General features: G+C 34.3%; 2 protein-coding genes across 2 annotated transcripts in view; both read left to right on the top strand.

Moving 5' to 3' along the window:
- The first annotated feature begins 26,102 nt into the window (after window positions 1-26,102).
- On the top strand, window positions 26,103-27,138 carry LOC149559667 (uncharacterized). The gene has a single exon (XM_089824245.1). It carries the CDS (start codon window positions 26,309-26,311, stop codon window positions 26,969-26,971), a length of 663 nt encoding a protein of 220 aa, XP_089680371.1. The 5' UTR covers window positions 26,103-26,308; the 3' UTR covers window positions 26,972-27,138.
- A 44,924-nt stretch (window positions 27,139-72,062) lies between these two features.
- Window positions 72,063-72,089, top strand: part of LOC149559666 (uncharacterized) — a 731-nt gene continuing 704 nt past the window's right edge. Inside the window, exon 1 of the mRNA XM_089824242.1 lies at window positions 72,063-72,089. This exon is cut by the window's right edge and continues 704 nt beyond it. The gene's annotated coding sequence lies outside the window, so the exon portion shown is untranslated.

The following is a 72,089-nucleotide window of genomic DNA, read 5'->3' as shown; positions in this document are numbered from 1 at the left end:
GATTAAATCGATACATACCTCTCGACTCATTCATAGGATGAAAAATGGGTCTATGGGATCTATACTAGGGCTGGCAATACTCTTACCCTAAATTTTGAACAATGTCAATACATGTTAATTAATTCATCATTCATTATACATATGAAATGTGATCAAATTAGTTTATTATAATCATAGTTTACCTATGTGTCAATGCGAAATGTCTGACTCGGGAATTGATCAATGACTAGCCCACCATCCATACTATCTCCATCATGATTGCCAAATGTGCATAAGGATCCACATGATGTGCACATGTGACCATGACACACAAAAGGCTCCTCCTCAACTAATGGACTTGTATAATGAATGAGGGTCTATGTCAAAGCATTAATAGTCCCTAGAGTACTAGTCTCTACATGTTCCTTCTCAACTGAAGGAATAATCACATGCTCACTTTGTGGCTTGAAAATAGGTGCCCTAACTACATTAGGGTCACGATGTGCCCTCGACCTCTCAAATGATGACCCCCTACCTCTACCCTGAGATTCTAATATATCAAAATAAGTGGGGATCTCCCCAAGGACAAATTCATAATACAATTTCTTTAAGAAATGCATTGGAACCTCATTATTGCAGGGAGGGGCATCAAAGACCATCCACCATCTATCCAAAAAGTTATTTCTAATACCATCATGTATGCACCAATAGATGGGGAACCTTTTAGTTGTATGTCTAACAGTATTTTGTTTACAAGGATTTTTAAACAATGCACAAATGCTACCTTTTGGTCTTTCTTTTTTTTTAATATCTTGTTGTGATAATTTGTTTGCATAATATCTTCTTTGTTCATCCCTCTTAACATGACAAATATCCAACTAAACACTAACAAAAGCTACATGGGTCATAATGAACTCAAGAGAGGATGCCAATTGTGCTCTTATCAAATTGGTTTGTTCACAAGATTTCAACCTACCAATGAGTGTTTCTAATTCAATTTTTCCCTCTTTCTATTTCATTCATAATGTTGAGTTAGGTTCCAAGAGGAGGTCTTCCAATTGGTGCAAGTTGCAAAATTTCTTGCTCTTGTTGTGGAGGGTTTAGATTTTTATCTTGTGGAGGGTTTTGATTAGGATCTTGTGGAGGGTTTTTGTTTTGATTGTGTTGATTCGGCTAGGGATTTGGGGGTTGATTATTTACATTTCTTGATAAGAAACCAATTTCAATCTAAATAAATAAAAAAATTCAAAGAAAATTTGAAAAAACCTACAAAAAAATATAAAAACTTACAAAACAATGCAAAAACATATAAAACAATACAAAAACAAGAGTAGAAAGCATACTATGTGATCCCAATCTTGAACTTTGGTGACGAGGAGGCACTTTGAGGAGATAGGTAACAAAATTCTTTAACTTCAATCTATGTGCACACTATTTGGGAGAAACACAAAAGCCAAATGAAATGATAAAATGGATCATAGGTTTGCAGCCCATTTATAAACATTTTTTATTTCCAAAGCATGTATGCGCTATAATGTGCATATGATTTGGCTAGTGCTCCACAAGCATGAGGCTTGTGGGGCCCAAGCCAAAGCGTGTGCATGCTATGGCGCATATGTGCTTTATAAAATCAAAAATAAAATATTAGGTGTCATGTTTTTGGTACCACAACTTGGTTCACATACCCTTGGGCAGTCTTCAAGAAATCATTCCACTCTTCTCATCAACATTTAAGCCCTCTGCTCTAGTTTGATTATCAACAACAACATCATATCTGCAAGATTTCTCCTTTAGCTTCGCATTCACACACTTGTGTGCTTCTCATCAGCCTCATTTTGTATGTCTCTTTACATACAAACTCACTCATACACACACTGACTAGACTTGGCTTGGCTTAACTAGACATAGTTGGACATCACACCAAATGATCAATTATCTATGTCTTTAAATAGGCAATTTATACTTTACCATTTTCTACATCCACCATAGATCTTAGGGTTTATGATTAGATTCAGCTTAGTTCAATGTATCTACTCATCTTCTTGATCATCGTCTAAAAACTTCTCTAGAATATTTCTGTTGGGTCTTTACCTAATCACCTCCTTGAATTTAATGATCCAACTCATCAATCTTAAATACTCAACACATTTTACATTGATCTAATTTCGATCTAGGATCCAGGCAATGAGTACTAACTGAAAAAAAATTGTATAATAAGTGTACAGATGCTTAATGTCTAATGTTTGACTAAAAATACATTAAACATTAAGAATGTTAGGAACTAGAAGAAAGGTAGTTACAGAGAACCTCTAATGTGCTAGTGCAATGCATTAAAACACTGACTCTATGCCAATTTACTTAACCACTTTGATTTAGTTCAATGCAGAATAAGGAACTTAATGATAGTTATGTAAAATTAAAGGCACATTAAAGCACACAAAATAGAGAAAGAGAGCAAGATACAACCAATTTGATTTCAAAGTTCATCTGGCTAGGCAGACTACATCTTCGGCTCTAACTCAATTGAGTGACCGATGTATAAAATGATGCTCTGAAAATTTATTACAACGTGCTATAGTTTATCCACAAAGTCATACACAAATCTTGACTCAAAATTGTCATGTAACAAGCTCCCAAGGCACAAGTTCAGTTACTGAAGAGTTGGGAAGACTTTTCCTCAAAGGGCTCGACTATAGACTCAAAACATCAACATCATGGAGTGGCTCTCAAAAATTCTCTCCAAAAATCTCCTCTAGAATTCTCTCCTTCAAAATGGCATCATGATACTCAGGAAACTGGAATGGGTCCTCTCTAAGAAAAAGTACCCCCCTTTTTATACAAAAAAAGTGCTAAAATTGGGCTAAAACAAATTGTTTTAAATATAGGGCTTATTAATTAACCCCATATCCAAAATCCCCCTTTGGCTATTTTAAAAATTTGGCTTAAAACCAAATTGGGGTATAAAATCCCAACCTTATAAAAAAACCCTTATTTAGCAGAGGTTGGGGGGTTTGTTAAGGTTTAGAAACAACCTATGCTGAAAATATAATCAAATGCTACAATAGTGCAACAGCCCACCTAATTTTGGACAGGTTGCTAGTTGGGGGTTCAAACCCCACCAACGGCCTTTCAAAGGTCGATATCAGCATGAGAAACCTTAAATAGAAACTGCACTACTATATTTTTGAAGTCAACCCATGGTCTTGGAGCTCGGAGGTCACAGGTTCAAATCTGAACAAATATTTTGGTGAAATAAATTGTCCTGTCTACCACATAGGTGCCATATGGCACAAAACTGTTTGCTCCTCCACTATGTGGATTGCCACATGTACACCTTCTGTATAGTCCAAGGTGCCACGTGAGCTTCCTTGCCATACACGTGGCACCACTTTTTTTCCATGTAATGCCACATGTCAACTTTTGACTGGCTAAGCATGCTGACCATACTTGCCATGTCATTGGTCAACCCTTTTCCTAGGAAAACTTTGACCACTCATAACTTTTGCATACGAACTCCTTTTTCAATGAAACGAATGGTTTTGGAATTATGGTGACAAGAACTTCAAGTTGATGTCATTTTCAACCAATTTGGAGATGGTCAAATTTTCCCACCTATTTTTTGTCAACCCTTCAGATCCTATTTGACCATGACTTTGACTAGGCATAACTTTTGCGTACGAGCTCTGATTTCGACAAAAAAAAATCATCAAAAAGCTCTTGATGAACCCTTAAATTTGATGCCAAATTTTCTTGATTTTGGGATGTTTGAATTTTTTTCTGATGGTCTTTGTACCTGAGTTTGACCCAACTTTGACTGGCCATAACTTGAGTGTACGGACTCCTTTTTCACCTGTTCAAGTTGAGTTGGGTCTAGAATTCTAAGGTCTTCAATCTGATGCCAATTACTGGAATTTTGGGGATACTTCAAATTTTGATGAAAAATATCCCTTGGATCAAGCCTCCCCACTTAAAAGGCTTTTGGTCCGCCAAAAGCATATACATTAGAACTTAAAGCTTCCTGGTTACAAGTCTCAGTTCTATTGCCATTTTTGAAACTTTCACTGCAATGCTTACATTTGACTCGTACTTCAGTCACACTAGGACTTCTGGTAGAAAAGGAATGCAGTACAAACAGGACTTTGATAAACCATAAAGTAAGAAGAAAAATTGAGCATGATAAACCTATCACTCAGTGCTTCTGATGATGGTAGTTCAAGTTTGCATTCTAGCCTAGTCACTTTTGATGCTTCTTCTTCCCTACAAACTGCACAAGTGATGGTAATAATGCCTCAACCTGAAACATTCCTTCACTTTTGTTCTTTAGAAAAGCTGACTAAAGATGTCACCATAAACCTCTAAATAGTTGCATATGAATCAAGGCCATGATAAAGACCTGAAGGAACATTGGTCACCAATTGACCATCTTTAATCGAGTCATAAAGCAGAGAATTTTAAAGGCATTAGCTAGTCATTCCTTGTCACTCGAAATCACAATAGCTAGTATAACAAGTGCTTCTTCTGAAGAGCCCCACTCTAAAAAAATGCTATAATAAGAAGTTCAAAGTATCCTCTTTTATGGATTACAAAAGACATGGCTTTAAATAGTTGTACAAACATCTCATCCCTAGGATTATACAACTTTATTACATACAATTTTTATTTTACAGTAATATATTCAAAAACATACTAGCTTACTATCAAGATTCCCCTATAAAGGTAATACCCAAAAAGAAAAAGTCGTTATTTAGCAGAAAACTATTCCCAACTCTTACAGAGTTGTTCAATAGAACCTCCCTTCTTAGGTTTCTCACTCCTCTATTGTGCTTCCACTAGGACTACTTCAGGAGGGCTGGAGACTATTGGTGCTGATTGTGCCCTAGACTCTTTCCTAGTGGTATTAGGTGCCACCTTGATCCCTTCCTTTCCTACTCTGGGCTGACTGGATTCTGCAACGAACTTAGGGAAGTGTCAAAGTTTTGGGTGCAACTTCCAACACTTCTCTATCCAATGGCCACTTATCTGGCAATGGGTGCAAAAGTTCTGGATCCTTTCATGTGTCTTGACCTTCTTCTTCATAGAAGATTCAGCCTCAACATGGTTGAGAGAATTTGTCTTCGACAAGGCTTTAGAGTTCTTGTTAGTTTCTTCGAATCCCAATCCTAGCTTTCAAGGCCTCTGCTTTGCCTCAATAGGATGGGTCATGCCCTACTCACTGATGCCCAGGCCTTTGCCAACATATCCCATTTTGGACATTAGTTTCCCACCGATGCCCTTTGTGTGCTTCTTAAAGGTTCCAATCGAGTGATGTTAAGGTTCCTACTTCTGTTCTAATGTAGAAGATGCCTTTATCCAACCACTGTGGTTGGTAGGGGCTTGAAACTATCTCAGGTACTCTGGTTGTTTGGAAAAAGCACAATGGCTTGCATTCTCCTTTAAGCCATAATTAGCCCATCTATCATGGCCATAACAGAATCCTTTCTTTGGCAAAGACTTCACAACTAATGATGTAGTCATACTTCACGATGGAGTGAGTAGAGAGTATGAGGAACTTCCTTCTACTTGTGGGCTTGGTGCATACATGCCCACACTCTCTAAACAAAGAGGACTCCTTCCAATGTTCTCTCTTCGAAACATCTCATGCAAGATCTACTTTTCTCGATTAGCTTCTTCTAGAAGCCTTCAGAGATTTTCATTCTCTAGTCAAAGTTGATGATTGGCTTCTTCCAAATCCCTGGATTCTATCATCTTCTTCTTGATAGTCTTGAATGAGCAATTCCACTTTCTCTGTGATGGAATGAATACTCGCCATCATAGATGGAGTTAATTCATCCCTTTCTAGTGTCATCATGAAAAGTACACCTGCAATCACCTCATACACAGTTTGCAAAACCTGGCTCTGATACCAAATTTGATCTGATTTTGATCTAGGATCTAGGCAATGAGTAGTAAGTGAAAAAAAATTACAGAATAAGTGTATAGATGCTTAATGTCTAATATTTGACTGAAAATACATTAAACATTAAGAATGATAGGAACCAAAAGGAAAGTAATTACAAAGAACCTCTGATGTGCTAGTGCAATGTGTTAAAACATTGACTCTATGCCAATTTACTTAACCACTTTGATTTAGTTCAATGTGGAATACAGAACTTAATGATAGTTAAGTAAACTAAAAATCACATTAAAGCACACGAAACAGAGAAAGAGAGAGACACAGAGAGACACAGAGAGACACACACAGAGAGAGAGAGAGAGAGAGAGAGAGAGAGAGAGAGAGAGAGAGAGAGAGAGAGAGAGAGAGAGAGAGAGAGAGAGAGAGAGATAACCGATTTGATTTTGGAGTTCATTTGGCTAGGCAGACTACATCTCCAGGTCTAACTCAACTAAGTGATCAATGTATAAAATGATGCTCTAAAAGTTGATTACAATGTGCTCCAATTCATCCACAAGGTCACTACACAAATCTTGACTCGAAACCATCCTGTAACAAGCTCCCAAGGCGCAAGATTGGTTACTGAAGAGCCAAGAAGACTTTGCCTGAAAGGGCTCAACTACAGACTAAGAACATCAGGAATGACATCAGGATGCTTGGGAAATCGGAATGGGTCCTCTCTAAGCAAAAGTACCCCCCTTTTTTATACAAAAAAAGTGCCAAAATTGGGCTAAAACAAATTGTTTTAAATATAGGGCTTATTAATTAACCCCATATCCAAAATCCCCCTTTGGCTATTTTAAAAATTCAACTTAAAACCAAATTGGGGTATAAAATCCCAACCATATAACAGAACCCTTATTTAGAAGAGGTTGGTGGGTTTGTTAAGGTTTAAAAACAACCTATGCTGAATATATAACCAAACGTTACAATAGCACAATGGCCCACCCAATTTTGGACAGGCCACCACCACCGTCAGCCTTTCAAAGGTCGATATCAATGCGAGAAACCTTAAATATAAATTGCGTCGCTATAGTTTTGAAGTCAACTTGTGGCCCAATAGCCAGCGTCCAATTTCTTGGACCTCAGAGGTCGTAGGTTCAAATTTGAACAAATATTTTGGTGAAATAAATTGTCTTGTCCGACACATAGGTGCCACGTGGCACAAAACTGTTCTCTCCTTTGCCACGTGGATTGCCACATGTACACCTTTCGTATAGTCTAAGGTGCCACATGGGCTTCCTTTCCATACACGTGGCACCACTTTTTTGCCATGTAATTCCACATGTTAACTTTTGACTGGCTGAGCATGTTGACCATACTTGCCATGTCATTGGTCAACCCTTTTCCTAGGCGAACTTTGACCACTCATAACTTTTGCATACAAACTCCTTTTTCGATGAAACAAACAGCATTGGAATCATGGTGATGAGACCTTCGAGTTGATGTCATTTTCAACCAATTTAGAGATGGCCAAATTTTCCCATCTATTTTTGGTCAACCCTTGAGATCTTGTTTGACCATGACTTTGACTAGGCATAACTTTCACGTACGAGCTTCGATTTTAACGAAACAAACATCGTCAGAAAGCTCTCGACGAACCCTTCAATTTGATGCCAACTTTGACTGATTCTAGGATGTTTCAATTTTTTCTTTTCTGACTGTCTTTGTACCTAAGTTTGACCCAACTTTGACTGGCCATAACTTGAGCGTATGGACTCCTTTTTTTCTCGTTCAAGTTGCGTTGGGTCCAGAATTCTAGGGACTTCAATCTGACACTAATTGTTGGAGTTTTGGGGATACTTCAAATTTTGATGAAAAATATCCCCCAAATCATACATCTCCCAAGAAATGAACTAAGTTGGCTTGATCTTATGATTTCCTTGAATTTTTTTCTCTCACTATCACTCAACAATCTCTAAATTATGATACTCAATCAACACTAAAATACTAAGTCACTATAAATCTTCCTAGCTTAGCATCAACTAACTTGCTTGATTGATGCTAATGCTCAGTCAACGCTAGATTTGGTCATCACTACTTGTAGCTTAGTTGACACTAGCATTACTCGACACTCCTTAGTATTTTACTCTTTTTCTCAACTTAGCCTAGCTTTCTTGACATAAACAATTACTTTTCTTTATCAAATTCTATCTAATATAATGTCGATTGTAACTTCATTTTCATTACTTCAACCTTTCCTCTAGGTGCTATAGTCATGAGTAACTTCACAAATAATCTTCTTCAATTGAAAAGATATGACATTTAGATTAGTTAGCAATATGTCTCATCCATAGATTTGACATCAATGACAAAAAAAATTGTTCCAATATTAATTTTCCAATAGAGGATGTGATTCTCTAATGATTTATTTTTCATAGTTGTATTGGATTTGGGTACAACCCACCATTTATTTCTATGTGATGTCAATGATTTTCAAGGTAGACATAGATTTTTGCATTATATTGAGATTTTGTTATGTATTATTTTTGTGAAATCTTTTTTTTTTTTTTAAAGTTGTCTATGTATTGTAGGTATGAAATAGTTGTCTCACAATAATATTTTTGAAGTCCATGATTAGTACTAGAACTTTATAGAGTGTAAAATGTTCCTTGTTGATATCACATCATAAAAATTATAGATCAATATTAATGTACAACTTTGCTAAAAATTATTTTTTTCATGAAATATTTTCTTTTATGACTATTATATTAATATTTTTTGATGATTTCATAGTTATTGCTAGTTTATATTTTTATACATATTTTTGTATGCATAAACTTATTAAAATAGTTTAACCTCAATTTAACTTCCAAGAAATTTTATATTGAAGGGATAAAAATACTTAGCACAAAAAAATGATCATGTTTAAAATCCAAACACAAACCATCAACAAAATGATAGTCCAAAAGAGAAAATATAGAGAACAAAGCCATAAAAGAGCTTACACATGTTTAACCAAAGTATTTTTCTTTTACATAATCTCATCATTAACACTAGAAATTTTACTAATAACAATATTTAAAATTAAAATTGAGGTGATCCCATTGTATATACTCCTCAATTTGGTCATGGGTCAAGCTACTAAAACTACCCCATTCTCATTTTTGGTTGCACCTTTGTTCCCAATAGGTTTTTTATTCTTATTAATTACACCTTTATCTATTACTTAAATTTTCATGGACAACTTAGCATTAACAAATGGAGAAGGAAAACTATCTCAAAAAATGATTTTTATACATTTTTCCTATTCATTAAATTTTTGTGTTCCCTTGGTGGTGATATCATTGGTATTTTAATTAACATAAAAAATTGTTGTTAGTTTGTCTTCAGTCCCATTCATAGTGTTATCTAAATTCTAAAAGTGGTATTGATGGTATTCATTGAGATCTTGAATGCACTTAGCAAAAACTTGGTACTAGCCATGATATTATCAATACTATAGTTAGAGGGTAGATATGTGGCTCTATCTTCTAAAACATTAATTTTAATAATCATACACAAAATCAAAGAATATTGAATATCCACCATGTCTTTGACAAATTAATCTATATTACAGTTCTCATGATCTAAGGAACCCTTCTTGATTGACGTATCCTTACCTCCATGAACATGAATATCCACATTAATTCCCATGTCCACATATTATGTATTCTATGAAGTTTGAAGAACATGTCCCAAAATATTATTAGGATATATAGTTTAAACATTTTTTTCAAATTATTGAATGTTTTATCCTAATCCTAGTAGAATGCAACCTAGAGGTTTTTATTTTTTAAATGGAAAGCTTTCCCTTTCCCCTTATATCAATACTAGGGTATAGAGATTTAAAAATTATCCATTAGAAGGACAATTCCATAATCATTATCATAAAAAGATTGTGTTTGTTTTATTGGAGAAGGAGGTGGTACAAGGGTGCTTCCTATAATACAATGGAAAACCTCCTCACCATTTAATGAATCTTGGACTCCTAGTTAGAGGGTGTATCTTGATAATGAACCCTAACATTTATTTTTAATTCAATACCTAAATAATGAGGATAGTTTTTTCCCTAAATGCAATCCTCTATTATGGTCCATTATAGTAAAAATAAATCCCTCATTAAGAAAAAGGGATTTAGGGTTTTTGGAATTAGCTTGTAAACTATGGACTAGAGAGGATAAATAATAAAATAGAAAATAAATGAACTTATTGTGCCTAACATTGTTATGGAACACAAAATCGTAACTAAAATTAATGTAAAATTTTCCATCAAGGGCAAGATTCCTCATAATTACCTCTACAACATCTAGCCATGGAGATTTGAGGGTTGAAGAAGGATGCTCCCCTTAGTACCAAAAACACACAATAGAAAATAAAGGAAAACCAATATTTTGCAAGAACAAAATATGGGCTTCTTATTATCTCCAAAAGTGTAGAATTATAGAATTCAACAATACAATATGCAAACTTGCATGAGCTGTTGGAAATGAGAATGGAGTAACTGAGAGGGGAGGGGTGAATCAGTTACTACAAAAACTTTTCTCACAAGTCCCTTAAGATGTCAAAGGAAATACTCATTGCTGATACTCAGATAATCAAACTGAAAACACAAGAAACAAGAGACAAGAAACACCAGATTTAACGTGGAAACCCAATATGGGAAAAACCACCAATGTAACTAGTTACTGTTTTTCACTCTTCTGAAGTGAGCCCTGTTAGGAGCCAACCTTGTTAAAGGTTACAAAACACACGGTTAGGTGCGACCTTGTTAGAGGATTTAATCACCCTGCTAGGAGTGGCCTTGCTAGAGGTCTTTAGATCAATTCAACTGAATTGCCACCTTGTTAGAGGATTTTACAAAAGGCTGTTAAACCCACTTTGTTAAGAGATTTGAAAACACTGTTACAATTGTTAGAAAGTAACAATGAGTGATCTGAAATAAATACAACTTATCTTTTGCTGATACAGATCTCTGTTCTGTTCCTCTCTTGATCAAATGCAACTCTGCATCTCTGATCCTTCAAAAACTTGCTCTGACCTTCCTTATAATTCGCATATTAGATATTCAATCATATCTGCTCGCTTTTTCACATTCATACTTCCATACTTGAATTCGCAACTTGATCCTTCATATATACCTTTCAGATTATTGAGTCGGCTCAAATACAAGTTACAATTATAAATCTATGAGTCGGCTTCATACATTATATAAAGTAATTAACTTTAATTACTTAACCTTCAAGAAATCCTTCGCTGGCCGACTTAACTCGGTAAATACTGCACAGAAAATAATTCCTGTGTTAACCGACTGAGCTCGGTTAATATAGAGAATTTCATGAAATCCTTCACTGACCGACTTAACTCGGTAAATACTGCACAGAAAATAATTCCTGTGTTAACCGACTGAGCTCGGTTAATACAGAGAATTTCATGAAATCCTTCAGTCGCCGAGTGAACTCGGTAAACACCGATTTCTCCGACTTTTCTTTGATGACTGAGTGAGCTTGGTTAACACTGTCTGCTTCTTTTCTTCGATGACCGAGTGATCTCGGTTAACACTGTCTGCTTCTTTTCTTCGATGACTGAGTCAACTCGGTAAATACTGACAACCTATCTCATATCCTTTGTTTACCGAGTGAGTTCGGTAAACACTATCTTTCGGCAACAAATCCTTTGATTACCGAGTGAGCTCGGTAAACACTGTACTTCCTTTGTTTACCTTGCAAGCTCGGTAAACTCTGTCAACAGCTGTACTTACCTTCTGAGCTCGGTAGACTCTGTCTGATGACTGATATGACATTTGTGTAACATCAAAGACAATCATGCAATTATCAATTGTATCCAACAATCTCCCTCTTTGGCATTGATGGCAACACAACATGTCATAGCAGAATGAAATTTGAAAACAATTCCTTATCAGCATAATGTGTTATCAAAACAATTCTCCCTCTAAGATGATAGACTCTCCCTCTTTCAGTAATCTCCCTCTGTGAAGGAATTACATAAGAACTTTCTTTTTCACACAAATTTCAGAAAGATATGACAGTAAAGTAAATCTCTCCCTCTTTGACAACAAATGCCAAAGACAATAGAACTAAAATGAATTGTAATGTACCTTTAGTATTGATTCATATGCAAAGCTTCCAGATTTGACTGCATCAACAGATAGATTTTCATTTTGGTATGTGTTGATGCATCACTAAAACTTGTTTTTAGTGAATTTCGGATAGGGGTGTAACCCCTAACTTACCTCTGAGATACAAGAATGCATCCTTAGGTAGTGGCTTTGTGAATATGTCAGCAATTTGTTCCTTTGAATTGACATATTCCAATCTGATCTCCTTGTCTTGTACTAATTCTCTGACAAAATGATATTTGATTGCAATATGCTTGGTCTTAGAATGCATCACTGGATTCTTTGATATATTGATTGCACTAGTATTGTCACAGAACATAACAACTGGTTCTTTGATTTCCATCCTCATTCCTTGCAATAATTGCTTAAACCAAACAATATTTGGACAATTTACTGCTGCAGCAACATACTCTGCCTCTGCTGTAGATTGGGATGTACAACTCTGCTTTTTGCTTGTCCAAGAAACCAATCTCTTTCCAAGAAAGAATGCTCCTCCACTTGTGCTTTTCCTGTCATCAAGGTTTCCTGCCCAATCAGCATCAGTAAATACTTTCAAATCCAAATTACCTCCAAATTTATACCATAACCCATAATCTTAAGTTCCTTTCAAATATCTCATTATTCTTTTGATTGCCATTATATGAGTTTCTCTTGGTTTTGCTGAAAATCTTGCTACAATACCGACTGCAAGGGCAATATCTGGCCTAGTATGTACTACATACTGCAACTTTCCAATCATAGATCTATACAGTGTTTGATCCACTTCTTTGGATTCATCTTCCTTGGTAAGTTTTAATCCAGTACACATAGGGGTTCCAACTGGTTTACAATCCTCCATACCAAATTTTTTTAATATCTCCTTGATGTATTTTGACTGTGTGATGAAGATGCCATTCTTACTTTGTTGGATTTGAAGACCTACAAAGAATTTAATCTCACCAAACATAGACATCTCAAACTCCTTGTTCATTTGTTCTAAAAATTCTTTGCATAGATCATCATTGCCTGTGAAAACAGTGTCATCTACAAATATTTCTGCCAAAACAATCTTATTATCTGGACCTTCTTTTATATACAAGTTACTGTTATCATTAGTCCTTTGAAAACCAATCTAAATAAGATAGTTATGCAATCTTTCATACCATGCTCTAGGAGCTTGTTTTAGACCATACAGCGCCTTGTGTAATTTGCAGACCATGTTCTTCTTATCTGGATCAACAAAACCTTCAGGTTGTTCAATGTAAACTTCTTCATCCAGTATTCCATTGAGAAATGCTAACTTGACATCCATCTGATAAACTTTGAATCCTTTGTGAGAAGCATATGCAAGTAAGGTTCTTACACCTTCCAATCTTGCAACAGGAGCAAAGGTTTCTCCATAGTCTATACCTTCTTCTTGAGCATATCCTTTGCATACTAGTCTAGCTTTGTTTCTTGATACCTTGCCATCTTCATTTAGTTTATTTCTGAATACCCATTTTGTTCCAATCACATTCTTATCTTTGGGTCTAGATACAAGAGTCCATGTTTTGTTTTTCTCTATCTGTTCTATTTTTTCATTCATAGCCTCAATCCAACTATCATTTGCCAATGCATCTTTGATATTTCTGGGTTCAAAATCAGCAAGTAAACAAGTGCCTTTTAACTTACTTCTTGTCAGAGTTCCTTCAGATTTGTCTCCAATGATCTGATCTGGAGTATGATGCCTTCTGACATATTTAGCTAACACAGGTTCTTTACTTCTTGAATGAGTTTCATTGTTGTCCCTTTGTACTTCATATTCTTGCTGTTCTGGCTCGGTAGATTCAGACTCAGTAGATACTTGCTTGGTAGAGTCTGAAAGTGACTCGGATTCTTTTAGCTCGGTAAAAACTTCCTGTGTCTCGGTTTGAACTTCCTGCAACTCGGTCATTGATGACTCAGGAGTTGAGTATTCCTGATTAACTGGAGTACTTGGTATAGTATCAGGTTCAATGTAAATAAATCTTCTGTAGTCTTCAGGAACCTTCTTGCTTTCTTCTTCTGATTTCTCTGCAAACTCATCAACTTTCACATGTGCACTTTCTATGACCTTGTGAGTAGATAGATTTAAACATCTATATGCTTTGCTTTTACAAGAGTAACCTAGAAATATTCCTTCATCTCCTTTTACATCAAATTTACCTTTTCTAGATTCTTTCAGAATATAACATTTGCTTCCAAATACTTTCAGATAACTTACATTGGGTTTGTAGCCATACCATAATTCATAGGGAGTTTTGAATGAGTCCTTTTTCAGTTGTACTCGGTTCAAGGTATGAACTGCAGTGCTGATAGCTTCCTTCCAGTATTTGATAGCAATGTTCTTTTCAATCAATAGGGTCCTTGCACAATCCATAATGGATCTATTTCTTCTTTCAGCTATCCCATTTTGTTCTGGAGTTCCTGGTGCTGAAACTTGTCTTTTAATTCCTCTTTCAATGCAGAAGTTATTGAACTCATGTGAAATGAATTCACCACCTCTGTCTGACCTTAAGTATTTCAATCTTTTCCCTATTTCTTTTTCTACTCTTGCCAAGTACCATTTGAATTTCTCAAAAGCTTCTGATTTATTCCTTAGATACATAACAGTCATCATTCTTGAGTAATCATCAACAAAAATAATGAAGAACTTTTCTCCAGTATAACTTTCAATTCCAATGGGTCCACATAAATCAGTATGCACAATTTCTAATATATCTTCAGACTGATGGCTTTTACTTTTAAAACTAGTCTTTTCCATTTTTCCAATCTGACAATTCTTGCATAAACCGACCTCAGGTTTCTTTATATTAGGAATGCCTCTTACCTTTTTGAATTTGCTTATCTTCACCAGATTATCAAAATTGACATGACACAACCTCTTATGCCATAACCAACTTTCTTCAATTTGAGCAATAAAACATGAGCATTCACCAAGTTCTAGGTAGAACAAGTTACCTTTAGTTTGTGTGCCAGATCCTATCAGCTTTCCTTGCTCATTCAACAGTCTTGCCTTTCCATGCATGAATTCCACCTTAAATCCAGTATTGAGTAACTGTGCCACACTTAGCAAGTTATATTTAAGACCTTCTACCCAATAGGCATTGTTGCATATAAGTTCTTTGGTTAGAGAGATTCTTCCTCTTCCTTTTATGAAACGAGGTTCATTATTACCAAACCTTACACTGCCACCATCATAATCTTCAAACTGATCAAACTTAGTTTTATCACCAGTCATATGATGAGAGCAACCACTGTCTATAATCCATGTATCATTCATACTTATATGAGAGATAAGAGCTATTTTATCTTTCTCATCATTATCAGAATCATCTTTCACAGCAATATAAACAATTTCATCTTCGCTATTATCAGAATCCTTAGAATTTTCAGCCATAAAACATGATTTCTTACCTTTGTTCTTGAATGATTTGTAATCTTTCTTTCTATTCCATTTATGACCCTTCTTTTCATCATTGTTCTGCTTGTTTGGGCACCTAGCTGCAATATGACCAATTTCTTCACATGAAAAACAGATTAGAGGAACTTTACCTTTATATTTTCCTCTGCCTCTGGAGTATTTCTTTGCCAGTAGAGCTTCAATTACTTCAAGATCATTGTCTGAACTTTGGTCTGATTCATCATCACTTTCTGACTCTGATTTCTTTTTGCCTCTATCTTTGAGTGAAAGTTTGGCCTCAAATGCTGATTCAGTGTTTTTGGAAGCTGGAACATAGTTGTCAAAATTGTCTAGTTCAAATGCGGTTAGTCTTCCAACTATAGCCTCCAAATTGATATTGTGATTTGCTTCACACCTTCTTTTTTGAATTGCAGAAACTCTGATTGCATAGATGGGAAGCAAGGTTCTGAGAACTTTGCTTATAACGGTCTCTTCTTTGATATCACCTCCAGATGCGCTGATTGCACTGACACATGCTTTGATTCTATCAACATATTTTGCAATGTTTTCATCCTCTCTCATTCTCATTTGGTCAAATTGTCCTCTTAGAATTTATGCTTTTGCTCTTTTCACATTGTCATCTCCTCCATAGATTTCTTTTAGCTTGTTCCACATGTCAAAAGTGGTTTGGCAATCCTTGATATCATCAAATTCTTCATAGCTTAGTGCAGATGCAATGTCTATCATCATATTGTTATGAGTCTTCTTTTCAGCAATATCATTGACAGATAATGTGCCGGAAGGTTCTTTGTATTTTTCATCAAGATATTTCAGTCCTGTATCACCAATAGTAGCCAAATGAAGTTTCATCAATCCTTGCCATGCAGAGAAGTTATTTTTGTTGAGTCTTAGAATTTCTCTCTTGTAAGACATCTTGATCTTTGGCTTAGATCCTTGAAATCTTTTCCTGCAAGCACCAATAAGCTCTGATACCAATTGTTGGAAATGAGAATGGAGTAACTGAGAGGGGAGGGGTGAATCAGTTACTACAAAAATTTTTCTCACAAGTCCCTTAAGATGTCAAAGGAAATACTCATTGCTGATACTCAGATAATCAAACTAAAAACACAAGAAACAAGAGACAAGAAACACCAGATTTAACGTGGAAACCCAATATGGGAAAAACCACCAATGTAACTAGTTACTGTTTTTCACTCTTCTGAAGTGAGCCCTGTTAGGAGCCAACCTTGTTAAAGGTTACAAAACACACGGTTAGGTGCGACCTTGTTAGAGGATTTAATCACCCTGCTAGGAGTGGCCTTGCTAGAGGTCTTTAGATCAATTCAACTGAATTGCCACCTTGTTAGAGGATTTTACAAAAGGCTGTTAAACCCACTGTTAAGAGATTTGAAAACACTGTTACAATTGTTAGAAAGTAACAATGAGTGATCTGAAATAAATACAACTTATCTTTTGCTGATACAGATCTCTGTTCTGTTCCTCTCTTGATCAAATGCAACTCTGCATCTCTGATCCTTCAAAAACTTGCTCTGACCTTCCTTATAATTCGCATATTAGATATTCAATCATATCTGCTCGCTTTTTCACATTCATACTTCCATACTTGAATTCGCAACTTGATCCTTCATATATACCTTTCAGATTATTGAGTCGGCTCAAATACAAGTTACAATTATAAATCTATGAGTCGGCTTCATACATTATATAAAGTAATTAACTTTAATTACTTAACCTTCGAGAAATCCTTCGCTGGCCGACTTAACTCGGTAAATACTGCACAGAAAATAATTCCTGTGTTAACCGACTGAGCTCGGTTAATACAGAGAATTTCGTGAAATCCTTCACTGACCGACTTAACTCGGTAAATACTGCACAGAAAATAATTCCTGTGTTAACTGACTGAGCTCGGTTAATACAGAGAATTTCGTGAAATCCTTCAGTCGCCGAGTGAACTCGGTAAACACCGATTTCTCCGACTTTCCTTTGATGACCGAGTGAGCTCGGTTAACACTGTCTGCTTCTTTTCTTCGATGACCGAGTGATCTCGGTTAACACTGTCTGCTTCTTTTCTTCGATGACTGAGTCAACTCGGTAAATACTGACAACCTATCTCATATCCTTTGTTTACCGAGTGAGTTCGGTAAACACTGTCTTTCGGCAACAAATCCTTTAATTATCGAGTGAGCTCGGTAAACACTGAACTTCCTTTGTTTACCTTGCAAGCTCGGTAAACTCTGTCAATAGCTGTACTTACCTTCTGAGCTCAGTAGACTCTGTCTGATGACTGATATGACATTTGTGTAACATCAAAGACAATCATGCAATTATCAATTGTATCCAACATGAGCACCTTTGTTACAATATTCTACTAGACAAGGAGCAAACTACTACCTAAAACTACCCTAGACAGCCTATAGGCCTTTCTTGTATAGGAATTTTCCATCACTTGGAAAGGTTCTAATTTCTTTTCCCTGACTCTTAAGGTTGAAAAACCTCAAATAATATTAGATCATTTCACTTTATTACATAGAATCAACTCAAGACAATTTAAAAATAATATTCTCAGATGACCCAACTTCTGGAGCCAACAACTTCCAAATCATTGACCCAATTGGCTACTATAACCCCTTTTTAGAAATTATAGCTATTGTTATACAATAGTTGATAGTGAAAGTGTATATTAGATGAGATTGTACCTCATTTCAAATTCATTTAGGCCTTAATTATTGAGCCTAATGTTTTTATCCCCAAAATTCATACAAAATTTTGTAATAAATTCACTAATACATATGATATTGTAATGGAAATTGGTTGGAAGGCTGATATATCTAAGATGAACCTCCTCTTATGAAATTAGAGCATTTTGAACTCATGTGACTAACTTGATTAAAATAGAAAGATTTGGAAAAATATAACTCTACACTGAAATAACCCTTATTGAAAACACAAAAATAGAAAGAGAGATATTTTTGGATAATTTTAGATTGCCATTATATCCAAGATGCTCCTACATTAAGGAATTTCAATTATATCTCCTAGAATTATTCTTGTTAGCTATATCCCTTTGTCCATGTTGTAAGATGATTTCCACCACCTCATAGGTGCATTATTTTTGTCTCAGTAAAACTTCCTTCCTTCCACTAATATATCTAGTCAAAATCCTACTCTAGATTAAATGTACATGTTTGCATTTATCATATAATGAACTTGATTTTATTACAATCATCCCCCATATGGCCTATGTGTGTGCATGTATATGTATATATAAATATATATATTTATATATACACACATATGTATCTACATATGTGTGTGTATATACATATGTGTATATATACATACACACACACACATAATTCATGGTGGCACTCGTTCATTGAAGGTACTCAACATACACTCGAAGCCTGACTTATATTGCATGGCTTGACTATGATTTGTTGCAATGTTGACTGAGTAGCTCGGTCAATAAAGGGGATTGGTTGTTGGAGGACTCGACAAATACTAATACTTGACTATGCTTGTGTGAGCTCAGTGTTGCTTGGTGTTTTTGCTGATACCCAGTAGTTTGGTGATTCTTCTTATGCTTGATCATGTCTTAGTCTTACTTTGACCAAGTTGTTTATGACAGGTTTCTAGTTTGAGTTGACCTTTGCATATAATTTGGTTATATGTATTTAATGGTTGTTGCAAGCCGAGTTGTGGCTTAAATATGTATTTAATGTATGGGGTTATTTAATTTGTAACTTCCTATGCTAACTTATGGTTTAGTTGGGTGTAAGTAAGGGATCATGTGGAGTCTTAAGATATAATCATCCATCTTGGAGAAGACGATAAAGAGGAGGAGTGGACTTTGAGAAGAGCTTGGGAAACAAGAAGATTGCTTGGTGGGTTCGCAAGCACAAGTTTAGATCTTCCTTGGTGATTTCTACCAAAGGGATTTTGTGTTACAAATATAGACTAGCTAGGTTTCGGGTTGGATCTTGAAGTATCTTGTAGAAGTATTATGTGCTTTGCATTTGACTATAATTGGGAAGGCCTTATAGCCTGACACATTGCATGTAATAAGTTATTTTATGAATAAAGAGTTGTGTTTGGTATTAGATCTTATATCTTGTGTTGTGTTTTGGCAATGTGGTTATTTGCTGAGGTCTAGTACATCTTCTTTAGAGATTATTCTTCCTTGTACTGCATCATCTATACATATATCAGTAAAATACCAACACAAACCAAAAAAAAGAAAAAAATGATGGCAACAAAATTAAGAAAAGTCAACAATGAGATAAACCTGAACTAAAAAACTAGTGAAGATCAAGCACATACAAATAATATAAGGAGGCATATAGGCAGAGAGCATAAACTAGTTTAAATTCTTAAGAAAATCAACATAAACATGTCAATGATTCTTTTTTTATTTGTCTAGTCCCTCTTGTGAGGGTTTACTCAAGTTCTCATCTTAGTGCTAGACACTAAATCACCTTGGATATCTTTATCTTCAAGCAACTAGATAATGGCTTTGTCATTATTAGTAGTATCTATCTTGGTGACTAGAACCCTAAGATTCTTAATAGAAGCCTTAAATATCTTGAATATATTGAACTTCCACAACATTTAGAGGAAAAGGTGAAAAGGTGAATGTATTGTGCCTTCACCTTTTACTCCTTAAATGTTGGTCATTTCTAATTTGAGCTTCCACAATAGGAGGAGGAAAAGGTGAAGGATGAATACGAAGTAGCACTTTAAGGCTTTTAGGTTTCTCATATATAAGGTCCTTCCTCATTTGGGAAAACCCATATCCTCCTAATTAGTGGCCATCTTCTCTTTTTCCTCATTATAGTCTTCTTCAAAAAAATCCTACGTACAATTTTCTTCTTCTTTTTAGCATCTTTTTCCCCATATCTAGAAGATTTATTCTTTGTTTAAGAAAAAGACCAATCCATGTCTTTCTTATTTGTCCACTAGTTCTTTGAACCCTCATAATTTTACTCCTCCCCAACATCATTATCAAAACTATCCTCACCCTCTTACTCATCAAACACATTTGCGTTCTCCTCATAAATAGAATTCTCAATTATAGAATGGCCTATAGTGTTAGATATAAAATTCTAAAAAATTAGAGCCATCAATCCCTTATGGAAGGCATAGTTATTTTCTTCTTTCATTCTCCAAAATTAGATTAATTTATGTTTAAATTGAGTTTAGATTAATAGATAAGTAATTAGTTTCTTGTTAGTTGGGAAGTTCAATTTTGATATATAGTTATTATAAGAGAAGAATGGCTTAAACTATCCAATATGCTACATTATAAAGACATTTGATTAAATAAAAATAATTAGACTCTTTATTGAAGAATTTCAATAATAATGAATATTTTGTGTTTGATCTAGCCTGGAATCCTTCATTTGGTAGTAGAGCCTTTAATATATTTGCAATTGAGGTTTCTTCAAAATAGATAATGTATGAAAAATAATTGTAGGATAAACATTAGCAAGGGTTAATGTAGGACAAACAGAAACATCATAAAAACTTAGGGAGGGTGAATGATAAAAATTTTGAACAACAAAACTAAATAGATCAAATGATATGTTGTTTAATCTATTGTTGCTATCATCTAGGTTACATATTTATGAGTTCAAAAAAAATTTTTGATTTATGAGTTCAATCAAAAGGATTTTTGGGGAATTAATGTTTTTTCACCAAGTCTATTGTTAGCTAACACAAGACTATTCACTAACCTGAGTTCCTCAAGAACCACTTATCCATAGTAGTACTAGATAGTAATGAGAAATACTATTTTGAAAGTTCTTTTTTAAAATTATAAGAATAAAATTAAAAATAGATTTTTTATAATGGTGGCATTGCTATAGGAACCTAAATACTGGATTTGAAAAAGCATTATTGGGAGTGATCATTTATTATATTCAAATTTATTTCTATCTAGTTTGAACACTACATCTTCAAATCATTTAGATTTGTGCTTTGCAAACTATGAATTTTGAAGCAATATGGTGAACTTTTTATTTTGTTCTCTATGAAAATAATTACATAAGTATATTTTTGTCTTAATATATTCTTATTGCACTTATTCTCAAATATTTATAATAATATTCTTGTTTCCTATTCCAAGTCTTCTGAACAAAGCATAAAAGTGAAATTTGTGGCCTAATAGTTTAGCAAGAGAGGAAAATGTATACATTATGTATTGCTTGTTGAATAAACATCTCATGTTTGATTTACTGCAAGCATTTAAAGGTTATTTTATGCAAGTTATAAGTTAAATTTCACATGGTCTTTGAGTGTTTTTCCATGCGTCTGACATGATTGGGATTTTGAAATTAATTATTTGAAGTTCTAATATTTGATGGATTGAAGGTTGATTACCTAGCCTAATTATGCAAGGTTTGGTATTCTTGAGGGTATAAAATCTATTTTAGAATAAGGTATAATATTAAAAATAAATTTGATGATGGGAATTCACATGTTATTTTTGGATGTATGGATCTATAATTTATTCAATGTTGTCATCTTTGCATATATTCCATGGATTCCTTTTTTTCTACAAAATATTTTTATCATGAATGATATGCATTTCATGGAATTGCAGGAGTCACCAAATGACTAGATTGTCAAAACATATGATAGGAGGATTAAGGAAACATAGGAAAGATGATATTTATCATATTGATCTAGACTCTCCCTCTAAGATGATTCATTTGATGAGATGCATCTTATCTATATTCCTAGAAGCTCAAGGCTTGGCAGATTTATTGCAGCAAAAAAGAGAAGATTTTATATATTTGTTTACCTAAATAGAAGAAGGGGCTTGGCATCATGATTATCCCTTCAAGGATGGAGTGGGAGGGGAAATTTGATTAGTGACATGTTGAGAACTTTTGGAGGCACTAGAAACACTCATAGGAGATGGGGAGTTTGGAGAAAAGGCATCTCATGTGTAGAACTAGAGGAGACATTAGACACGTTTGGGAGAGATGTGTAATTTTGGAGTAAATGTGTCTCATTGTAGAGGGGAGGTGGAAACTCTTGTGTTACATAAATAACTTCCAATTTTGTGGTCATGAGATCTATTGACATAGACAATCCAATAAGTCCTAAGAAATTTTTTCAGGAGGTCCACTATTGTGGACAATTTATTGTTTCTTGAGTGAGTGAGTAGGATTGGTGAAGGCACTTCACCAAAGTCTCCAGAGGGTTAGGCTTAAAACATTTTAACTTCAATTTTTGTTTGGATTAATATAATAATAGGGGGAATGTTTGAATATTGCATTAATGCAAGTTTAAATTTAGTTTAGATTAATAAATAAATAGTTATTTTCTTGTTAGTTGGGATGATACATTCTCATAGACATTTTCTATAAGGGAAATAATGACTTTAAATAGCTCATCTGCTACATTATAAAGATGCCCAAGTCAATATGAATTTTATAATCCTTATTGAAGCATTTTAGTAATAGTGGCCATTTAATGTTTGATCTAGCATCTAATCCTTCAAATATTAATGTGGGGATGCTTAGATTAATGTTGACACGGTAGTATCTTAATTTGAAGATCATTTCTTAAACTTAAAGAATCTTGTGAATATCCATCGTCTACATTTAGACCTACTTATTTTAACTACTCTCTAAATACTCAAAGCTCAATTATGGTTATAAATGTTGGTTGCATTTTTTATTTAAAAACAAATGACATTTCTGACTTTGGAACCCAATCACTTATTTAATTCCTATTGAAAGCTCCTTTCCACTATTTATATAGGGTAATAAGGTGCAATCATAAAATAGATGTGGCTATAGTAGATTTTTTCTTTGCTATGACATTTCTCGCTAGCACTTTATTAATTTTCCATGATCCATAGGTTTATTTTATATCCTATGAAACTATCTCATAGTTTTGTATTTACTAAACACATTTATATTTTCACTTTTCATGTATCAATTTTGTAAGCTTTATAGTAATAGGACTTTTTCTAAAAGACAATTTGAGAAGAGAAATTATCATTAAAAAATGAGAAAAGTATTATGTACAATCACCTTGATCCTTTATTAAACTAATATAAGTGATGTAATAGGATATAGTAATTAGGTGCACAAGTTGTGTAAGAATCTATAGTAGTTAGGCATTTCTCTATTATAACAGTGATTGCTTTTTCCTTTCAATCAATCAATACTTTGATTATTGAAAATTTAAAGATCTCTTAATTTTGTTCCATAGATTATCATGAAAACTAGGAACTCTCTTCACATGTGAGACTTTAAGGACATAAAGACATGTAAATGGGTGATGTAAAAAAGAATGCACATAATGCTGAAAGTCAAAGTAACTTCATGACTATGTTTTTTATTTGATATGACTATGTGAAATAATTATACATCTATTTATATTAAAAATAGTAGCATATTTATTATAAAATCCAACATCAATAGCACCATACTTCCCTATTTTAACTTATCAACTCACAACTGAGATAAACTTATTAATGTACACGTGATCACTAAACAATATACTCTTTTGTCATCTCCAACTACTAACAAAGTGTCCTAGTTTGATTGAGTCAAGAATACATTAGGTCCATCTCCAATGTCATGACATACTAAGACTAGTATGTATTTTTCATCCATAGATTATCAAATGAAAACACTTACAACCTCGCAATATGTAAACTAATATTGAAATAGAGTTACTATCAAAATAGTTGTAAAGAATATTAATAAACTTTTCTACTCATGAAAGACCTTAACCTCTAGTATATCAAATAAGCAAAATATAGAACTCCTAAACTTAAAAGGTGTCATTATTATAGATGAATATGTGTGTTTATTTGATATCTAAATCCTTTAGGGCCCGTTTGGTTGCTGGAATATAAATTATGCATTGGCATTCAGAATGCTGGCTTTGGGATTCTGGAACTTGGAATCCAGATTATGATTAGGGAATCCAATTTGGGACTGTTTGGTTGACCAAGAAATCATTGTGAGAATACAGTTTTCCTCCGTTTGGTTGCACATTGTGGAATTGGAATACTAGCCAAAATAACATGCAAAATATTATCATCTAGCTATAGCATTATCATCATGCAAAAAAATTCAATACTTATTTGGTTTGTTGAAGTCCAAACATTTTTAACAAGTATAAAAAGATTAAGTCATGTTGAAAGTAAACATTATCATAACGGATGAGGATGAGATTGTACTAATGGATACAAAAACTTTTATGACTCTTGCTCTATAAAAAAAATATCATTGATTATAATTCACATAATTACTGATATGAAATATGTATATTGTTCAAGTCTCGTTGAATGAATCTGAATCACAAGAATTAATGAAATAAGAGTCAGAAACATCCCATTAAAAATGTATATTTGTAGAGATCCAATAAAATATTTGATCATCACAACATTCAAACTCAAATGTGCAAAGTCTAAATATTTGTATTAAAATTTTACGAAATCTTACCTGGAAACACTTTTACGCCAAAAAAAATCAACAAAGTAGATTGTTTTTGTCCTACATATGATTCATTTAACTGAGAAACAGTGTATGTGAAAAAGTTATTTCACCAAACTTTTTTGCAGTAACTACTGAGGCGGATCAGGAGGAAAAACCCTGATAAATTACTCAACATTGTCAAATATATGAGCAAGTAATAGCGGGAAATTTTCCCCCCATTTAAAAAAATTAAATTTCAAAAATTAGTGCAAAAAAAAGTGCCCCCAAATGGTCATCCGAAAGTCAAACCCAATTAAATTTTACTTTAGTTGAAATCCTCATTTTCAAAAAATGGGAATTAAAATGGGAATTAAAACGGGAATTCCAAATAATAAGTATTTGAAGAAATTTGGAATCCTTGTTTTGAGGGTCAAATGGAGATACCGGATTCCACTTGTTTCCAATTCCAATTCCGATTGTGCGGACCCAAACAATGGATTAGAATTTTTTTAGAATTCCAAATGCCAATTCCAGCTACCAAACGGGCCCTTATAGAGTTGGGGTCAAGATCTAGTTTTTCACGTGCCCACATAGTACAATCATCACTATCATATTAAAATTCTACGCAACACACCGTAGTTTATAAAATATGTTATATTTATTTTTACAATCGAATAATGTAAAAAAAAGAAAATCTAAACAGTATACACATTGACTCTATTCTCCTATATCCTACTACTAGAACTCACACACGTAACGTGAGACATAAAATAATCAATTACTTTTAAATAAAGAATAATATCCAAACTTTCTAGATGAGACTAGATAAATATCTCAGCTTAAATACCATCTCCTGTTTTAAAAAGATTCCGGTTGGAAAAAGCAGCCACTACATTTTATCACACGCGAAGATGCCTGACATCTACCTAAGCTTCCTCGTGAATTCTTGGCTTGAGTGCGCTCCCATCCCATCCATTCTTCGAGACGTATCTCGATGGTTACATGACCGAAATGCTGCTCAAAATATCTAACAAAATATCTAACGAAATATCTCTCAGTACATCAGAATAAACATAAAATGTCATGACTCATAACGCTCGACTACCATAATATCTGCTAATCATCATTTCTAGTGTATTCTCCGCCACACAAAATAATATCTTAGGTGATTGTAGATAGAAATGCCTTTATTGAATTTTATCCAAATGTTTGTCCTCGCATATTTTAATAAACTAATGTCACCGACACTAGATTTACGTGGCAACTAGTGAAAAACGGAAGCAGCGTCGGACCATAGTGCTCAAACCTAATTTAACCCTATAAATGTATATTCCCACATGAACATTCTAATAACTGTTTCACCTGCAAATTTGAACTATTTTTGCTTCAACTTGAAAGCTTGAAACTACATATTAATGGCGGACTCAAAGGGAGGGGCCATAGAACAGATGAAGGAAAAGCTTCCCGGACAGACGAAAGGAGAAGTGCGACATGAAGAGAAGCAAAGTGCAGAAGGGTATATACAGCAGCTCGTCGACAAAATTCCTGGGGAAAAGAAAGGAGAAACGGGAGAGAAGCAAAATAAAGGAGGGATTATGCAACAGATCATTGACAAAGTTCCTGGGGAAAAGAAAGGAGAAACTGGAGAGAAGCATAATGAAGGAGGGATCATGCAACAGATAATTGACAAGATTCCTCCATATAAAAAGGAAGGAGAAGCCGTGCATCATGAGAAGCAAAGAGAAGCTGGGCATAATGAGAAGCAAAGAGGAGGAGGAATCATGCAACAGATAGTTGACAAAATCCCCCCGTATAAAAAGGAAGGAGAAGTGGAGCATCATGAGAAGCAAAATAGAGGGGGAGTTATGCAGCAGATTATTGACAAAATTCCTCCTTACAAGAAGAAAGAAGAAGTGGGCCATCAAGAAAAGCAAAATGAAGGAGTTATGCAACAGATAATCGACAAGATACCATCTCAGAAGAGAGACGGGGAAGTGGTGCATCAAGAGAAAAAAGACAAGGGAAATTTGGTAGATCAGATAAAGGAGAAACTCCCAGGCGACGAAAAAGCTCATTAGAATCAGGCTATTTCTTTCTGCCTTGTGTTCTAGCTAGAAATTTTCAGTAGAAGTTTGTTTTTCAATTTTAAATGTTCATCAGTTTTGAATGACTACTTTATTTGCGCTTATGCAAGAGTAATTGTCAATGAAAACTTATGTTTATATTAGATTGCAATGATTATAAATTGTAGTAGTACATTCATTTTGAGCTTGAAAAAGTACGTCAGTTTTGACTATTTAACACTTTTCGTGTAAGAATCAAGCTTAAATACATGTTGTTTAAGCAATTCGATTCATTTGCACATAAGGTGATGGATTTTGTTTTACCAATCCCATTTTATTCAATGAAAAAAAAGGTTTCTTTCTTAGAAGTGTGGAGATTCACTGTGTGCTGAAATTCACTAAAATGTTATTTCTCATGGCTTTGGCTCAATTGGAATGCCCAGTAAAATTTTGAGTTGTATATAATTAGAGTAGTAGTGGGTAGAACTAGTTATTAAGATTTGATTAGAGTTTTGATGAGAAATGGATTCAAAAGTTTTCAAATATCATCTTCAAATTAAGTGTTAAATTTAAATAAATGACTAATTTCGTAAAATACATCTAGACTAAAATTTAAAAGGGGTTGATAAGATTGGTTTGAAGATTTTTCCATATTTTACCTCTTCCAAATCTGTGTAGACGGATTTGATTGAAGGTAGGATAGAGATTTTGTCTTTTGATAGAGGTGTTTTCTAGGTCCTTTTCTACGGCTTCAACATAACACACTAAAACTTGATTCCTAAGCTAAAAGTGTTATAGTGTCAAAGTTGACTTAGTTTTACAAGCTTAATTTCTTCCTTAGTGTGTGATGTTAAGGGTGGCCATTTCTTTTGATTGTTTGGAAAATAGATAATTGTACTAGATTATGCATTTTAGGTGTAGGATCCACTTTTATTTTGACCTAAGTGGCCTCCTTCACTCATAGGATTCCTTTTGACAAGATGTTTGTTTAGTGAGATTATCTTATCTACCCTCTATCTATGACTCCAATACAAATACTTTTGGTCATTTTGCCAAGGGTAGACACCGGGCTTCAAATCATCTTCATTTTCTTGTATGTTTGATGGAAGTTGAGATGCCAAAAGTTTTTCTCAGAAATGTTTGAGTTACAAGTTAATGAGCTATTTGGTCTAACTCGGTGTATTATGAGGGATATCATTTTCATTACAAGTGTTTTTTTTTTAAATTTGAAACTTCACATGAGATTGTTCATATGACTCTTGTGGTGTGTTTGATGGAAGTTGATTTGTCAGAAGCTTTCTTTGGGAAAGTTGTCTTACAAAGTTAATGAGCCATTGGTCTAACGTGGTGTATTATGAGGGATATCATTTCATTTGAATTGTTTTTTTTTTCTGTCTAACACTTAACTTGAGATTGCTTATAAGACTCTTGCAAGCTATCTTGTTTCAATTGAAAAAAGAAATTAGTTTTTCCTATTATATTCTTAATATGTTTCCTAAGGATTCAAAAATATTGGGAGGAGTCCTCGTCTATTTTGAAAACTCCTCTTCCTCAACCTAGTGTATTAGAATCATGTTAATTCAATTGCCTAATATTGATGAAAATGGAAAAGCTATTTTTCCTTTACATTCTTGATTTTAAGTTTATTTCTCATGACATTTTAATTTTGTCATCTATGCTTAATTCTTAAAGTTGTGTAATGCCCCTAAAGAGGCCTTTTAAGGAGCCTCTCCTCCATTTTTTAAATGATGCATATTGAGATGATATCTCTAATAACTCTACCTAGATAGTTTTACAAAGTAGGAAGAAAGTCTTTGCTAAGTTGGACTCCACACACTGAGCTTTTGAATGTAGAGATGCTTGATTTTGACCAAGTATAGGTTTGGTTTGAATTTTACTTTCTTCTCGAGTAGATCATATACCATGACTTATATTTTTGCAATTCTATTTTTGTACTAGTTTTTTATACCTATCAAAATTCCAACTTATCTTAGTAAAAGATAAAAAAATATTATATTAGCAAAAGATAAAATAAACTTCTCTTAGTGAAATGATAAGACAATTTAGATAAACAAAAGAATTAATCTTACTTAGTTTATAGAATTCTCAATCTCAAAAACAACTTTTGAAATTCTTTAGTATATGTTGCCACATCCATATCTTTTTGTTTTAAACTATGCCTTTTCTTGTGTATTTGAATTTCATAATTTTCATGCAAGTATTGTTCCTTTACCTTAGTCACCACGGCTTTCCAATTTGCAATTGTTTTCATTCCAATCTTCTCCCTCTCTTCTTGGAGATACTTCCACCAAGTTAGTGTTTGATCCTCTTAGCCTAGATTTGACTACCTTGACCTTTTGTGCTTTAGTGATCCCTTCACACTCAAAGTAGTTTTCCATCCCTTCAGTCTATTCCATCAAAAGTTCAGAATCCATCTTCCTAGTAAAAAAATGAATTCCTTTTAGTTTCATTCTACCCAATGCCTTGATGGATTTTAGGAATGGTTCCTTAGTCAATGGAGGGTCTAATTTAGGAATAATATCTTCCTCATCAACCTTGCCCTTACCTTTATCACTAGTTTCTCCTTCTTGATCTATCCTTTTCATTGCCTTAGCAACTTCCTACAATTTTATTTGCATCTCCTCCAATGCTTCCTCTACGAGCTTGTTCCTCTCCTTTTACCCCTCCATCTCCATGGAAAGTTTTGCATTGGTCACCATGCCTACCTTCCCTATTGACTCTTTCGTATATAAAGACATGTAACTAACCACAAATCTTTGGTAGGCTCCGATACCAATCTGATGTAAGCTAGATTGGTTGTAGCCCTTTCTTCACTAAGGGCTTGCCTAGGATTTTATTCTAGCCCATTAGGGTTTCCCTCTTGTCACCCTAACCTCAAGAGGATTTCTATCTTATCCTCCAATTCTTCCCTATCTAGTTACACCAGTGTTTTCACAGCTTGCTGCCTTGCTAGAGACATCTTCCCATGACCTTGAAACACCCAATTTCATCAAACCTAGTCATTCTACCTCCAATATGGAGTGATGGATTCTATTTGAGGTTTTTTAGGCTACCCCTACCCTCTTGGACTCAAAATTGATAGGTTTCATTATCTATTCCTTCAAACTCAGCAAAATTGTCCTAATTTAAGCCTATTAGAATTAGGCCTCCAAACTTGGCTTTTGTTCTTCAACTCTAAATTTCCCTTAACAAGGTGTAAAAATAACTACTAATATGAATACCCTTTTGGGAATACTTCAATATTTTGTAGGTCTCAGGTCCTCAACATGTCTGTACACCCCTTTTGCTACTTTAATGCCTAAAAATGATGTTTTCGACCAATTCACATCAGCACTTACTATGGTCTAATGAAATGCATAACAAAACATGTCTTGGAAACTTATCCTTTCACATATAGTTCCCTCATACATTCCTCATCTTTCTTCATCTCTTAGATTTAACTATGCAGCACATTTAATCAATCAAAATCATCTTGCAAGCATTGTGATCACCTAGGGCATCACTTGAAAGGTAACAACCAAGTTTTTCTAGGCCTCTTCTTTGGCATATTCATTGTACAAATATTCCACTTTCATGTCCCTCAAGGCCATGATGATTCCATAGTGAGGATTCATGGGCGAGCCATTTTCATAGAAATTGCCAAAATAGAACAAGAGATTTTCTATGTGCAAATGATTTTCAAACTGTAAGCAAAAGAACTCCTAAAACCTTGAAATATTAAAAAAAGGTATTGTAAGAAAATGAGCTACAAGGACCAAATAAATACAACTTGAAATATTAAAGAAAGGTATTGTAAGAAAATGAACTACAAGGACCAAATGAATACAAAAGTCCTTTAATCCATTGAAGTGCTCATGCAAACAAAAGCTCCTAAACTGTCAATTCTAGAACAATATTATCTTAGCTTTTAGGTTAAAAAATTCACTTATTAAAAAAAGAAACCCTTGGAATGGGTCTCCTTCATGGTTTTATATATTTTGTAAGATGTTTCAGATAGTTATTAGAAATGATATGCAACTTTTTGCCAAAATCTTGTCATACAACTTTTCAAAGTTATTGACAACTTTTTGCATCTCCTAGCAACTTAGACATTTAACCCTTAGAAATTTCCAAATAGGCCTACTATGGTCTCTTTATGATGTCTAGGTGTAATTTTTCCTCCATAGCATCAATTCACAAGATTTGGACCACTTGGACCTACCTTACAACTTTTGCAACAATTTACATCCTTTTGACATCTTTCCCAACTTTACATCAAATGACAATATATGACCTCCAACCTATGCAAAAATATGTTAAAACACCATAAAGGATAAATTGAACTCAAAACTAACATTTCCCCATACTTCTAGTGTAAGAAAAACATAAGTTATGAAAAACCAACTACATTACCAAGACTTTTAGATGTTTGGGCGAACTCTAGGGTTCACACAAACCCATAAATTATGTTTGCATGAACGCATATTGAAATAGGGTTTGTGAGAGATAATTTATGGGTTTGTGTGAACCCTAGGATTTGCATGAACCCCTAAAATTTGATTTTTTTAGCATTACTCACTATTGTGGGCTCACCCAAATCCTTCCATTAGTTCATTAGCCTTCTCTCTTCCAAAAAATTCTCAAAATTTGTCTTTGAATCCATGCCTATGAATGCTCAACCATGGTTTATTATGCATTAAATGCTCCACCTCATCAATATTTATCCTTCACATGCTTTGACTAGTTTGAAAATTTAATTGTTTTGTTTAGGAATCCCAATTCCTTCAAAAATTATCAAATGTCTACACTCAGACAATACTGTGTTCATCGGCCTTGGTCATCACTAAACAACTCAATCATTACTAAGTGTCTTGTTTGACATACTTTTTCTTTTATAATACTTGATCTTTATAGATGCTCATTCGACATTATATTTTTCTTAGCTTCCTGCTATCACTTTGTCAACACCACCATAACTTAGCTTCTACTATAAGTTCCTTAATCTACTTTTATTTTACTTGGTTAAGCCTATGCATTTGGTCTTCCATTGATTATTTCTACAAGGATTCAACTCAACTATCTTCTCCACTTAGTGTAATGATTAAACAATACATTGTATTATCAAAGTCTAACTGATCAAGTACCCATTGTAGTTCCACATAATTCAACCTTTGCACTATGTCTTTTTATTATCTCTTATTTTCAAATCCTCTTCATCAATAATCTTGATATGGAAATCTACTTAGGTAGATATTGTCTCACTAATAAGGTTTGACATCACTAACAACATAATAATTGTTCCAATTATAGTTTCTAACAATATTTATTTCCCTTTTCCTCCCTCGCCTCCTCTCTCTCTCTCATTCTACCTCAACATCTACATCTCTATCTATCCTTCCTTTATTCTTATATATTTATGTGTCTCTCCTACTCTATATTTGTACATCTCACTCTTTTCTCTCCCTTTACCTCTCTTTGTAAATATCTATCTTTCATGTCCATGTTTCTCTCTAAATTTATGTCTATCTCTATCTCTCTTCACTTTGTCTCTATTGTACTCTCTCTCTCTCACACACACTCACACATATTATTCTCTTATGTCTCTTCTTTAAATATATTTATCTCTGCTCTCTAGTTACTCATGTATCCTCTCTTTTTATCCATTTCTTGGATGTTAGAAATCAATAATAAATGGTCCACAATTATTAAGAGATATGGATGACCATTGCGACTTTTATGACTTCTACCAGTGTTGATCATTTTCCCTTTTTTATGTAATCTTTTATGATCCCCAAATAAATGTGCAACCTCCACCTCTTGCTTTCAGCTACAAATTTGCTTTTCCATCTGGTGAACATGTTAGATAAGGATAAGAAAAGTCTAGGACATGCTATACCGTCCATGGAATAGTGACAAATGAATAATTTGATTTAAGGGAAGTGAGCACCGCCTTTAGTGGAGAACCGGCTGGAGAATTTTCATCGATTTATTAACTCTGTAATTATTTGAGACAAATTTTCACACCCGCTTTTCTAGCATTTGATTACTTGTCTCAATAGCTTTCGTATTTACCCATCTCAAGGCTTAGTGGAGATTTATTTACACCTAAAATTTTAGATGTAGTTTTTTAAGAGATTCATTACAAATTAGATTGTGCATTACGTATTATGACCTTTATCCCAGCGATCTGTGAAGTAGCTAAAATGTTTTGTTTTGATTTTATCGTTATGGCAGTTTGACCATGTAATGAAAGAATCCAACCAACAACCAAAGTTAAAAGATGATATATTGTTTTGTTTCATCCTTAACGTATCTGTTTTCATTAAGTGTCGCCCTTCTTGGCTGTTATCAGATTGGAAACATAAATTATATAATCAAGCATGGTGCCCTTTTTAATGTTTACAAATATATATTAAAGACGGGAAACCTCAGATTACATGTGTTGTCTTGTCCCATCAGAGTTGCTTCATTTTCTCTTAAGCCAGACTCATTCTCGTGTTTTTGAGATTGTCCAAATGTTTGCTCCTGTATTCAAATCAAGCTATGCCGGCAAAAGATAGAGTGGGAAAATATGGAGATAAGAAAGAACCCATAGTGAATACTGGAAGCAAAATGAATAAAACCAGATTTAAATGTAAGAAGTGCAAGTATACCCTATTTCTAAATTCATTGGCATAACATCTACTATCGGGAAAGACGTTTTTATGCTTGTGTAGTGACAAGATATCATCAGATGAGTATGTCATATATGAAATACAATTATGAATTCGATCTACATGTCGAACTTCATTCAATCATAGGAATCTATCATACAGAAATCTGAAGTGTTATACACCTTTGAACATCATAGAAAATGTCAGTCTTTGTCCATCTGCATGCATCCATTTCCTCATCCATCGAACATTGTCCATCTCCTATCTCAAGATGGGAGTGTGGCCTGGTGCTTTCTGCCCAACTAGAAACTCCATTGAGTCCTTCCCAACATGAAGAACTCTTTAACCCTTCTCGAGGAACCTAGCAGCTTGGAATGGTTGGATTGGATGGATCTGCACCCATGTGAACCTAGCAACTTGGAATGGTTGGATTGGATGGATCTGCACCCATGTGAGTAATCTACTATGCAATCATATGCCAAGTAGAAACTAAATATGGATGTTGTAGGGAGAAATAAATCACAAAGTCATGCATCTCAACTTCATACATAAATAAAATAACGTCTTGGCCAAACTTTTATCCCATTATAAAAGAAGTGTAAAATGACAGGTAGTAAGAAAAAATAAACCTTTATCTTTTCAATTTACTACCATCTCTTTTTGGCCCACATTCAACATGCACCCCATCTTTTATAAAAATAAGAACTAATCGAAGATCAACAATTTAGATCACTATATCTTCGATGCTTTATAATTTCTCTTTCTATTGATGTACTCTATTAATAATGTGCAACTAGAAAGCATTGTAATAATGCAAAGTACAATATTTATGGAAGGTATTCCTATAGAAGAACCAAATGACCAAACATCTTTTGCAACAACATAAGATAGAAGCCATTATGTGTAGTTCACCACAAATGAAAGTCACAAGCTTACTAGTTTTACCCTCTCTAAAACAATTAAATTGCAGCCCCACCTTTTATTAAGTTTCTAGAATTTCTCATTATCTAAAGAAGAGATAAATGGTATTAGTTTTGTAAAGCTAAAAATGTAAAATAGAGTTTTCCTCAATGTGTGCTCTTTAAGCAGACATCTTTGGTTGTTTAAAATTGAAAAAGACAAATAATTTCAGACTATCTTGTTTGATACATCGAAACTCACAAGCTCATCAATTTTCTTTAGAACTAATGTTAGCAGAATTTAATCCCTAAGGAGTTTATGCAAGAACATGAGCAAAGATTAGGAAATGTTGTTCTAAGAAGTCATCTTGATACACACATACAATAGGTGTAACACCCTGTTAGAAAACCCAAAAGAAATTAATCTAAAGTTTCACTAAGTTTGTCAAACATTTTTTTTCCTATCCTCAAAATTCACATAGTAAAAACAACATTACTTTCCCATTATTTGTTTTGTCAGACAACTTGTTTTTTTCATTTTAGTAGTCTATAATTTATTTTCCCAAAGTATCACATCTCTCATTTAGATATGAATGACCTCTATTAGATATTAAATGGGAAGAAATATCTTATATTCACATTAATATAGCAATTTGAAATTAATAGAACTATTAGTATTTTTTTAGTATTCTTGGTCTATTAGTCACATATATTTCTTATGTATATATCCATATACAAACAATCTGTATATGCTTCCCACTTTGTGCTTGGGTGAAGAGGACACCTTCTCCCAATTAGATTTTTTCTTATTGTTTATGAATATCTCTTTTTTTTCTTAACACTATCCAAAAACATCATTGTGAAACCTATCCATAGAAGAGACAGAGTGGCATATATTAAGTAGAGTTGAAAAATTAAGGAAAAGTGTGTTTTCATTTATATCTTCCTTGCTATTTCCAAAGGAGAATGCCTATACTAAGAACTATATAGGAATTCTCGATGCACAATTCATGTTTGTGATTTCAAATGCATCCATCTTATTTTGATGTCCACATTCAAAGTAAACATTACGACTCTGGTTATGATGTAGAAACTTCTAGCTTGGCTTTTGGTGGACCTTGTGGTTTATGTAGTTAGGTATTTGTTCAAGCCACATTAGGGAACCATTTCCTAAATGTGCATAATGATTGGAGTAATCATTGAGTGTTGTTAGAGCTCTTATGGTGGTTGTTGATAACATGTTCCTGATTTACTGACACACCTTGGAGATTGTATTTGCAAGCTTCGATCCAAGGGATTTGGCATGTGTGCTCTTGGATTTTTATCATTGGATGACATTTGGACCTTGTTACCATGAATGTAGATGATACTACATTGGGGGAGTATCCTAAGCATTTGAGAGTATTGACATGTTGCATTAATGACTATATTTGTCATTGATGTCAACATATCAATAAGTCTATGACGATTTCCAAAGTAGTAGATAGAAATCTCAATGGTATGGATAATGGGTTGATCGTATGGTGATGCATAGATAAGGACATGCTCTACACTCTATCCTAATGATGTGGTTAAGTGCGCAGAGTCTAATTCAAAGACATACAGAAGTTGTGCTTGATTTACGAAGAGCAGTACATAAACAAAATGATTGAGAGAAATGCTCTAATGTTTATTTGATATCTTTCATCTGAGATGTAATGAGAATATGTGCACTCATACAGTGACAAAAGACAGTCTGATGGTGACATCAGTAAGCATGCAAGCCCTAGTATCACATGTATGAGAAGTTGCATAGACTGTGAGCCGAAACTATTGTTGTAATTGTAATTAATTAATTATTTTATTATAATTAATTTGGAAAGCCTCAAGGCCAAATCAAGGAATTATTTTGAGGATGTGGTAGAAAGGAAAGATCTTCTCCTTTTTTGTAATGTAAGTTGTATATGAAGTAATTGACCAAGTGCAAAAAGGAGTAGAGTGTTTACTGAATGCATGTAAGAAATCAAAGGGATTATCAGATATGAGGTTTGTGATCTGGTTACAAGATCTAGAGGAACAAAAGTCTAGTTGACAGGACAAAGATAGAAGAGGGAAGCACATTTCATTTCTATTATTCTACAAGGAATAATATAAAGATCATTTGGATAGTGGATTCGTTAATTTTAACCTTGAAGTTGTCTAGGTAGTAGGTTTAGCTATCTTCCACAACTCCTAACAAGGTTGACACAACTCCTAACAATGTTTCAATCTCTTAATAGGGATTCAAACTCTACTAATAGGGATTGATATGTATTGAATGTTGTTATAGACTCCTAACAGGGTCGATCGTCTAACAAGGAATACTTATATTAGTACATTATCTTGTGGGTACCATCCCCACTGGGGTTTTCCCTCTAATCAAGGGTTTCTCTAGTTAATATATTTGGTGTTAATTGTGTATGAGTATCTTGTTCTGGTTTCTTATTATATTGCTTATATGGTTAAAGTTTAATAAGGTTGATAATTGTGATAGTTTGATAACTGATTCACCTCCCCCCTTACTCTCAGTTATATTGGTGGACTATATATTCTAACAATTGGTATAAGAGCCTTGGGTCCTTGAAGGATAAATCTAAAAGCCTTGGGAGATCATGGAAAGAGATATTAGTCCTAAGTTTGATAAATAAAATTTTATCTCACAGAAGATAGAGCTTCTTGGCAAATTATCATATACGTGTAATGGTATGGACATTGAATTTCTTGATCTAGAATCCTTTTGTTATATACAAATGAATAGAAGAAACAATGGATCCACATGAAAAGAAGACAAGAAGATCAAGGAAGGTATTGATCTTCACATGAAAAGGGAACCATAAGGTATGAGAAATTTCATTTGTTGAACATGTAAAGAGTTAGGTCATTTTTTGTCTAGATGTCCTAAGAGAAAATGAAAATTTAGAAAGAGTTGACTTTCTGATGAAGATGAATAATTTTTAAAGTAAGTATGGAAAAATTATTTAATGACTATGATGATATAAATAATGAGCCTAAACTAGTTAAGAAATAGGAAGTAGTAGAACAAACAACTTTGGTAACTATTATAGATTATTATGAAGGAGAAGATAATTCAGAACTGTTAGAAATGATATTGAAGTTTTCTTTGAGACTAACAATGATATATAGAATGATGTGTTATCTATTGAGCAAAGAAGAGAACAAAGGTCTAAAGAAAGAGATGAGATAAGAGTTGAGTTGGTAACTCCTACCTCTGACAAGAACATGAGAAAGAATCATCTTGTAGAGTAGATAATTGGAAGTAAAGAAAAAGGTGTGATGAAAAGAAACAAAGTTAATGAGGAATTAAGTTTGATTTATAGAGTTGAAGCTAAGAGTGTAGATGAAGCATGTAAGGATGATCATTGGATTCAAGCAATGAAGGAAGAACTGAATCATATTGTGAAGAATGAGACATTTGCGTTAGTTCCCAGACCTAAAGACAAGAATGTGATAGGAACCAAATGGGTATTCAAAAATAAGATGAATGAACAAGGTGAAGTTGTGAGAAACAAGGCCAGACTTGTATGCAAAGGTTACTCACATCAAGAAGGCATAGACTAGGAGGAGACTTATGCTCCTATAGCAAGAATGGAAATAGTAAGAATGCTCTTCACATATGAAGTGAATAAGAAGTTCAAAGTATATTAGATCAATGTTAAATCAACTTTCCTAAATACAGAACTTGAAGAACTGGTATACAGTGAGAAGCTCGAAGGATTCCCTCTAGCAAAAGAAAAAAAAATGGTATGTAGACTAAAGAAAGCCCTATATGGTCTGAAGCAACTGCCTAGAACCTAGTATGCAAGGTTGGATAAGTATTTGACAGAACTTGGATTTGTTAAAGGTATGACAGATGGTAATTTGTATTTGAGAGAAGTTGATAATAGTTTATTTCTTATGGTAATATTTTTTGATAAACATTGGAGGTAATGATAAAGAAGGTGACAAGTTTGCTGAAGAGATGAAGAATTAATTTCAAATGAGTATGGTAGGAGAAATGAAGTTTTTCTTAGGATTGTAGATTGTGGAGAACAATGATGGTATTTTCATTTCACTAGCCAAGTACTTGAATGATCTATTAAAGATATTTGGATGATACAGTTGTAAGCTTGTTGGTACACATATGATAACTAGTCTCAAGTTATCTAGCAAGGATGAGACACCTACAGTTGAGCAGAAGAAAAATAGATCCATGATTGGAGGATTGCAATATCTGACTCACACCAAACTAGATATAGCAAATGTAGTTGGAATTGTAGCTAGATTTCAAGATAATCCTAATGAGTATCATTATGCAACAATAAAGAGGATAGTCAAATATTTGAAAGGACATCTAATTATGGAATATGATATGATAGATCAAGTGATTTCACTTTATGTGCATACGCTAATGTGGATTGGGTAGGCAATATGGATGACAAAAGATAATGGGTGTTGTGCACATTACAAAATATTGTTATATTGTATTATTTTATTTTATTATGTAATGTTGCATCTAGATGGACGTGCAACATGTAAAGATTCTCATGAAATATTCTCAATGAGTTGTATTGTAACATTGTGATAATATTTTATGTAATTATTTAATATCAGTAAAAAGAATTTAATTTTCAATATTAAATGTGGGGTCAATGGGTTAGGTAGAACATGATTTTAGCACATGGTTTATGTAATACCACTTGATGGTTTGGTGGGACTTGCTTCTATATAAATAGTCACAAGAGTAGTTGTTGTAGTGAGAAAGATGAGACAAAAAGAAAAAGGGCAAGAGTCAAGCAGGACAAGGCTTGACAAGTTAGCGAAGGGAGCATTTTTGAAAGAAGAGGATGGAGGTAAGAAAAGATTTAAAGTTAGGTTAGTAGTAAAAGGATTTGTACAGAAAAGGGCATTGATTTTGATGAGATATTTTCTCCTATTCTGAAAATGATTTCTATTCACACTATTTTAAGTATTGTGGTTACTGAAGATTTTCTTTTGTAGTAGCTTATTGTTAAAAAAACCTTTCTTCATGGTGATTTGGATGAAGAGATCTTTATGGCACAACCATAGGGATTTGAGGTCAAATGTAAGGGAGAACTTAGTGTGCAGATTAAAGGAAAGTTTATATGGCTTGAAGCAAGCATCTCGGTAATGGTATCTAAAATTTGATAGTTTTATGCATGAGCATTGATATAGTAGGTGTCATTCAGATCATTTTGTTTATTTTAAGAGGTTGGATGATGACAACTACTAGGTCTAACATGGATCACATTAAGGGATCAAAAGAATAGTTAACACATTCATTTTCTATAAAGGATTTGGGGGTAGAAAAACAAATCCTTGGTATGAAGATTTGTAGAGATAGGAAGAACAAGAAATTGACATTATCTCAAACTAAAGATTTGTAGAGATAGGAAGAACAAGAAATTGACATTATCTCAAACTGATTATATTGCAAAGGTTTTGCAACATTTCTCTATGGAGAATGCTCAAGCTATCAACACACCTTTACCTAGTCATATGAAGTTGACTAAAGAGATGTGTTCAAAGAGACAAGAAGAGGAAGATAAGATGTCCAAGGTACCCTATGTTTTAGCTTTAGGAAGCTTATGTATGCTACCTAGTATGTACTGAGCCACATATTGCACATGCAGTGGGAGTTGTTATCATGTAGATGAGTCATCTAGGCATTAAGCATTGGAATGCAATTAAATGGATTCTTAAATATTTGGGAGGAACACCTAGTAAGTGTTTATATTTTGGAGGATCTACTACTAATTTATGGGGCTATGTTGACTTAGAGTTGGTAGGAGATATTGATACGAGGAGGACTACAATAGGTTATGTATTTACTATCAGTGGAGCAGCCATGAGCTAGGTTTCTCAATTGAAAGAGGTTAATGCTTTATCCACTATAGAGGTAGAGTATGTTGCTACTATAGAGGTAGCCAAGGAGATGATATGGCTTCAATTCTTCATGGAATAATTGGGACACCCATAGAGGAATAATTTTTTATTCATAGATAGCCAGAGTGTCATTCATCTTGCAAAGAATTTAGCTTTGCATTCAAAGAAAAAATACATATAGTTGTGGTACCATTTCATTTAATTAGTTTTGGATAATGGATAGCTAAAGCTAGAGAAGATACATATAGATGATAATCTAGTAGATATGTTTACAAAGGTCGTGAGAAGGGAGAAGTTGAACTCTTTAGCTTCGATTGGTCTTCTTGACTGAACAAAATAAAAGAACAATAGAGTCTAGGGTGATTTGATATTCTAGTGGAAGCTATAGGTTTAGTAGTGAGCTATGATTAGTCTCCAAGTGGGAGGTTATTTTTGTGGAGTTTGATCAGTCTCCAAGTGGGAGATTTTTGTGATGTGGAGCCTAATCAGACTCGAAAGTTTATTTGGCATATTTTTCTCCCCATGTTATTTCTATGGGGGTTTAGGGGTAGTGTCCCCAAGATGGGGTCAAGGGGCAGTGCCCCTATAGGGTCATGAGGTAGCTTATTTTGTAAAAGGCATCGGCTACTATTTTTCCCATTAGACAACTTATTATAGCCCTAATTTTATAAGCAGAAAAAACTTGTATAAAAAGGCTTAGGGTTAGGGATTTCATAATATAATGGTGACATTGTAGCTTCTTGTGGCATTATTGAGTTGTAAGGGGTTGTGGATTGTAATCACTAGATAATAATAATAATATTGGACTTGTTGGTAGACGTGGCCTAGGGATTGGGTGAACCATATTAAATCTTGGTGTCTTGTGTTCTCTTTTATGCGATCTATTATTTTATGGTATTGGTTATATTTGCATGTAACTGTTATTTCTATCTGAGGTTAATCCTAAAACATTCTTTCCTAGAGGAATATTAGTTTCTTTGCTAAGTAAGAAACAAGATTGTATCTCATGGACTACATCAGAGGCAGAGTATGTAGTAGTACCAAATAACTAAAATCAAGTTATGTAGATGAAGTAGATGTTGAAGGTATTGGGATTGAATTTACATAACCTATTATCATTGTGATAACACAAGTATAGTAAGTATGTCAAAGAATCTTGTATTGCATTCTAAGACTAAGCATATAAATATTAAGTATCATGTCTTGAGAGAGAAGGAAACATAAAAAGAGATTAGATTGGAGTATATTAGCACAAAAGATCATATTGTAGATATCTTTACAAATTTCTTACCTAAAGATACATTTGAATGCTTGAGAGGTGTGCTTGGGGTTATGATCTTGACTACTTTAGAGTAAATGATGTAGTAAGTGCATCAGTCTAGAGGTACAGAGCACTATTGTGAGACTAGACTAAATGTTGATGCTTCTTGTATGGGGGAGTATCTGTTGAGAGCCGAGTCATTGAGAACTCTTGGTATTTGGTATTTGGTATTGAATAGTGTCTTTGGACACTTAAGTTGGTTGTTGAGTTGGAAAAAGTATACTAACAATTGGTATATTGACATCATGAGGCTTTTGTCATTGAGGTCAATGTGGGAGAATATGTATGAAAAACATCTCCTAAGTATTTATTAGGGAGATTTAGAAAGTTTCATGTAAGAAGGAGAAATATCTCTGTGGGGGAGATATGTATGGTTAGTTGTTTATTGTGAACAACTGTTGTGGGTCCTAAGAAGATGATGGATAGAGTTGTGTTCTAGAGTATTAATTGATAAAGAGAATTTGAGAAGATGACAATAGCAAAAGCATAGTACTAGTTTGGTATTCTTGGAACTTAGATTTTTTTCATTGATGTTTCCATCAATGCCAAAAGAGGAGATTTTTGTCATGAATGCTAATGGTACTACATTGGGGGAGTGTCCTCAGAACTAGGGACTATTGACGTGTTGCATTCATGACTATATTTGTCATTGATGTCAACATAGTAGTAAGTTTATGAAGATTTCCAAAGTAGTAGACATGGAACTTAATTGTACAAATAATGGTTTAATAATCTAGTGATGCATAGCTAAGGACATTTAATGCACGTTCTCCTAATTATGTGGTTAAGTGCACAGAGTCTAAGTTGAATACATATGGAAGTTGTACCTAATTTACTAAGAGTAGTATAGAAATAGAGTGCTTGAGAACAACATTTTGATGTTTTTTTGATATCTTTAATTTGAGATGTAATGAGAAGATGCATAGTCAACCAATGACAAAAGATAGTCTCATGGTTATATTAGCAAGTATGCAAGTGCTAGTAGTGCATGTGTGCAAAGTTGTATAGAATATGAGTAGAAAGTGCTATTGTAATTATAACTAATTAACTATCTTATTATAATTAATTGGAATAGCCTCAAGGCTAACTCAATGAATTATTTGGAAGATGTGGTATATAGGAAAGATAATTTCCTTGTTTGTAATGTAAGTTGTATGTGAAGTAATTAACAAAGTGTGAAAAGGAGAAAAGTGTTTATTGAATGTGTGTAAGCAGTCCAAGGGATTATTGGATGTGAGTTCTATGATCTGGTTACAAGATTTGAAGGACCAGAGGTTCAGTTGATAAGATATAGATAAAGGAAGGAAGGAGATTTCATTTCTATTATTCTGCAAGGAATATTACACTAATGATTTGTTAGAATATATAGTCCAACAATATATTTGGGGGGGGTGTCAGGGGGAGGGTGGTGAATCAGTTATCCAACTAATATCACAATTATCAACCTTATTAAACTTTAACCATATAAGAAATATAATCAAAAGCTACAACAAGATACTCATATACAATTAACACTAGATATGTTAACTAGTGAAACCCTTGATCAGAGGAAAATCCCCAGTGGGGATGGTACCACAAGATAATATACAAATATAAAAATATTCCTTGTTAGAAAATGAACCTTGTTAGGAGTCTATGAATACATTTAATACATATGAGTCTTTGTTAGGAGACTTTTAATCCCTATTAGGAGATCATTCTAACCCTGTTAGGACTTGCGCCAACCTTGTTAGGAGTTTTGGAAGACAACTAAACCCACTGCCCAAACATCTTCAAGGTTAAGATCAATGAACCCACTATCCAAATGATCTCTATATTATTCCTTGAAGAATAACATAAATGAAATTTATTTCCTTCCTCTTCCTCAGTCTTGTCAAACAAAGTTTTGCTCCTTCAGATCTTGTAACCAGATCACAAAACTCACATCCAATAATCTCTTGGATTTCTTACTCACATTTACAAAACACTCTACTCCTTTTCACACTTCACACTTCATACAACATTGTATGTATTACAACCAAGGAGAAAATCTTTTCTTTATACTATATCTTCATAATGATTCCTTGAGTCAGCATTAAGGCTTTCCCAATTAATTATAATAAAATAATTAATTGATTACAATTACAATAGCACTTTCAACTCATAGTATATACAAAATATAACACTACGATACTAGGGGTTGTACGCTTACTAATGTCATTGTATGACTATCTTTTTTCACTATGTGACTACACATTTCTTCATTGCATCTCAAATATAAGATAGCAAACAAATGTCAAAACATTATTCTCCAATACTCAATTTCTCTACTACTCTTAGTAAATCAGGTACAACTGTCTATGCCTTTGAATAAGATTTTGTGTGCATAACCATGTAATCAAGATATAGTTTGGAACATGTCCTTAGCTACACATCACCAAACAATTAAACCATTGTCTACACTAGTAAGATCTATAACTGCTACTATGTCAGTTTTTATAGAAACAATATTATGTTGACATTAATGAAAAACATAATCATGAATGCAACATTTCAATACACTCCAATGCTCAGGATACTCCATGAATGTAGTATCATTAACATTCATGCTAACAATCTCCCCTTTGGCATTGATGGAAAAATAGATGAAAAATATCTAGGTTCCAAGAATACCAAACTAGTACCCTACTATTGTTCTTCTTCTTCTTCTTAGATCCTCTTAATCAATCTAAAATCCTCTGGAACACTGCTCTATTCACCATCTTCTAGATTGACATCATGAGTTGTTCACTAACAACCTCTTCTTCTTTAGGATCAGAAACAATTATTCATAATAAACAAATAACCATACATATCTCCCCCATAGAGATATTCCTCTTGCTTCTTACATGAATCTTTCTAAATCTCCATAATAAATGCTTAGGATATTTTTTTCATGCATATTCTCCACCATTGACATCAATTTCAAAGGCCTCAATATTACATACCAATTGTTACTATACATGCTCCAACTCTTTAGCCAGCTCAAGTGTCAAAAGACACTTTTTAATATCGAATACCAAGTACCAAGAGTCCTTAATGACTCAATTCTTAATAGGCAGTCCCCCATAAGGTAAACATCAACATTTAGTCTAGTCTAACAATAGTGTTCTATAGCACTAGACTAATGCACTCTCTGCATCATCTACTTAGAAGTAGGCAAGGGCATAACCCCAAGCATGCCTCTCAAGTACTCAAATGTATCTTTAGGAAAAGGCTTCATAAATATATCTACAATTTGATCTTTATTACTCATATACTCCAATCTGGTCTCTTTTTCTATTGCCTTCTCTCTCAAGACATGATCTGCTGAATAGATATATGCTTCATCTTAGAACACAATACATGAATCCTAGACATACTCATTGTTCTTGTGTTATCACAGTAAATGATAACAAGTTCTATAAACTCAATCCCAATATCCTTCAACATCTACTTCATCCACATAACTTGATTATAGTTATTTGTTGCTACAACATTCTCTACCTCAGTTGTACTCTATGAAATATGATCTTATTTCTTTCTCAGCCATGAGACTAGTCTTCCTCCAAGAAAGAATTCTGCACCACTAGTGCTCTTTCTATCATCCATACTGCCTACCCAATCCACATCAATATATGCACATAAAGTGAAATCACTTGATCTGTCATACCAAATTCCATAATCAGATGTTCCTTTCAAATATTTGAATATTCTCTTTACTATTGCATAATGATACTCTTTAAGATCAGCTTGAAATCTAGTTACAATCCCAACTACATTTTATATATGCAATCTAGTGTGAGTCAGATATTATAATCCTCTAATCATGGATCTGTATTTCTTCTGCGAAACTATAGATGTCTCATCCTTGCTAGATAATTTGTGACTAGTTATCATAGGTCTACCAACAGGATTGCAATTTTGTAATCCATATCTCTTCAAAAAGTCTTTCAAGTACTTAGCTTGTGAAATGAAAATACCATCACTATTCTACACAATCTGCAATCCTGGGAAAAACTTCATTTCTACTACAAACTTATCACTTTCTTCATCATTACCTCCAAATATTATGTCATTAGCAAATATTAAAATTATAAATAAACCATTTCCAACTTCTCTCAAATGTAAATTACCATCTGTCATACCTTTAACAAATCCAAGATTTGTCAAATACTTATCCAACCTTGCATATGACCTATTATAGGCACTTTCTTCAGACAATAGAGAGCATTCTTCAGTTTGAATACCATCTCTTTTTCTTCTATTAGAGGAAATCCATCAGGCTGTTTAATGTAGACATCTTCAAGTTCTCCATTCAGAAAAGCTGACTTGACATCCATCTGATATACTTTGAACTTCTCACTTATTGTATAAGCCAAGAACATTCTTACTGCTTCCATTCTGGCTACAGGGGTATATGTCTCCTCATAATCTATGCCTTCTTACTATGAGTAACCTTTGCAAACAAGTCTAGCCTTATTTCTCACAACTTCTCCTTTCTCATTCATCTTATTCCCAAATACCCATTTGGTTCCTATCATATTCTTGTCTTTAGATCTAGAAACTAATTCCAATGTCTCATTCTTTTCAATTTGATCGAATTCTTCTTTCAGTGCTTGAATCCAATGATCATCCTTACATGCTTCATCTATGGTCTTAGGCTCAACTAGAGAAATCATACATAATTTGTCATTCACTCTATTCCTTTTCATCGTAGATTTATCATTACTTCCAATATTCTTCTCTAAAGGTTGATTCTTTGTCTGATTCATGTTAGGGGTAGGAGTTGACATCTCAAATCTTATCTCATCTCTTTGTTCAGACCTTTGATCTCTTATCCGATCAACATATAGCATATCATTCTATAGAACATTGTTAATTTGAAAGAATACTTCAATATTTTGTCTAACAATTCCATAATTATCTTCCTCTTCATCTAAATTATAATCTACCATCTTTTCTTTAGTACCAAACTTTTCATCAAAAAAAGTTGTCTCTTCTAATATGTCCTCCTTCAATTCACTCTTATCATGACAATCATTCAAGAATCTTTTCATAAATGCTTTAAATTCTTCATCCTCATTAGAAAGTGAACTCTTTCTAGACTTTCTTACTCTCTTAGGATATTTCATTGAAAAATGACCCAATTCTTTACATGTCTAACAAGTGAAAATTTCCATACCTTCTGGTTCCCTTTTCTTAAGTAGATCAATACCTTCCTTGATATTCTTGTCTTCTTTACATATGGATCTATATTTCCTTCCATTCTTTTGTATGCAACAAAAGGATTCTAGATCAGGAAACTCAATGTCTAGATTTTTACACATATCCAATAATTCACCAAGAAGCTCTATCTTCTTGTGACATGAAATTTCCTCCATCTGATTTAGGAATAGTCTTTCCTACCATGATCTCCCAAATTATCCTTCAAGGACCTGATGCTCTGTGTTAGTACCCGAAATGGTCACAGTTTTAAAACTTGTAATTTATGTTTTCGAACCACTTTGAACCTTAGTTCAAAGTAGTTCGAAGTGGTTCAATTGTTCAGTTGACCCATCTTGTAGGTTCATACAAGCAAAGTTTAGAATCTAAGTCTGAAATACAGATTCAGAGACAGGTTTCAGATTCAGATCCAAGCTCAAATTGCTGGAATCAATAGTTCAGAGCAGAAATTCAGAGGTCATATTTCAAAGATGCTCGTCAGTCAAAAGGTTCAACACAAGTAGAATTCAGAATGGCCCTAAAGGTTCAGAATGCAATTATCCAAATGCTCAATGTTCAAGCTAGAATTTGAAGCTCAAAAGCTGAAAACATGAATTAGTTTGAGAGTAAAGGTCTGACGAGTCTAGAATTTAAGAAGCAGGTTTGATGAATTTGATGATTCAAAAGGTTCAGGGATGGGAATGATGAGTGTTCAAGTTCAAGGTTCCAGCTTGTAGTTTCAAATACTCCAAATCCATGACAAAAGCTTGAAGTTTACATACTCATGTTATACAATTTACATCATGCATGTAAACCTCAAGCTGCTATCTTCAAGTGGCTGATTCCAGAGTTTATTTAACATCTCTAGATGTCACTGTCTTGATTTCGGAAATAGCCATAATTCATAATTGGTATTTTGTTATTCAAACTTGTAATTACATTAACTATATTGCTGGCATCTTGTCAAAGCAAGCCTGATGATGTGGTCAAAGAGGTGTTAAAACCCAAGCACTATGTATATAATGGTTAACTAGTTGGTAAAGCACAGAAGAAAAGAGTGAGGAGTTTCATCAAGGGACATATGTGAATATGTATAATATCGCATAATATCATGAAGCACATATGCTCAACGTGTGGAACAAATTATATTGAGTTGAAGAAGGTATTGTGGTGAGACATTGGCACCTAAATTCGGATCCATGTAGCTTCAGGTTGGATCAGTCGTCAAACATTCAAGGCAATCGTCATTGTCTCCACTTTTGGGCCACAGGCTTGGGCATGTTCTGTATAATCTTTATAAGAATTCAAAGTTTGGAAGTAACCTCCTGAATCATTGAGAAAAAGGCTCCTTTCGGGTTATTTTGGGAATTTTTTTCGGAGAGTGAGGATTATGATGGAGCTTCATTGTTAAAGTAACTCTATAGAAATGATGTAGAAGGTGTGATAAGAATCTTTGAAAGCCGCTTGTCCCTATAGAGTAATCTGTCAACACTTTTTGAATATTTAAAAACAGTAATTGAGAATTCATGCCTGAGCTCAGACATGTAGATTTGGAAGCCATTCGATTAGATGCTAGCAATATGGAACCATGCTTCATCATCCCTATGGTTGTGGCAGTTGATGAATCATTTTTAAGTCAATCTAAAAGCTATGGAAAGATGCTTGCACAAAAAAACTTGTGGAGCCGACTACCTCAGGACCTAGTAGTTCCGAAGCCCATTGCAAACATATGATCCTTGACCTTTTTGTTCTAATATAAGAATTATGTACTATCAGACAATTGCGAGGGTGATGAGTAGGATCCCCATAAATCAAAAGGGAAGCCTTTTTAAGATTCCTGAGCTCGTATATATATCGATATGTTGGTGGTGATGGAAGGAGGCACGCTTAGACGATAAAGTTACCCATTTCAGTCACAAATCAGATTCAGAGTCAAGAAAACTTCATCCCATTCCAAAGCTACATAGTTTGAATATAAATTGTCCGCAACACAATTGGGCTATGTGAACAAGATGATCATTGTGAGCAAGTTAGCAGAACTGTATCAAGGTATGAAGGCAGCAGTCATGTATTTATGGTTTGTTTTCAATCCAAGACACATCAAAGTCAGAGCTACAATCCTTGGCCACATGCCATCTCCAAGTATAGGGTGAACCAAAAGTACCTAGAAGCAAGGAGCCTACAGCCAATTTGGGAAGACTAAAGAAAAACAATGATTCATTTTCTAACATGTGGCTAGACAAGATTAGATAAATTTTTCTCAAGAAAAGTTGTGGTCTATCATGATCCAATACGATACTAAAAAGGATTTTTAATAAAGTTTTTTATTTTAAATTAAATCTTATGCACATATGAAAGTGTAAGAGAAAGGGAAAGAGGAAGTGAAAATATTTCCAAGAATCAGTTATAGAAACTGAACAATCAGCCACCAAATTCTATAAATGGTGAAAGCATTAAACAAAAACGGGTTCCACTTTTTCTTCCAAGAGCTATAGACTGTGTGCTATCAACAAGGGGAGATTTTTCAGTTCTGAGGGAAAAAAATGTAGACTTTGGAGCTGTAGCAGAACATAGCTTTGTTTGCTAGACTTTGTGTTAGTGATTAAAGAGGAATTTGATTTTGAAATGTAATGTAGGGGAGATGGCTTTCATTTTCTGATGCATGTGTAATAGGATCTATGTAGTCTTTTACATCTTAAAGAGGGGAGGTTTGAAAGATATCTGCAAATTAGAACTTTGAGGCTATGTAGTTTTCTTTCCACTGATGGTTATGTTGATGTAACTTTTAGTTTTCTTTAAGTGCATTTGATGTACTATTTTCTTAATGCATTTGATATCAGGATCTTCTGGAAGATTTGATTCGTGTTTTCTCAAGAAAATGGAAATTGTTCTTTTGACCTTTGTCCTTTGTAATGCAGTGTACAATAGATTAACTTTGTGTAATCTATTTTATTCTGTCTCCTTTCATTTTAGTTCTTAGGTTTCGCATCTACTATGTGTTTATAGGTAGATGTTTGATATCCTTTCGTGCTTTCTGGTAAAAGCACCCACATTTAATTCATTATAAACCTTGCACAAGGAGCTGTACCCGATAAAATTCAGAGGAAGGTTATTAATCTAATAATAACCTATCCAACTGTTGGTGTCAATTTTTTCTTTCATTTGGGCATTCAGGGTCAAATTTGCATGCATTTTCTCGAAGGACAATCTGTTCACTAACACTCTGATACCAATTGTTAGAATATAAAGTCCTACAATATAACTGAGACGGGCAGGGGGTGAATCAGCTATCCAACTAATATCACAATTATCAACCTTATTAAACTTACACCATGTGAGGAATATACGTAGAAACCACAACAAAATACTCATATACAATTAACACCAGATATGTTAACTAGGGAAATCCTTGATCATAGGGAAAACCCCAGTGGGGATGGTACCCATAAGATAATGTACTAATATAAATATTCCTTGTTAGAGGATGGACTCTATTAGGATTCTATGAATGCACTTAGTACATATGAGTCCCTATTAGGAAACTTTGAATATCTTTTAAGAGATTCACACCTTGTTAGGAGTTGTGCAAGATAGTTGGACCCCTTGCCCAAATAGCTTCAAGGTTAAGTCCAATCAACCCACTATCCAAATTATCTTTGTATTATTCCCTATAGAATAATAAAAATGAAATGTACTTCCTTCCTCTTCCTCTATCCTATCAGTAGAACTTCTGCTCTTTCAAATCTTATAATCAGATCACAAAGCTCACATCCAATAATCCCTTGAATTGCTTACTCACATTTACCAAACACTTTGGTCCTTTTCACACATCACACTTCATTCAACATTGGATACATTACAAACAAGGAAAACATCTTTCATCTATACCATATCTTCATAATAATTCCTTGAATTAGCCTTGAGGCTTTCCAGTTAATTATAATAAGATAATTAATTAATTACAATTACATACCACTATTGGCTGACAATCTATACAAAACTTCACACATGCAATACTAGGGATTACACACTTGCTAACATCACCATATGACTATCCTCTTTCACTATGTGGTTGTGCACTTCTTCATTGCATCTCAAATATAAGATAGAAAATAGATATCAGAACGTTGCTCTCTAATACTTAGTTTCAGTACTGCTCTCAACAAATTAGGTACAACTATCGTACACCTTTGACTTAGACTTGGCGCACTTAACCACATCATCAATACATAGTTTAGAACATTTCCTTAGCTGCACATTACTAGAAAATCAAACCATTGTCTATACAAGTAGGCTCTTTGCTTGCTACTCTGTCAGTCTTTGTAGAAAGAATACTATGTTAATATGAATAACAAACACAGTCATGAATACAACATGTCAATACTCTCCAATGCTTAGGATAATCTACCAATTTCGTATCATAAAAATTCATGCTAACATTTTTTGGACAGTGGGTTCATTGATCTTAACCTTGAAGCTATTTGGTAGTGGGTCTAGCTATCTTCCACAACTTCTAACAACATTGGCACAACTCTTAACAGGGTTTGAATCTCCTGAGAGAGATTCAAAGTCTACTAACAAGGACTGATATGTACTTAATATTGTTATAGACTCCTAACAAGTTCCATCCTCTAACAAGAAATATTTATATTAGTATATCATCTTATGGATACCATCCCCATTAGGGTTTTCCCTCTAATCAAGGGTTTCTCTAGTTAGCATATTTGGTGTTAATTGTGTAAGAGTTGTTGATATATCAGTCAAGTTTGTTATTAGTGACACACACTTATTCAAATTTTGTATAACTACAGAGCTCATTGAACAATATATAGTGTTTTCCATGTAATTTAGTAGCCACCAAGCTCTACAATTTCTACCAAGCATTTCAGTGGTTACCAAGTGTATTCAGTTGGTGTGAAGCCTAGTAGTTCAAACCAAGCTGATTTAGTCTAGTAGTTCAACTTGAGCATTGTAGTTTCTACCAAGTTCATAGTTCATGTAATGTGAAGCTAGTGTAAATCGAGCTTATGTTTTTACTGAGTAACCCATTTTATGCCAAGTTACATAGTATCTACCGAGTCACCAATGTAGACCGAGTTCAAGACTACCTTGAAGTGATTATTATAGACTAAGCCTCTAAATCTACTAAGTGCACAACGATGCTAAGTAATGATAGTCGGTGCCGAGTATCAGAACTTCACCAAGTCAATCTTCAGAACCCAAGTGTCTTCATTTGGGATGACTTTGTAATATTGGTGTTAACCTATATGATGGCTAACTTTGTAATTTTGTAATTGGATTCGTATATATATGTAATGTATTATATAACATCCATATGAAACATAATGAGCATGTAAGAATGTGAATGTGAATAATTGAAGCTAAGTAGTAGATAAAGAGTAAATTGTGAAGGCCATATGAAAAGAGGAGCAATAGAGACATATTCATCATAGAAAGGTGATCAATACAATCAAAGAATCTCTATTAGCAATCTAATTGTATGTCAAAGATCTACTATTTCATCCTAACGAGTGAATCAGTTAAAATCCTTTCACAAGGTAGACTTTATGGTCTTTCTTAAATCTCTTAATAGAGTGCATACTTCATTGTGTGTTTGTAAAACCTCTAAAAAGGTGAACCTAGTAGTCCCAATTGCTCCCAATAGGGCAGATCATCAGAAGTGATCATTGTAAGCCTTAACAGGCCAATTGTATCCTCCAGTATTGAATTTTTTTTGGTATCATCCCCACCCCAGTTTTACTTTCTATTTGGAAGGTTTTTAGGTCACCAAATCATTGTGTTCAAGTGTTTATGAATGTTTTATGTTTCTGGTTTGTTATGCATGCAATTAGATCAGATATGATAAGCTAAATGGTAATTAGATTACTACAATTAAGCTCTGTAATTGACAAAAGTTTTTAAGGTTACTGATTCACCCCTCCCCTCTCAGTAATCTAGCATAGTCTTGAATATTTCAAAAAATTGGTATCACAGCTTTGTGGTTCTCAGGAAAAGTTTAACAACTTGAGAAAAGTTCAAGGATAATGGAGATATCCAGACTTGATAAGGCAATTGACAATGAAAAGTTGGATCTGGAAATGGCCATTGTACAACTCAAGAAAGCTAAGGAGCAACTTTCCCAATCCCTAAAAAGAAGAAACAAATTTGCAAATCAGATGAATGACTATCTCTACATTGAAGAGAGATTTGAAGATGTTTTCCCTTCAAGCAGTTTAGATGAAGCAAATAATGCAATCAAATAAATCCTAGAGAAGAATGGTTCCTTGCAAGAAGAAGTAAGGAAATTGAAAAAAGAACAATAAATTCAGTCAGTAAGGTTGGGTAAAATCTTGGAACAAAGAAACAAGATAGAAGAAGAAATGGATGGAAGAAACAATGAACTCCAGAACCAATCCCTTCAGCATGCAGATCTTATGGATCAAATCTCCAATGCAAATGAGGAAATCATGAGCCAAAGATAGATCAATGAAAGATTAAGGAATGATCTAAATTTGTAAAGACAAATCAATGAAAGAATAAGAAATGAGCTGAGATCTAAAAACAAAATCAGTGATAGATTGAAAAATGACCTAAATACTAAAAAGTAAATCAATGAAAGAATGATGAAATCTCAAGAAGACATGGTTCAACTCAAAGAGAAAAACCTCTATAGGAAAAAAGGAAAAGCAAGAATTGGATACAAAGAAGGTGAATCCTTCGAACAAGGTGCTCAAAGGAATCAAATACCTACTTGGAATCATTGTGGTAAGTTAGGTCATATATCAAACAAATGTTGGAGTAATGGTAAAGCAAAATTTAATGGAAAATGCTACAATTGTAGATAGCACGGTCACAGAGCTAATGAATGTAAAGAGAAACCAAAATTTGAGGGCAAGTATCACAAATGCAAGAAACAAGGTCACAAGGAATCATAATGTAGAACTTCATAATGTAGAACTAAGTCATTCAATCCAGTAGAGAAAATTATGAAAGCAATATTCGATTGGGACTAAAACACTGTGTGTAGATGTCACTATTGTGGAGAATATGGACACATTGGTACAAATTGTGTTAAACATCATAGGAGGAGAAGAGATACCACCATAAGATGTTTCACTTGTACTGAACATGGTCATCTAGCCAAAAATTACATGAACGAAGGTAAAATTGAAGATGGAAAGAAGGCAAAAGTAGATAGCATTCCAAAGAAAATGAGGCAGCAATGGATTCCTAAATCTACTAAGGATACTAGTTGAAGTAATGAGGGTAATGTCACTCAAGAAGTGGGTTATTCCACCATTTCTAGCTAGGTTTCCAAATGAGAGTAGGAACTCCTTTATCAATATCACATTCAAAAAATTCCAATTGAAAGCTGACAAAGATCCAAATCAAGTATTCAATATACAAAAGGATCACTGAGGAAGATCGATATTAGTTATCACCAAGTTACCTGCTCTACCAAGTAAGGTTGGGTCATGGACTCTATCGAGCAAGGTTGGAAGTAACAAGACACACATGGTTACCGAGTCACAATACCTTCACCAATTAATCAATAGAATAGTGGATAATAAGCTATCAAGCATGATGTCAAGCACGATGCTAACTTAGCTACCTTTTTACTGAGCATTAATGGCAAAACTTTAACAAAAAGCATGAAATCAAATTCATTTCTCACAATGAAATCTAAGTGTTATTGCGAAGAAGCAATTTACAATGTGATCAAGTGACCTTAAGTGAATTTTTAGAAAATTAACAAGGTTTCTCATAGTTTACTAAGTACAATGGCATCAACCAGTGACAAAGTGAATAAAGGGTGTGAGATATTGGTTCGGGGAGTCGAGTGGAAAGCGCTAGATTTCAAACTTGTGCCTGTGATTGTAGAAACCCTTGACTCAAGTGGAGCTCAATGGAAAATTCCTCCAAAGGTACCCCTTATTAACAATATTCATACTCATTTCAAGTGCTCTATTCAAAAGATTGGTACCCTAGAAATGGGTGATGCCCTAAGTGAATTGTGTGTTAATGGAATTCTTAAACCTGAGCATAAGCATTTGGAAGACAAAGGTTTAATGCATATTCCCCACATGCCTCAAGGTTTTCAAATTAAATGGATTAGATAAATTCTAAGTTGGGTGCATAATTGTCAACTATGGCTTGAGCAACTAGACATGATTACCAAAAAAATGATTCATCACATCACCGGCCTCCCCATGCTCAATAAAGCCAAAATGACTAAAACCTTAGGTCAGGCCAAATTGGAAAAGAAAACCCTAGCAAAGTGGAATGGTAGAGGAATGAAAATTAGCAGTGTAACTGATGTAGAGTTTAAATTTTGGATTCAAGTCATAGCACATAAGATATATATTTCGAGTCATCTCAACAGTGTATCCTATGAAGCTGTGGACTTGGCTTATAAAGTGGTGAAAAAAAATCTATCTTATGACTTGGCAGATCTATTGTTGAAGAAACTCAACAAAAACATGGAAAGTATCAGGACATCCAAGAACAACCCTTGTAAATTTGATTCACTCTTGACATGTTTTTCCTTTTATGTTCAGAAGTTCTTCCCTTCAAAAGGCACAGTAGTACAGAGAAAAGACGTGCATGTATTATACCAGATAAATGAATAAATTGCAAAAATGGGAGAGAATTATGTTAGCATTATGGACAACTACTTCAAAGTGTTCAAAGAGAAAATGAATAATAGGTTCAAGATACCTAAGAAGTTAGTTGAATATTACAAGGATGATGTATGCTTTATGGTAGGTTGTGATAGAGTTTACATCCAGGCAGTGAAGCTCAGAATTGTATGGGTAAAGCCTCTTCCTTATGAGGTAAATATTGATGAAGCAAAGGATATTATTGAAGCTCTAGTTTATGAACTTGTTGATCCAAAGGCATCATACTTTGGATCCTATGATGAAGCCAAGGCAAGGATAGAACTGGAGATAAAACTCCCTCAGGCAGTTAACAAGGGTTAGAGGAGGATAGCTAAACTAAAATCTAGCACACCTCTCATGTTAACTAAAGGCAAAGGAGAAGATGTAGAAGAGGTAGAGGATGAAGAGGAATTAGAAAAGGAAGAAGAACCTATGAATAAGAAAGGCAAGGCGATCATCACCAAGCCACCTAATACGTCCACTGTAGTCTTCACAAGGAGGTCTAGGAAGAAAGGAAGTGATATTGTCCTTAGGAAACCTCCTCCCACCTTACAAGAAAAGTTTAAAAAAAATTGAAGGTGTAGGTATAACAAACTTCAAATATTTGAAGTATGAAGCAAGGAAAGAGGTAGAGAAGAAATAGGTTGAAGAACTGGTGTTGACCAGAATGGGAAAATGGAAGTATTCACCAGATTAAATCAACTCTCAGATCTCTAATGAATTGTTAGAGAAAATAAAGCCAATATGGGACTTTGCAATGCAAATAGAAAAAGACATTTATGCAAAAACCTTGAGGCAATTGCTACCGAGCATGACAAATGCTAAGGTAAAAGAGTCTTTGAAGAAAAATGTAGATAAAATGACTCTTAGATTTAATACATGTTTAATTTTGATCAAAGATATAGAGCATGTGGTTAAGAATACCACAAACACTTGGAAAAAATGTCTATCATCTTCACAAGCCAAGTGAGCAACTAGTGGAAATAAAAGATGATGATGATGACAGTGATAATGATGAAGAAGAAACTTATACTGGGCCTACAATGAGGAAGATGAAGAAGATAAAGAGTAGGATGCTACAAGGAAGATAAAGAAGAAGGTGAGGAGACTGGCCCAATGAAGATAATAGCTGTAGTCATTGTCTCACTTCCTCACTCTCCATGTAAACCAGTAGCTACATCAAGCTAGGAGAGAGCTTCCGCAAGTTTGATTGTGACAACAACAGAGACTTCAAATGTCCAATCACTCTTCGCTCCCATTCAACTCAATGTATCATTAACAAAAGTGACTTCCACTTCATCTACCGAGTTTCAACCTCTCTCTTCTTTAGCTACCGAGTCATCAGTCATGAATACAATGTCTTCTACAATTTTGAGCTCTTTACTAGTAAGTACTTCAATTTTGGATACTATGGTTTTGTCTACTTCAGTTTTGGATACTTTAGTTATGACTTCTTCAGTTTTGGATTCATCAAGCATTCCTATTAGTATTCCATCGGTTAGTACTATATCAATTTTCGCTGCAAGTCCTAGTATATCAACTATTATTTTCATTCCAGACACAAAAGCATTAAGTACAAGGGCAGTTGAACCTAAGGCTCAACCAAGTAAAACATTTTTAAGTAAAGGAAAGGACATAGAGGATGACATAGACTTAGATGAGGAAATAGAAATCCCTAAAGGGGCTACTCATAATCTTTCTATAGATAAAATGCATGAGTTTGGCAAAATTCTCTAGAAAAAGGAAAATTAGCAAAAATTAAGAGAAGAAAGAGACAGAGAGTATAAGATTATTGATGATGCTAAAAATATTTTGTCTGAGGCTATAGCAATTGAGGTTGATACCTCTCAACCTATTTTGTTACAATTAGCAGAAATAGTCCAAAATTTCAATGAGAACTCTAGTGGACAAGACAAGCTAACTGATAAAGCTGAAAAGAAATTTGATAATAAAGTACCGGAGCACATTGCTTAGCAAATTGCTATTCAACAAGTTGAGCTTAAATCAATTTTGATCAATCTTGAGACCTCTTGCACAAATGTGACATCAATTTTTGTGAAGTTGTGTGATGTTTTCAAGTTCATAAAGGAAATAAAGGGAAAACTAACCATAGTTCAATCGATGAGGATCTCAGAAGTTGCAACTTGATCATAGTTCAAGCTCTGCACATCAAATGAAGATTAGATTTTTGTCAGACATGTAGGAAGAGTTATTAAGAGAAGAAGTAAGGATCTAGTCAACACTGATTGATATTCAGAATATGATCCTTCCTATCATGGATACAATGTAGAAACGTATTGTTTACTCAAAAACCTTAATCCATTACAGTAACTTCTCTATTGTAGATCACATGATAGAACTCTCTGTAGAAGTACAAATTGCTCTACATACATGCAAGATTTTATAAGAGAATTGGGATAAAATGCTGGCACTTATTCTTAAGGTAAATTCTAATTTTTTAAATCTCATTTTGGTGTCTCCATGTAGATAAGTTCTGAATAAATCTCTGGCATTATTGTCAAAAAGGGGGAGCTTATTGTTGAGACACATAGTATGCTATATATAGAAACACATAGCATGGGTGAGAAACATGGTATGAGGAGAATGTATATAATAAATGATGTATAGTAAACTTTACAAAGATAAATTTTGAAAAATCTCAAAATCGTATATTCTACCAAGCTAGTATCACATGGTGATGTATATAAGATTTTGGCTGATAAGTGTTTTTGTCACTAATCCTAAAGGGGGAAATTGCTGACATATCAGTGAATTTTTTTATTAGTGACACACACTTATTCACATGTTGTATGGCTATTGAGCTCATTCAATAGTCTATAGTGTTTGCCATGTAATTCAGTAGCCATTGAGCTTTACAGTTACTACTGAGCATTTTAGTGGTTACCAAGTGTATTCAGTTGGTGTGAAGCCCAGTAGTTCAAATTGAGCTGATTTAGTCTAGTAGTTCAACCCGAGCATTGTAGTTTCTACTTAGTTTGTAGTTAATGTAATGCAAAGCTAGTATAAACCAAGCTTATGTGTTTACTGAGTAACTCAGTTTATGCTGAGTTACATAGTATCTACCAAGTCACCAATCCAGACCAAGTTCAAGACTACCTTGAAGTGATTAGTATGCACCGAGCCTCTACATCCACTGAGTGCATGATGATGCTAAGTAATGATAGTGGGTGTCAAGTATTAGAACTTCACCAAGTTTGTCTTCAAAACCCAAGTGTTTTCATTTGGGCTGACTTTGTAATATTGGTGTTAACCTGTATGATGGCCGACTTTGTAATTTTGTAATTTGGATTAGAATATATATGTAATGTATTGTATAACATCCATATGCAAGATGATGACCATGTAAGAATGCAAATGTGAATAATTGAAGCTAAGAAATAGATAGAGTAAATTGTGAAGGCCATATCAAAAGAGAAGCAACAGAGACATATTCATCACAAAAAGGTGATCACTACAATCAAGGAGTCTCTATCAGCAATCCAATTGTAAGTCAGAGATCTATTGTTTCATCCTAATAGGCGAATTAGTCAAAATCCTTTCACAAGGTAGACTTAACAGTCTTTCTTAAATCTCTTAATAGAATGCATACTTCATTGGCTTTTTTGTAAAACCTCTAACAAGGTGGACCTAGCAGTCCTAATTGCTCCTAATAGGGAAGATTATCATAAGTGATCATTGTAAGCCTTAACAGGCCAACTTTATGCTATAGTATTGTAGTATTGTGGGTATCATCCCCACCCCAATTTTACTTTCTATTTGGGAGCTTTCTGGGTCACCAAATCATTGTGTTCAAGTGTTATGAATGTTTTATGTTTCTAGTTTATTATGCATGCAATTAGATCAGATATGATAAGCTAAATGGTAATTGGATTACTACAATTAAGATCTGTAATTGATAAAGTTTTTAAGGTTATTGATTCACCCCTTGCCTCTCAGTAACCTAGCATAGTCTTGAATATTTCCAACAAGAGTATCCTATTGTGGTTTTTGATTATATTGCTCATATGGTTAAAGTTTAATAAGGTCGATAATTGTGATACTAGTTGAAAAACTAGTTCAACACCCCCCCCTCCCCCTGCTCTCTTAGTTATATTCGTGGACTATATATTCTAATAGATCTATGCCTAAAGGTGCATACTTTTATGTTGTCATTTGAGTTAGTTATGCATCGGAAACTTAGGGCATGTCCCAAGTATTTAGTTATTTCATGTATTTAATGTATGTTTCCAAATTAACTTGTGGCTTAGTTTAGTATAAGTAGAAGGTCTTCTAATATCTAGAGTAATTATCATTTAGTTCACCATGGAGTAGCTGAAAGGAGCGAAGTTTGAAAGAGCTAGTAGCTAAGTATGGGCTTGCGTAACAAGAAGGGTGCTTGGTGGCTTGGGAGAAAAAGTTTAGATTCTTCTTAGGGTTTTCTTCCAAATTGCATGGATCTAGGCTAGTTAGAGTTTGGATCTTGTGAGGTCTTGCAAAATTATTATAATTTCTTTGCATTTGATCATATTTCAGAAGGCCTTACAACCGGGCATGTTGGATGTAAATCTTATAATTCTATTATGAGAATTGTCGTTGTTTTGTATCTAAATCTTTGTTTTATTGTTTATAATCCACTGCTTAGTTATTTATCCGGGCTAGATCATCTCCTTTGGGGATACACATGCCTTGTACTACATCAGATGAGCACATAGTTGAGTAGTTCTTGCCCCCGTTTTCCCAAGAATAGTTGGGCCATAAAAATTCACACAATCATCTATGATACATTTATATATCATGGAAACCTTTTGATAAAACATACTAAATTTTTATTTTTATTTTTATCATGGTAAGAACTTAAAGAATGAGCCATTAATTTGTGTGCATGTTCCTTTACTACTCCTAAGGACAAGTAATAATGAGCCATCAAATCACAAGGATCTTTAGTAAGCTGCAGGGTGCACATAAACTCAAATTCAAAAATTCCTCTAGCGTTGATATTGTACGTTTGATGTTTTCATCAACAAATTCATGCAAAGGATTTTTCCTCAATATTTTTAAAGAAAACTCACGAGCCTTGCGTTTAGTAGGGCATCTCACATGGATATAGTTGTCTCTCATAAGACAAAAATAAATTAATAGACATGATGAGTTCAATGGTCATCCATGGCTAGAGAGAAATGTAAACAATTGATCAAAGAAGTCAGATTGAACATCTCAACAAATAATAAACATCTTCGACATAAATGTATTTAAGTTTACAATATAAATATGAAAATAGTTTTTTTTAGGACTTATTATTCATTGTTTTACACCTGAAACACATGAATGAATTACTTGTAAATAAATAAATAATAATTTTCAAATATTCTCAATGAAATTAGATAAATATCTCAGGTTCAATCACATGTACGGTTTTAAAACATTCCGCAAGAAAAAAGCAACAACCACATTGAGAAGTACCAAATATCTACGTAAGCTTCGACGGAACCTGCTCGACTCTAGTGCTCTCACATCCCATCCATTATTTATTCCACAACTAATCGACACGTATTTCGATGGTTCCGCAGAAACTGGTCGACAGCACTCAAACCTTCCTCAAAATATCTAACTAAATATCTCCACTTCTCAATAAATCGTCGTAACGACTCACTACTATAATATCTATTAATCTGGTCAAGGCTATCATATCTGGTGTATTCTCCGCCGCACAAAATAATATCTTAGCAAACTGCAGATAGAAAAACTCAATTGAATTTTATCGAAATGTTTATCCTCTCATAATTTAAGAAATTAATGTAACCGACACTATATTTACGTGGCAGCTTGAAGAAAGTGGAAGGACCGTCGATCCAAAGTCCTCAAACCTAATGCAGCGCTATAAATCTTCGTTCCCACATAACCATTCTTAAGTTGAGAGGCTCTCTATAGTGAGAGCATTCGTCAATGTAAATAATTTAGCATTTTAAAAAAATTTGATGTGCAGCTTGCTGTTCAAATTAACATTATTGTTCAAAAAATTATTATACATCTCTACATTTACAAATTATTAGTCCCTGCCTTATAGGCAGGAGACTCTAGTTTTGCTCAATTTATGGTATTAGTATTTTTTTGGAAAGATGCCAAAACTTTAATGAATGTTAAATTTTTAGTTTCAAAATACATATTTCTATATTTGAATGCTATTTTTAAATTGATTATTGCAAATTTTCCTAGTGGTTTTAAAGAATTTAAAAAGAAAAATCAATTAATATTATTGTTTATGATTTAAATGAAAGAGAGCATTTTCTAAAATTTAGCATTCAAAATCTGAACGACTAATTTATCCTATTACTATTCTTTTGGCAAAGATACCAAAATATTAATGCCATTCCCAAATGTTTAGCATTAAACATCTGAATATTTATACTTAGTGGTTCATCTCCAACCATCAACTTGATGGGGATTAATATGTTGCTAAAAGTGAGGAATACATTTATAAATATGAGCAAGGATTTAAGTTTTTGTATGTTTCTAGAATATTGTTTTTGGAGGACAGAGAACGAAAAGAGTCAGCAAAAGTAGAGCAGTAGAGGTAATGGTTTAGAAAAAATGGTTTATATTATACGCTGTACAAATGGTTTTAACTTGTATCTTTTTCCTGCAATGTAATGGAGGGATAAATGGTATTATGTTTGTTTTTTGATTTAACATCCTGATATGTTTAGTTCATGGCCTTTGGAATATATTTTAGAAATACAGAGTGACGTCTGAGGTTGGTGTTTCCATTTTCCTATACAGTTTCTTCCATCCTCGAGGCGCTGGCAGCTCGACAGAAACAATTTTTGGTGAGCCTTCCACCTCTGTATCCTTTTTTGGTGTCTTAACCTCCGTGTTCTCCATGGTCAACTGTTTGACTCGCCAAGACTCTAAATTATTCACTTCTTCCCCTCGTCCAACAGTATTTTGGCCACCAAATTCCTAGCGTCGACTTTAAAATTTGCTGGTTCAGGGAAGATTTTTAGGTGTAGAGAGTAGAACCTCAAATATATTATATTGGGGTTTGGTTATTTTTGGCGTCTGCGACTCCTTAACTGTAATGGAAAGGTGTTTTTGTGTCCATGTCCATGTTCAACGCATGATGTCTTTCCGAGAGATAATGTCTTGGGTCTGTAGTTTAGTTTTGGACCATGGTGCAGGAGATACAAGGGCCCTTCAAATCCTTTGTTAACTGATGCAGGTCTCTCCATCGTTATTTCAAAGTCTAATGGCACCAGTGGGGATTTGTTCAGTTCCACATTAGGTCAATGGCAGAACCGTGGTTCCAACCCAGACCACTCTCTATTGCTACCATGGCAGAGAGGTAGTCAAAAAGCAAAGTTCTTGGGTTTCACTTTATACACTTCTTTTCCCGATTTTGGTAAGAAGATTTGGTCTAAGATATTTGGTCTGCATAATTTGAGAGGTTTTGTTGGTAATTCGTTTTGTGGGTGCTCAAAATTTGATGTTTGGTAGATGGAATTCGTTGATATTTCACCCTCTGAGAAAAATCTAAATATGTTTGTCTTTCCCTTGGAGGTGCATTAATTTTTTTCCTTTTTCTTTCTAGAAATTAGAATGTCGACTCATAATTTCTTTGGTATATGTATGGCTATTGTGAAGTTGCAGTTTGGATGTTGAAATTCTTGGCTACAGTTGTAAAGACTTGTTGATTGCTATTGGAGTGGAAAAATATTTAGGATTTTTTGAGTTTTAGATTTACCCTATGTTTCATTGGTGGTCGTCGGAGAGGAAGATGACGATGGACGACACGAATAATGAGAGTCCCATGTTGACTCATGGAAGCACTCATAATCAGTAGTTTGTTTCTTATCTATCGCATCGCCATCATTTCCTCGGCTGGAGCCTATTCTCCATCCACAACGCACATCGTTCTTCCCCGTGTTTTGAACGCACAAAAGTCCAATACTGTCAACGTAAATTGCAACAAAAAGGGTGTCATGTGATCCATAGCTGTGGGCTTTTAAGAAAATTGCAGAATTGTTGCCTACACACCGCTGGAGAAAGACAAGTTGTACGTATACACATTGTGTATCTGTCACCGCATGAGTGTTCAGCTATGATATTTTTAAACAACTTTTTAAATATGTTTCCATTTTTGTTTGATTATTTTTGAAATCTTGCTAGACTTACAGGCTCCAAATTAATTGGTTATATTTATAATTTTCATATTGAAGTCATCATTTGGCCATCTGGGTTATATGTTGTACTAATTGTTCTTGTTCTGGTTATTCTTTTTAGGAATGTAATTTGGATTTATTTGCAACTATGTTGCTGCTAGTAGTTTGTCTTCCAAACAAAATTCCCATTGTTGTCACATATTTGTACAGAACTCAAGACCCCGTACCTACCGGTGGACTCATTTACCTTAAATAGTTGTCTTTTGATGACTATGAGAGGGATTCCTCTATAGAGCTTTGATTGTCTATGTCTCTGTTTTGGTTTGAGGATTTAGTTTTCATTGTCTATGCCTGGACTGTGGCCAATGTTTTGGTTTGAGTATTTGATTTGTACATCCCAACATTTTGTGCCTATATGTGTGTTTCATTTTGGGATTAAAAGTTGAGCTTTTACCTCTCCCTCGTACCCTTTAATGTTAATTATTTTCTATAGGAGTTGCAATGTCTGTACCGTGCTGATAAACTCGGTAGCCTACAATTTCCACCCAGAACCTCGCTCTAGCCTCTTGGCTTTTTCGGTATTAAGCTTCTTGTCCTTATATGTAGAGTTCTTTTGCGGAGTATTACTATCTATTGAACACTTTGACTTCCACCTTATGTTACACCTCAGGCATGCTCATATTCATCCTCTAAGCCAAGCTTAGTGTTAGCATTTATTCTACAAATTTGGAGTTCAAATCTACTTTCCATGTACGATTGTAGTGGCCTGCACTGCTACTGAGTTACTTTCCCCTACATAAAAGGTTTATCTTTATCAAATTGGACTGATGTATTCAACATAAATGCACCATTGTACCAAAATGCAATTACAAACTTTACCTAGCATGACCAATCAATCAACAATTCAAAAAAAAAAATTGTATCTTCTTTAAATATGATCTATTATAGTACAATGAGCAAATGCAACAAGCAAAATTGTATGAAAGTAATAAGATTATAAAAAAATATTTCATATTTAAGAACAAAAATTGAAAATAAGATTCTAAAAGTGTTATGTGATATAATGGTCATATTCTTTCATCTCTCTTTTAAAACTTTGTTATTAACTTACTATACTCATCTATTTGTATTCTACATCTTTATTTTACCTTAACAAACCAAATTATATACACCATGAACCTAAAAAATTGATAAATTGTTTTAATAGAATAAACTAGTACAAAATATAATATTCTTAATTTTTATAAAATTTTATTTAAAGTGATTTTATTCATAAATTTTATATAATAATTTTTTGCATTAAATTGTGACCACTTTTTTTTTTCAACATACGTAATTATTTATAAGTAATTTTTTTCTCATAATTTGAACTTAATTAATTTTTTTTTTCTTAAAAACTACTATATATGAAAATAAAATAAATAGCTCAAAATTAAAATAAAATATTTAATGTTATTTAATAAATTTTGATATTAAGCTAAATATTATTTTTAAAAGAATTTTTATCTTTTAAATTTATAATATTTAAATATAATTTTTTACATTCTTTATTTTCTTTAAAAATTTAATACTCATTTATTTCATTTTTTCATAACTGCTAACTTCAAATCAATCACTTACTATTTCATTATCAAATCAAGAGGCAGGGACTCTAGCTCCAACAGAGCCCTTGTTATATATTCTTTTCGGTTTATAAATGGCTTTAATTAATCCATTATTCCAAATTCTGGATACACCAAGAGTTACTCCATGGATGGCGTGAAAGGTAGCGTTAACATGCACAAGAGATCCAACCTCTCAGTACCCTCCTCGTCATTATTATTCTGCTTCAAAGAAACAAATCGCTTCTTATTATCATCATCGTCTTTAAGCTACTTCCCTTGTTTGAAGTTCGTATTGGTGCCCATAGATGCAAAGGCCTAAATGAGATCACTGGATCGATTACCATTGCTACTGTAGAAATCCTCCTACTTGAACAACAACCACCAAGGAGGCTTCAAAGTGACCACCTCGACAACTAAAGCAAGAAAGGGTTTCTTCTTGTCCACCATGGAAATATAGCTAAGCTCCTCCTTTTTTGCCTCGATTCATTTCAAAATGACAAAGAATTCCTCCACATCATTACCTGCCATGTCGATTGATAATAAGATCCTTCAGAGTGCATTTAATAGTTTTGTTGAGTCTCCAATGTTCTCTATTTCGTTTTCATAATCCTAGTAGGCCAAGGACATTTTCTTAGCGAACAAGTCAAAAATATGCTTTCCTTGGAAATAACTACTGCCAAATATTGTGCGAGCAATGATGTCTAAAGTTAGAGCCTTAAGTTCCTGAGCTATGTCTACTTCTTTATCACCATTTTCTACTAATTTCTCCCATTTCTGAAGTATATGGGTGCTGCTCTCTATCATGCAAGAAGACATATCCTTGAGCTTAACAGTGTGGAAAGATGGATTTATGATCTGCCATTGATGCGCTCATTTATCACCATTGAGAACCACGAGACCATTTCCAAATAGTTCTTGATTCACAAGATCCCATTTTGGGTTTCCATAATTCACAGGTTTTATTATTTTTATTCATGAGCGATATTTGCAATTTTTTTAAAATTGAAACGTTTGATGACCTCATTGCATTTCGCCATTTTCACACCGTTCTACATCAATTCACAGTAAATTGGCACAAAATTGTCTAGAAAATTCAGCAAGGTCATTTGTCAGAATTTGGCAGTCTCTGGTTTGTTTTAATGAATTACAAGTCTTCGTTGCAGAGACCTCAACTGCCATTATTGAGATTTTTTCAATGAGCAAAAGATCTTTTGACACTTGGTTTTTAGATAGCACCGCATAATTAGTTATCATGGTGTGATTATTCAATTTTTAATTTTTCAATAATTTTATTAACCATAATCCTAAGTGGTAAGCCCTAATAGAAAATTATGTAACATAACATAAATAATAAAACCTAATATTAATAGTAATAATAAATGTTAAACTCTAATTTCAAACTTAAAATTTAAATGATAAACCTAAATGTTGAACCCTAATCCTAACACTTACCTTTATTTAAATTCTAATATAAATCATATCCATAACCATAATACTGAGAGAGAGAGAGAGAGAGAGATACACATACATGTAAATATGTGATATGTAAAATATACATATGTATAGTGTATATTTAGTTTACATACATATGTCTTCACATACATTTAATTTAATTTAATTTAAACCTTTAATCAAATTGTAATATAACATTAAACCTAACATTAAATTAAACTAAATTTAACACTAATCCTAAAATTGCATCAATAATTTCTAACCCTAAGTCTCCTTAAAACATCAAGCCAAATTGAGCCCTCATGTTAAACTAATTCTATATGTAACCATCTTACCATTTATCACAAATCCAATAAATTATGATTCCTAAAAACACAGCTTCCTAACCTCAATCCTTCTAAATTTAAATTAACACTACATACCAAGTTGAACACTACCCTTGCAGATATATGTGTGTGTATGCGTTTGTCTATTTGTGTGTGAGAGATATGTGTTTGTGTGTTTGTCCATTCAAAAACATTGAAGAGAGAGAGAGAGAGAGAGAGAGAGAGAGAGAGAGAGAGAGAGAGAGAGAGAGAGGGTCATTTCATTAAGTGTGAATGCATCACTGACACTTAGAGGTAGATATAGAGGGTAAATAGGGGTAAGAAATTTTGATAGCAGGGAGAGGAGACTTAAAGAGATTAAGGAGGTAGGGAGGTAGAGAGATGGTGTAGAGATAAATGGTAATAAAGGAGAGGTTATGGTAACTAGGGGTGGAAATAGGACAAAGGGAGAAATGTAGGAAGGTGTCAAGTAGAAAGACACAATGTTGAAGGGGGGAGTGATTAGGTAGAAAGAAAGAGAATAATTAGGTCATTGAATGGATGGAAATGGTGGTGGGATGAGGAATTTGGGAGGTAGAGAGAGAGAGAGAGAGAGAGAGAGAGAGAGAGAGAGAGAGAGAGAGAGAGAGAGAGAGAGAGAGAGAGAGAGAGATGTGGTAATTAGGGGATGGATGACAATTATGGTCCAAAAGAGATGGAGAAATGATCAAAAGAGGGTGAGAGAGAGAGAGAGAGAGAGAGAGAGAGAGAGAGAGAGAGAGAGAGAGAGTCTTTTCAGTTAGTGTGAATGCACCATTGACACTTAGGGGTAGTTATAGAGGGTAAATCGGGGTAAGAGATTATGACAGGAGGGAGAGGAGACTTAAAGAGATTAAGGAGGTAGGGACGCAAAGAGATTATGTAGAGATAAATGGTAATAAAGGAGAGGATATGGTAAGTAGGGGTGGAAATAGGATAAAGGAAGAAATGTAGGAAGGTATGAGGTAGAAAGAGACAATGTCGAAGGGGAGAGTGATTAGGTAGAGAGAAAGAGAATAATTAGGTCATTGAATAGATGGAAATGGTGATGGGATGAGGAATTTGCGAGGGAGAGGGAGAGAGAGAGAGGGAGAGAGGGGGAGAGGGGGGGGGGGGGGAGAGAGAGAGAGAGAGAGAGAGAGAGAGAGAGAGAGAGAGAGAGAGAGAGAGAGAGAGAGAGTCTTTTCAGTCAACGTGAATGCATCATTGACACTTAGGGGTAGATATAGAGGGTAAATAGGGGTAAGAGATTGTGATAGGAGGGAGAAGAAACTTAAAGAGATTAAGGAGGCAGGGAGGCAAAGACATGATGTAGAGATAAATGGTAATAAAGGAGAGTATATGGTAAGTAGGGGTGGAAATAGGACAAAGGGAGAAATGTAGGAAGGTATGAGGTAGAAAGAGACAATGTCAAAGGGGAGAGTGATTAGTTAGAGAGAATAAGAATAATCAGGTCATTGAATGGATGGAAACGGTGATGGGGTGAGGAATTTGGGAGGGGGGGGGGGGGAGAGAGAGAGAGAGAGAGAGAGAGAGAGAGAGAGAGAGAGAGATGGGGTAAATATATTAATTAGGGAATATGATAGATGGACATGGTAATGAATGAAGGAAGAGAGGATAATAGTGATAAGTGGGTGGACGAGGGTTGGCGGGGTTAAATAGGAGAAGATATGTTGAGAGGAGGGTGGGGAGAGAGGGAAAGAGAGTAATTATGAGGGAAGATATATGTATTATATGTTTGGGAAAGAGAGATGTGTGAGAGAGAGTAAGAGACATGATGTAAAGATATATAAGGTATTTAGGGGGAAGCAATCCCTAAAGAGGCAGGGAGATGGAAGAAAGATAGAACAGGGAGTGGGGAGAGATAGAGGTGAATATAGAAAAAGAATAATTTAGGACCGAGAGAGAGAGAGAGAGAGAGAGAGAGAGAGAGAGAGAGAGAGAGAGAGAGAGAGAGAGAGAGAGAGTCTTTTCAGTCAGTGCAAATGCATCACTGACACTTAGGGGTAGATATAGAGGGTAAATAGGGGTAAGGGATTGTGATAGGAGGGACATCAGACTTGAAGTGATTAAGGAGGTACGGAAGCAAAGACATGATGTAGAGATAAATGGTAATAAAGGAGAGGATATGTTAAGGAGGGGTGGAAACAGGAAAAAGGGAGAAATGTAGGAAGGTATGAGGTAGAAAGAGATAATGTCTAAGGGGAATGTGATTAGGTAGAGAGAAAGAGAATAATCAGGTCATTAAATGGATGGAAATGGTGATAAGGTGAGGAATTTGGGAGGGAGAGAGAGAGAGAGAGAGAGAGAGAGAGAGCGATGGGCTAGGGAATAGGGGAGAGATGGGGTAAATATAATAATTATGGAATATGATAGATGGACATGGTAATGAAGGAAGGAAGAGAGGATAATAGTGATAAATGGGTGGATGGGGGTGGTGGGGTTAAATAGGAGAAGATATGTTGAGAGGAGGGTGGAGAGAGAGGGAAAGAGAGTAATTATGGTGAGAGATATATGTATTATATGTTTGGGAAAGAGATCTATGTGTGAGAGAGAGTAAGAGAGATGATGTAAAGATATATAAGGTATTTAGGGGGAAGCAATTGCTAGAGGGGTAGGTAGATGGAAGAAAGATAGAACGAGGAGTTAGGAGAGATAAGAGGTGAATATATAAAGAGGATAATTTAGGACCGAGAGAGAGAGAGAGAGAGAGAGAGAGAGAGAGAGAGAGAGAGGTGGTAATTAGCGGATGGATGAAAATTACAGTCCAAAAGGGATGGAGACATGATGAGGAGAGAGAGAGAGAGAGAGAGAGAGAGAGAGAGAGAGTGCCTAGAGGTTGAGAGACATGGGCTAGGAAATAGGGGAGAGATGGGGTAAATATAATAATTAGGGAATCTGATAGATGGACATGGTAATGAAGGAAGGAAGAGAGGATAATAGTGATAAGTGGGTGGACAGGGGTGGGGGGGTTAGATAGGAGAAGATATGTTGAGAGGAGGGTGGGGAGAGAGGGAAACAAAGTAATTATAAGGGGAGATATATGTATTATATGTTTGGGAAAGAGAGATGTGGGAGAGAGAGTAAGAGACATGATGTAAAGATATATAAGGTATTTAGAGGGAAGCAATCACTAGAGGGGCAGGGAGATGGAAGAAAGATAGAACGGGGATTGGGGAGAGATAGAGGTCAATATAGAAAGAGCATAATTTAGGACCGAGAGAGAGAGAGAGAGAGAGAGCGAGAGAGAGAGAGAGAGAGAGAGAGAGAGAGAGGGATGTGGTAATTAGCAGATGGATGACAATTATAGTCCGAAAGAGATGGAGACATGATGAGAAGAGGGAGGGAGGGAGGGAGGGAGAGAGATGAAGACATGATGAGAAGAGGGAGGGAGGGAGGGAGGGAGGGAGAGAGAGAGATGGAGACATGATGAGAAGAGAGAGAGAGAGAGAGAGATGGAGACATGATGAGAAGAGGGAGGCAGGGAGGGAGAGAGAGAGAGAGAGAGAGAGAGAGAGAGAGAGAGAGAGAGAGAGATTGGCTAGGGAATAGGGGAGAGATGGGGTAAATATAATAATTAGGAAATATGATAGATAGACATGGTAATGAAGGAAGGAAGAGAGGATAATAGTGATAAGTGGGTGGATGGGGGTGGGGGGGTTAAATAGGAAAGGATATGTTGAGAGGGTGGGGAGAGAGGGAAAGGGAGTAATTATGGGGGGAGATATATGCATTATATGTTTGGGAAAGAGAGATGTGTGTGAGAGTAAGAGACATGATGTAAAGATATATAAGTTATTTAGGGGGAAGCAGTCGCTAGAGGGGAAGGGAGGTGGAAGAAAGATAGAAGGGGGTGTGGGGACAGATAGAGGTAAATATAGAAAGAGGATAATTTAGGTTCGAGTGAGAGAGAGACGGGGTGAGGGGCTGCAGATGGTTGAGGGTAAGGCATGAGGTAGGCATAATGTGAAGGATGAGAGATAAAGAAACATGAGAGAATTTTTTAGACTTTAATTTAATGAATAATACACAAACCATGTATTATAGAAGTTGAAGCCTTAATAACTCTCTAACTCTTGATTTCCTTTAAGAAGTCCCACTATGACATTTTCTTTATTGCAAATAGTAATCTAGCTTTAAGAATATAACTTTAAGCAAACACTAATTCAAATGAAAACTCTAATTTCAGTCCAAAGTTTAATTTTAATTAGTTCAATATAAAATAAAATTCAGTGTATTCATAATTATATAGGTGGCGATTTATTTATTTTTTCAAAGGGATTCTATTTGACTAAGCATATTTTTGAAGTCAGCGTATAAAATCTATAATGTACCATAAAATATTGTATATAATATTTATTATTTATTCTTGTGAATTATTAAATCATAATAATATTAAATATTTATTAATTAAAAAAATTCATAATATATTAACTATAACGAATTATAATTTTAAAGATAACGTGTTTCAATTTGCATCGCAAGTGCTACTAGCTTATATATATATATAAGCCTAGAGATATCCTTCTCAAGGCACTTATTTTCATAATATCGCTCACTGCAATAGACGCCTCGAGAAGGATATCTCTCGTCTTATTTTATATATAGACTAGTAATAACACTTTCACCTGCAAATTCGAGATATTTTTGCTTCTACTTAAACATCTCCACTTTTTCTGAATAAACTGTCATAACGATTGACTACCCTAATATCTATTAATCTGGTCAAGTCTATCAGATCTGGTGTATTCTCCGCCACACAAAATAATATCTTAGCAAACTGTAGGTAGAAAAACTTTTATTGAATGTTATCCAAATGTTTATCCTCCCATATTTTAATAAATTAATGTCACCGACACTATATTTACGTGGCAGCTTGAAAAAAGTGGAAGGACCGTCGATCCATGGTCCTCAAAGCGA

The sequence above is a fragment of the Cupressus sempervirens genome, chromosome 4 (genome assembly GCF_028749045.1).
Source record: "Cupressus sempervirens isolate cs-2001-9-10 chromosome 4, ASM2874904v1, whole genome shotgun sequence".
NCBI lineage: Eukaryota > Viridiplantae > Streptophyta > Pinopsida > Cupressales > Cupressaceae > Cupressus > Cupressus sempervirens.
Note: the sequence above shows the minus strand (reverse complement) of the source record. Positions and strands in the feature narration are given on the sequence as shown.

Coding starts and splice junctions, on each gene's coding strand:
- LOC149559667 (XM_089824245.1), top strand. CDS start 26,309: ATGGCGGACTCAAAGGGAGGGGCCATAGAACAGATGAAGGAAAAGCTT.